The 72,089-nt window shown below is 36.5% G+C and overlaps 3 protein-coding genes, 1 non-coding gene and 1 pseudogene across 7 annotated transcripts in view; 2 read left to right on the forward strand and 3 right to left on the reverse strand.

The window, feature by feature from the left end:
• LOC142177608 (uncharacterized) overlaps positions 1-5,540 on the reverse strand; it is a 7,038-nt gene extending 1,498 nt beyond the window's left edge. The window contains exons 1-2 of one of the 4 annotated variants that reach the window (XM_075246821.1): positions 4,970-5,540; positions 1-2,274 (exon numbers count right to left, since the gene is read on the reverse strand). The exon at positions 1-2,274 is cut by the window's left edge and continues 1,498 nt beyond it. In XM_075246821.1, coding sequence (XP_075102922.1) covers positions 1-401 — 401 coding nt within the window. In that variant the 5' untranslated portion in view covers positions 402-2,274; positions 4,970-5,540. The other 3 variants (XM_075246820.1, XR_012706152.1, XR_012706151.1) reach the window with 3 other exon arrangements.
• A 15,604-nt stretch (positions 5,541-21,144) lies between these two features.
• Positions 21,145-21,227, forward strand: TRNAL-UAA (transfer RNA leucine (anticodon UAA)). Its single transcript has one exon. It is a non-coding gene; the product is annotated as a tRNA-Leu (tRNA).
• A 3,605-nt stretch (positions 21,228-24,832) lies between these two features.
• LOC107783891 (magnesium-chelatase subunit ChlI, chloroplastic-like) lies at positions 24,833-27,618 on the forward strand. The gene is made up of 3 exons (XM_016604918.2): positions 24,833-25,049; positions 25,130-25,248; positions 26,386-27,618. Exons 1-3 carry the CDS (start codon positions 24,935-24,937, stop codon positions 27,433-27,435), a joined length of 1,284 nt encoding a protein of 427 aa, XP_016460404.1. The 5' UTR covers positions 24,833-24,934; the 3' UTR covers positions 27,436-27,618.
• Positions 27,619-35,647: 8,029 nt separating this feature from the next.
• LOC107783892 (nudix hydrolase 11-like) lies at positions 35,648-38,829 on the reverse strand (annotated as a pseudogene).
• Positions 38,830-43,033: 4,204 nt separating this feature from the next.
• LOC107783893 (nudix hydrolase 15, mitochondrial) lies at positions 43,034-48,940 on the reverse strand. Its single transcript, XM_016604919.2, has 4 exons — positions 48,419-48,940; positions 46,616-46,758; positions 43,488-43,607; positions 43,034-43,410 (listed from the first exon to the last, which is right to left on the reverse strand). Exons 1-4 carry the CDS (start codon positions 48,846-48,848, stop codon positions 43,186-43,188), a joined length of 918 nt encoding a protein of 305 aa, XP_016460405.1. The 5' UTR covers positions 48,849-48,940; the 3' UTR covers positions 43,034-43,185.
• Positions 48,941-72,089: the final 23,149 nt, after the last annotated feature.

Raw genomic sequence — 72,089 nt, forward strand, 5'->3', positions numbered from 1 at the left:
GCAGTCAAAGTGTTTGCCCCAAAGTGATCCATGCTTGTACCAACTTCCCATTTCTTGATGGGTTCCTTGAAGTGTGCAAGTACAGCAGTGAGAATGAGACCATAGGGTATGGCATGAGTTTTGGTGCCAGTCAGATCTCTATCAAGAAGTTGGATGATAAACCAAGGCGAATTGATTTGCCTTCTACTGTCCAAACATTCCATAAGGACCAGGTCCATGAATATGGTAATGTGCCTTCTCTCCTGCTTGGGCAGCACAACCTTGTTAATAAATTCAAACAGCGCTTTGTGGGGTGGCTTCATCTCACTTTTGTATATAGCCTTGGGCTGAAACTCTTCTTCATTATCACCAAACTTCCTTATAATGGCAAGTGATGTGGGAAGTTTTCTAGGCTTGGCCATTTTAAATTTTTGTAGTCATTGTACCCTGCAGCAAGTACTCCGGAATTTCTCCCAACTCTTTGTCATCAAAGCTCACAGTCACCCCCTTTACCACACTGTGACTCTGCCATTTTGATCTCACAATTTGCCATGAACTCCACAATCTCAGTTCTGGCAAGCTTTCCATCCATCTGAAGGACCATGTCCTTCCAACCCTGTAGTTGTAGTTTTTCCAACAGCATCATCATGTATTTCTCCTCCAAGTCCCTAAGAAGTCTACCTTTCAAGATGGCTCTTTTCCCAAACTTAATCATCATGTCATTCTCTGCGTCAGATTCTTCTTCTTATTCACTCTCTTCTTCCTTCACTACTTTCACTTTTCTAGACTTCAAGGCAGACCTGGTTTTTTTTGCCAAGGTAGAAGGTTCTGCTGACTTTGATTTCGAAGGAGACTTCTTTTTGGAAGTCTTGATTTACTCTGCTTTTGGAGTCACAACCTCCACCTCTTCTGCCTCCTCTTTATCACAAAGGACCAGGTCCATCTCCTCAATTTCAACTGCCTCAACATGCTTAACAACCTTCTTTTTTCCCTTTGCAACACCTATTCTTTTACTTTCTTTCAAGGCCTTCTCAAGTTCAGCCTCACTCTGCTTCTTCTTACTCCTTGTAGCTCTTCCTCTTGTGGGAAGAGTCTCTACAGATATAGAAGAGGTAGTCTTTCTCTTCTTATTTTCCCTAGCAATTTCAGGGATTTTAACTCCTGAACTCTTCTTCCTTTTTGGGTTATAGTTGTTAGACATGCGTTTCGGTAGATCTCGAGGGGTTCCTGTCCTGATGGAACAAGTTCATGAACATTCTTCTCATGTCTAACCAACCCCTCAGCAGCTTTTCCAGACCCACATCCCCCTTTTTCTCTTACACTTTCTTCTTCTCCAGTAGATTCCTCACTCCGTACTACCATTGCTCCTGTTTCTTCAGTCAAACCAACAGGAGTGGGTGAAGATTCAACCACTTCTTTTCCCATTACCCTCACATTACCTTGAAGACCCTCACTCTCCTTTTCTTTTCTCTTTTTATTTTTACTACCAATGTCCCCAAACTCAGTGGTCTCAACCCCAGCCACATTTCCTACCAAAACAAATCTATTTTCTAGATTTGCAGCAACCTCAGATATTATTTCACATGTAATTTTAGGGATAGATGTTACCTGCTCTATTTCAGAAGAAACAGTTTTCTCCTCCTCAGTAGCATTCTTGAATGATTCTTCAGATTTTTGGGGTTCTTGGGCCTGGCTTGCTTTCAATTTTTCATCTAACTTCTTGGATAATTCACTCCCTACCACAGTCTTGCGAGCAAGTATCTTGAATCTTCCTTTCTTATAGAGAGGTATGGTTGAGGGTGTGGTTGAAAGTGTGGGTGTGAATTCTTGGGGTAGTGATGAGGGATTTCCAGATACGTTAGCCATTGATGATTAGAGGATGAGAGAAGATGAGTATATATGTGTTTAGAAGATGAGAGAAGATAGAGAGAATTGTATGGCGGCTGGAAATTTAGAAGTGAAGAAACAACTAATGCCTAAGCAATATAAAGCGGAAGAGTTTAATTGGGTAACAACAGCTTTTTTAGAAGCTCAGAAGTCTAATCAAACTGGGAGTCAGTTTGAAAAGACGTTGAAGACTCTCCCTAGAATCTAGGCACTTATTGCGTTTTGGGACTCTATTTGGATGAAACTAGTTCATTTCGTAACGGATAAGCTCAAAGAGGTTAGGATTAAATGGGACTCTCCTTTTGATCATAATACAAATATAATTATTTCAAAATATGCAGAGTGGAGAGTACGTACCATGTAATCTTAATGAATCAAATTCTTCACTGAGAAATCTCTTGTGTAAGTCTGAATTTTTCAAGAAAATAAAGATAATATCATTAGAGATTAATGAGACATTTTAGCACATGGCACAAGAGTATACAAGAGAAAGTATGAGACTGAGCAAAATCTAATCTAATTATATACAAAAATTCACAAATTTCCTAATTAAATTTTTTGAGTTAGAACTGGTCCCTTTTAAGTGATCTTAATCATCCATAATTCTAACTTGTTCCTTTCAAAGTGATCTCTACTTAGAGATTTTGTGAAGATGTCAACTATTTGCTTGTCAGTAGCATAAAATTCCACAATGATCAAACCCTTTTCATAGTTGTCCCTCAAAAAGTGATGCCTAACATCTATGTGCTTAGTTCTTTTGTGATGAACCGGGTTCTTGGTCATACTAATTACATTAGTGTTATCACAAAAGATGGAAATACAACCTACATCAATTTCAAAGTCCATTAATTGTTGTTTGATCCACAACAATTGAGCACAACATGAGGCAGCAGCAACATACTCAGCTTCGGCAGTAAATAATCCCACAGAATTTTGCTTTTTGGTGGCCCAAGACACAAGACATGAGCCAAGAAAGTGTGTCATACCTGAGGTGCTCTTTTTATCCACAAAAAAATTGCATAATCAGTATCAGCATATCCCACTAAGTTAAAATTACTACCTTTTGGATACCATAGACAAAGGTCAGTGGTGCCTTTTAGGTATCTCAAGATCCTCTTGACAGCAGTCAAGTGAGACTCCTTTGGATTTGCCTGAAATCTAGCACAAAGGCCTACACTGAAAACAATGTCAGGTCTGCTAGTAGTGAGATATAACAAAGAGCCAATCATTACCCTATACAACTTCTGATCAACAGATGAACCAGGTTCATCTACATCCAATTTTGTGGTTGTTGCTATAGGAGTGTCAATTTCTTTGAAATCTTCCATTTTAAACTTTTTAAGCAACTCTTTTACATACTTTTGTTGATGGATCATAGTTCTATTGAATTTTATTTAATTTGTAAGCCTAAAAGAAATTAAGATCACCCATCATACTCATTTCAAATTCACTTCCCATTAGTTTAGTAAATTCTTTACTTAACTTATTAGTAGTTGCTCCAAAGATTATATTATTAACATATATCTGAACTACCAAGAAATCTTTACCTTTTTTCTTTCAAGAATAAATTATTGTCAATTTTACCTCTCTTGTAGCCTTGCTCAAGCAAGAATTTTGATAATCTTTCATACCATGCTCTTGGAGCCTGCTTGAGCCCACAAAGTACCTTGTCAAGCTTGTACACATGATCTGGACATTCCTTGCTTTCAAAGTCCGGAGATTGCTTGACAAACACTTCTTCCTTTAGATAGACATTGAGGAAGGCACTCTTGACATCCATCTGATGGAGAGTGAATTTCATGTAAGCAGCAAAGGCTATAAGGAATCTAATTACTTCCAATCTTACAACTGGAGCAAAGGTCTCATTATAGTATATGCCCTCCTCTTGACTATATCCTTGAACCACTGTCACACCCTTTTTCTATCCCACAAAAGATAAGTATCATGGATTGTTGTGGGTTAAAAAGTTTTTTCAATTAAAGTGACAGTTTTGAAGTAGGGATTATTTTATTATTCAGAGTCGCCACTTGGAATTAATTTTTGGGTGTTCCAAGTCACCTTTTATTTGAATCCCTATTCAAAGAAAGATTTGACTCTTTTCATGTTGGTCTGCAAAAACAAAGTCCGGGTAAGGAATTCTGTTGACCGGGGAGAAGGTGTAAGGCATTCTCTCAATCCCGTAGTTCTAGCATGGTCGCTTTATTGACTAAAACTTGGCTTGAATTAATTTTGGATAAAATATAATTTATTTGATTTTAAAGCTTTTCCTACGCCCGCTTTTATTTATTAAAAAAATATTTAAAGAAAAGATTTGAATAATATTAAATTATCCTAACCGCACCACGCAAGCGAATGCGCGATCGAGACGAATTTTATTATTTATTTTTTCTTCATAATTGCGCTACGCTAGCGAATCCGCAATTATGGAGATTAACTAAATAAAAATTAATTAAAGCTAACAAATATGGTATAAAATTAATGAATTAATTTATTGAAAAGTTAAACATCACGCTACGCAAGCGAATCTGTGAATGAAGAAGTTAAAGTGCGCCTATTAGTTGCTTAGCGTTTATGAATGAATTGTTTTCCTACGTTTGTTTGAAATTGTTGTAGGGCTTAATGTTATATGGACAGAATATCATAAAGATATAGAGCTTTGGCTAAATTGTTTATAAATTTACACTAATATTTGATAATTACCAACAATCATCCTACTATTTATAGAAAACTAGAAATATATTCACTAACTGGGACCAATTTGGGTACAATCCAAGTGACTTACATATGAGGCAAACGAAAGATTAAACAAGTTTTCATAATTAAATAAAGATTATCCATTACGTGGCCATAAGTGGGAATAAAGCCTTAAATTAAATGTTAATCCAAAATTAAGAAAAGAAAAACAAAATACTCTTGACAAACACATAATGAAAACGGTCAGAAAAATCAAAACAAGCAGACACCTTTTTGATATAACCACATTTAATTAGTATTAATGCCTTAGAGAAAGAAATATTTCAGTAATAAGATTAAAGAAAATAGTATTAATAAAGTAGCAAGCATACCAAACAATGATTACATGACTTGAAAGTCGGATCCATACCTTGACAGCAATGGAAACAAACTTAGAAGAGCCAAATGAAGGCATTAGTTGCATACAGTGAGATCAAGTTTCAGTTACGAAAATGGAGAACAACAAAACGTTTCAACTGAGATCGCTAACCAGGGCTCGGACAGCTACACCAACGAAGACTCGAACACAACCTCAAACTCCGTCCTCTTCTAATTCAACAAAAATGAAGACAAAATTATAGGCGTTGAAGATGAAGATGGTTTTTCAGATCTGTTCCCATCTCTCTCTATTCCTATCTCTCATGGATTTTATTTTCTTTTTAACTCTTTTCCGTTTTCTATTTCTCTTCCCCAGCTCTGTTATTTTTCTTCCCCCTTTCGTGTATGTTTGTGAGTGTATGTGAGTAAGGTCAAAATCTGGGGGTGGAGGAGGAAGAAGGTGAGATAGGCGACTAGGTTGAAGAAGGAGAGGAAGAAGGTTGCTCCTCTCTTTTTTTTGGTGTAGAAGAGAGGTCCGTTTATGGAGGAAGTTTGGTGTGTTTTAATGGCTGTAGGGTATAGGGTTTGTCTTGTTGCCTTTTTTAGCTGGAGTTTCCAGCTGGTTCCCCTAGTAAAAATGTGAGTGAGTAGAAGATGGGTTGTGAGTGGGGGACAAGCATAGGGATAAGGAGTGGGGGACAAGGGAAAGTAGAGTGGGGGACAAAGAGTGGGGAGCAAAGGAAAGTAGAGTGGAGACACGCGTGAAAAGATGGGAGCGGGAAAGATGGAGTGAGAAGTGAGGTATTGGTGAGATGAATGGGAAAAAATTCAAGCATAGTAAAAAATTAGGTTCTTACAGCATGCCCCTCTTTTCTTGGAAACACGAAGAGTTTTTAGACAAAGAAAAGATAAGCGATATGACTAATATTTTTCCATACCATTATTCAAAAGGGAAGAGATAAGAGAAAAGAGTGCGACCGAGTCTTGGTTATGGACAACCTACATATCCCGGATTATAAGGGAATCAGGTCGTGTGTAGCTTAAGAATAGTGATGGAATGATGAGTTGGAGAGTCGAGTGAGGTTCCGTCGAGGCTCCGGTCCGTGGTGCTGTTATTACATTAAAATCAAAAGAAACTAAACAAGCATATTAGTTATGAGTTACAAGATTCCTATTTATAAGTCTTATAAAACTTGATCTTGATCTTGAATCTTAACTGGTTTCTCACGCAGACTCTAATCTGAACCTTGATGCTTGCTAGTTGTGGGTGCTAATTCATTCTTCTATGGCTTCTTCTAATCAAAACGGAAAGTACAATGCTCGTAACTTCAGTCATGTCTTGAGCAATCAACATCTTTTCTATCTGCTTCTGCATTTGGATTCACTTCTTTTCCTTTTCTTTCTTTATTCTGGATTGCGAATTCTTCTTTTGGTCATCTTGAACCATGTACCTTGAGGTAAAACCTGCTCAGACATCAAAATAAACAAACGAACGAAATTTTTCTACCCCAGTTTTCACTAGGAAAATTTCGTAAGTTATTATAACAAAATTCTAAACTACTTCTTTATTGAAAGCAATAAAAGATCGAAAATGGTGTACGGTAAAAAGATCATGATAATAATTTTTTTGGGGGATAGTATTCTTTTATTGTAAAAAATGATGTCTCAACTAAGGATTGGGTTACCTTATATTGGGAAAATGTGACCAGAGAATGGTATACCCTATATTGGCAATGATATCCGGGAATGGTGTACCCTGCATTTAAGATCAAATCAACTAGGGAATGATGTAACCTATGTTGGAGAACACAGCTAGGGATTGGTGTACCCTATACTGGTAAGGAAATGTAATCAGGGGTTGGTGCCCTGTATAACTGAAAAGAAAATGTAACCAGGGGTTGGCGCCCTGTATTAATGAAAAAGAAATGTAACCAGGGATTGGCACCCTGTATTACTGGAAAGGAACTGTAACCAGGGATTGGCGCCCTGTATTACTAGAAAGAAAATGTAACCAGGGGTTGACGCCATCTATTACTGGAAAGGACATATAACCAGGGGTTAGCGTCATGTATTACTGAAAAAGGAAATGTAAAAAGAGGTTGGCGCCTTATATTACTGGAAAAGAAATGTAACCAGGGGTTGGCGCCCTATATACTAGAAAAGAAATGTAACCAGAGGTTGGCGCCCTGTATTACTGGAAAAGAAATATAACCAGGGGTTGGCGCCCTGTATTTCTGGAAAGGAAATATAACCAGGGGATGGTGCCCTGTATTACGGAAAAGGAAATGTAACCAGGGGTTGGTGCCCTATATTACTGGAAAGGAAATGAAACCAAGGATTAGCGCCATGTATTACTGAAAAGGAAATGTAACCAGGGGTTGGCGCCCTGTATTACTAAAAAGGAAATGTAACCGGGGGTTGGCGCCCTGTATTACTGAAAAGGAAATGTAACCGGGGGTTGGCGCCCTGTATTACTGGAAAGGAAATGTAACCAGGGTTGGATCCTTGTATTACTGGAAAGGAAATATAACCAGGGGATGGTGCCCTGTATTATAGAAAAGGAAATGTAACCAGGGGTTGGTGCCTTGTATTACTGAAAGAAAATGTAACTAGGGGTTGGTGCCCCATATTACTGAAAAGGAAATGTAACCAGGGGTTGGCGCCATGTATTACTGAAAAGGAAATGTAACCAGATGTTGGTGCCATGTATTACTGAAAAGGAAATGTAACCAGGTGTTCGCGCCCTGTATTACCGGAAAGGAAATGTAACCAGGGGTTGGCGCCATATAGTACTGAAAAGGAAATGTAACAAGGGGTTGGTGCCCTATATTACTAAAAAGATGCTGAATCCCCTGGGCGAAAAGGTTCTACCTGGGTTAAAATATGAAAGCAAACCTGGGCGAAGAGTACTTTCACCCCGAAATATAAGCTGGATTCCCCTAGGCGAAAAGGTTCTACCTAGGTTAAGCTAGAAAAAGAAACCTGAGCGAAGAGTACCTCTGCCCGAAACTATGAGCTAGATCCCCCTAGGAGAAATAGTTCTACCTGAGTTAAGCTACTGTAAAACAGCCTGAGCGAAGAAAACTTCTTCCCGGAACTATGAGTTTGGTCCCCCTCAACGAAAAGGGTTCTACCTGGGTTAAGTTATGAAAAACAAACCTGGGCGAAGAGTACTTCTACCCGAAAATATGAGCTGGATCACACTAGGCGAAAAAGGTTCTACCTGAGTTAAGCTGTGAACAATAAGAGGTATGAACAATAGTGATGCATGCTAAAAATAAAGGAAAATTGGAGATTTTAAGGAAACTTACTTTCGGTGACATTCTTCCTTTAGGAATCGCCATTCTGCACTGCTTTGTCCCTACTGCAAACAAAGAAAAATTGTGAGTTTTAAAAGTGGCGGTTGGTTTTGTGGCCTTGATGTCATTGGCAGCTTGGCTTTGTGCCCATCTTCTTTTGATGATGATTTCAACCTGCCACTAGATGTTTCGTGAATATCACTTGCATTTCTGGCCCCGGAGAGCCTTTGGCTTTTCAAACTTTTACATGACGGTTGGTCACGTGGGACTTAACCTTTTCAACTTTATTTTGCCTTTGTGGCATCTCACTTTCGACTTCTTTCCTCCACAACTTTTAATTTTAGGGCATTGGGGAACCTTTGACTTTTCAAACTTTGCCAAAACGGTTAGCCACTTGGAACTTAACCTTTTCAACTTCATTTTGCCATTGTAGGCACTTTCAATTTGATTTCCTCCTTTTGAGAATTTTTGATTTCAAAGCATCAGCCACCATGGACAGTCAGGGATGACTTGATGCCCCTGCAGAGGTTGGGTGCCTCTTGAATATCAGCTTGCGGCAAATGAAAGTCCTATAAATCAGTCTTGCCATCTCTTCTTTGTCTCAGTTTTCAGAACAAAATTAGACCGAAAAGGATTCAAAGAAAAAGAAATAATGGAATGATGAATGAGTTTAAAACAAAAGGTATCCCTTTTAGGGAAAGAAAATGAAGGACTTATCTGAAGTACATGCGGACTTCAATGAACATAACATGTCTTTTGGGCTAGATGCCTGATTTGTGTCAACTGTCCGACTCTCAGACATTCCTCACAACCTTTGGCTTGAAACCGAGAAACCTTGCCTAGGACTGTGTCAATGTTAATGGCTGTGAAGATCCTCTTTTCGATCAGTGGCGCCCTTTGCGAGTTTTCACCAACTGACCTATCTCATTTCTCTTCTCACCATCGCCTTATAGTGTTCTTTGCGAATTTTCACTAACAAGACTCTCTCATTTTGGTTTCTTTACTCATCGTCGCCTTGCAGTACCTGTAGGAGTTTTCACCAATAAGACTCTCTCATTTTATTTCTCTCATTTTGTTGTATCAAATCCAAGTAATTGTATCCCCCAATTCTTGAACATTCTTGTTGATTGATCGGAAGGACTTAAAAAGGATTTGGATTGAATTATAACTTTGGAACCTTTCAGGCGAAACCGTCGCCGAACCAATGTAACATCTGCCCCAGTTTTAATTTTTGGGGGAATGTGAATTTTTGTTTTGATGTGACTGAACCCTAGAATGAGGCTGCCTACGTATCCTTTTGGAATCAAATCGAACGTAGTTCAAGTGAACTTTGTTTTTGATTTTCTTTTGTCTTTTTCTTTCTCTTTTATTTTTCTTTTGTTTTCTTGTTTTCTTCTACCATTTTTTTTGTCTTCTTTGTTTTGGTTTTATTCTCTCTCTTTTTTTTTCTTGCTTCTTTTTTAGTAACATCTTCATGTTCCAAAAAGGGTAATCAAAGAAAGGTAACCGACTCAAAAGGGTTAGCAAATGGTTGATAGTGCTTGGATAGCGAGAATGAAAGCATTCGTCATCCCAATGAGAGAACATTAATGCTACATAAAGGGTCAAACAAGTACCTTTTGACTGCATCCGTGTTGACAGTTGTTTCAGGGACATTTCTTTCGATGCTTCCCAGGTACAATGCTCTCTTTTGCAGTACTCTCATTACAATGTATGGACCTTTCCAATTTGGAACTAATTTTTCTTTAGCTTCTTCATAAGGTGGGAGGATACGTCTCAGCATGAGTTGTCCTATTTCAAATTTTCTAGGCCGCACTTTCTTGTTGTAGACACGGGTCATTCTTTGTTGGTACAACTGCCTGTGGCAAACTACGGCCAATCATTTTTCATCAATCAATGTCAGTTATTCCAATCGATTCTTGACCCAATCTTTATCCTCAATCTCGGCTTCAATAGTGATCCGAAGAGAGGGAATTTCAACTTCTTCCGATTTTATTTGGACTTGGCTTAGGCCTAGTGTTTCAATTCTTTGTTTATTTCCTCACAAGCCTTATCTTCAACACATTCTGTTCTTAATTCATTATTTCGAGGTCTGACAACGTTTTAGGATCTGGGCATGAAGTCCGCAAGCATGTCATTTTATTAAAATCTGCATTAACAGAACTGAAAAGAGAATAATAAATGTGACAAGATTAAGAAAAGAGATATTCCTAGACAATGAAATATTAATTTCATTTAATTGATTTTTTTAAAAAAAATAAAATTGATTTTTTAAATTTTTAAAGATAGAAGGGTTTACATCAGAAAGTAAGATAATAAAAGTAAAACGTCTAGATTACACCCTGAAATAATCCAGACGCATTAAATATAGCAAGACCTGCTACCGAGACTCCCATCTGACAGAGAACTTTTTAGATTTTGCGCTCGTTTTTAATTCTCTTCTGCCGCGGCAATGGCTATTGTGGCTTTTAGTGCTTGATCAAATTCCTCATCTTCACAGATCATTCCGACTACTGGCCCATTGGTGTGAGTAGGCAGAGGATTTCATCATATTATGGGCCTCTCCATCCCTAAGCACTATTGCCTTGACCTCGATGAGGTCTTCCACTGCTCTCTTAAGAATCCAACAGTCTTTCGTGTCATGTCCCACTACTCCAGAGTGGTATTCACATCTAGCATTATTCCGGTGCGCCGGTTCGGGGCTACTGGCTGCAGTAGACCTAGCCTGACTAGCTTTTGGAACAAGCTCGAGTAATATTCATCAACAGGGGTGAACTGATTCCATCTCGGGAGGCTCTCTTTTTTTTTCCTTTTTTTTATTTTTTGAATTTTTTTTTCATATCTTGATTTTTTTTCTTTCTCTTTTTGTTGTTTTTCGCTCTTTGTTTTTCTCTGTTATTTTTTATCACTCTTTTCTTTCTTTTTCATTCAATTGTTTTTTCTTTTATTTTTTTCACTCAATTTGTTTATGGCTATGATCGAATCTGATGGGGATTGCCTACGTATCATGACGACGCATGAATCAGATCATTACGTAGTTCAAGAAAAAAAATTGGATTTTAATTTTTTTTGAGAATTTTTGAAAATAAAGACTTCTAAAGAAGAATTTTTTTTTTTTTGAACTTCTATTTTTTTTTATATTTGTTTTTTCGGAGAAAGACTTCTAAAGAAGAATAAAAACATATTTTTGAATTTTGATTTGATTTTCTTTTCAAATGAAAGAGTTCTAAAAAAAATATTTCTGGTTTTAATTTTTTTTTATTTGGGATTTTCTAAAGAACAAAGGAAAAAAAAATTGGATTTGTGAAAATTGGGGTTGGAACCGATGAGATTTGCCAACGTATCTCACATTTGGTGAGAATCAAACCCCCATAGTTCGTTAAAATCTGAAAATAAAGTAAATAAATTAACTCTTTTTTTTACACATATACAAATAATCCCATAAAAGCTCCTAACAAGAAAAATATTTTGGAAATTTTGTTTTTTGGATTTTATTTTTGTTGAAAGAAAACTTCTAAAGAAAGTTTTTTTTTTTTTGCTTTTTTATTTTTGAATCTTCCGAAGAAAGACTTTTAAAAAAGAAAGAAAATATTTTAGATTTTTTTTTTTGTAAATTTAAAAAGAAAGAAAATATATTTATTTATTTATTTGAATTTTGGAAGAAAGACTCTTTTAATTTTTTTAAAAGGAAGAAACTATTTTTGAATTTTTGGATTTGACGTCTTAAAGAAAGACTTCTAAAGAAGGAATTAAAGAAAAATATTTTTTTGAATTTTTAAAAATTGGGGGCCGAAACCGATGAGGTTTGCCTACGTATCTCACATCCGGTGAAAATCAGACCCGCGTAGTTCGGTAAAACCGAGTATTTTTCTCTTTTGATTTTTATGAAAATTAATCTTTACACCTCACGTCAGACTACTACAAAATCTTAGTAAAAAAGGATTATCTGTACTAAACTAGGAGAATAATTCTTTTTTAAATAATTTCGCTAAACTAATTTTCTAAAGTCGGTCAACAATGAAAGAAAGCCTTCCAAATGATGTAACAAGTAGCACATAAGTGAACATGGTGGTCTCAAAAAGGATACTTGTCTTATACGGACCCGACCCCTGTGCCGAGTTTCGCTAAGTCAAATGCATGTGATGCAAATAAAGCAAACCTACTAGGGATATCCGGCATAAGGTTTGTTCTTCTAGGTTTAAATCCTATTGGAGAAGGTATCTAGACTGGCTTACTCGAGCGGACAACTCGAGCCGAGGAGGGTCAGTGTACCGGTAGCATTGCTTTCCGGCTTAGCTGGTGGTACTCCCTGCCTAAAACATGTGTGACTAAAAATTCTTCACCGGATGACAAGCACCTCGGCTATCTCAAAGAAAGCGGGATATGTCAAGCAAATGTCCAATTTTTATTTTCAAGAAAACTCAGAGGGGGTGCGTGAGAAGACAATTTATATGTACAGTTCAACAATATCAAAGCGGTAAAAAGCGAACAAGTAGCACATTAAGCACAAATAAATCGCAATATATACAAAATTAATAAAATCAAATAAAAAGTCAACATGTGCAAGCTCGAATTCTGAAAGTCCCCAGCAAAGTCGCCAGAGCTGTCACACCCATTTTCTACCCCACAAAAGATAAGTATCATAGATTATTGTGGGTTAAGAAGTTTTTTCAATTAAAGTGATAATTTTGAAGTAGGTATTATTTTATTATTCAGAGTCGCCACTTGAAATTCATTTTTGGGTGTTCTAAGTCACATTTTATTTGAATCCCTATTCAAAGAAAGATTTGACTCTTTTCATATTGGTCTGCGAAAACAAAGTCCAGGTAAGAAATTTTGTTGACTGGGGAGAATGTGTAAGGCATTCCCTGAATCTCGTGATTCTAGCACGGTCACTTTATTGACTAAAACTTGGCTTGAATTAATTTTGGATAAACTGTGATTTATTTGATTTTAAAGCTTTTCCTATGTCCACTTTTATTTATTAAAAAAAATATTTAAAGAAAAGATTTGAATAATATTAAATTATCCTAACCGCACCACGCAAGAGAATGCGCGATCGAGACGAATTCTATTATTTATTTTTTCTTCATAATTGCGCTACGCAAGCAAATCCGCGATTATGGAGATTAACTAAATAAAAATTAATTAAAGCTAACAAATACGGTATAAAATTAATGAATTAATTTATTGAAAAGTTAAACATCACGCTACGCAAGCGAATCCGTGAATGAAGAAGTTAAAGTGCGCCTATTAGTTGTTTAGCGTTTATGAATGAATTGTTTTCCTACGTTTGTTTGAAATTGTTGTGGGGCTTAATGTTATATGGACAGAATACCGTAAAGATATAGAGCTTTGACTAAATTGTTTACAAATTTATACTAATATTTGATTAATTACCAACAATCATCCTACTATTTATAGAAAACTAGAAATCTATTCACTAATCTGGGACCAATTTGGGTACAATCCAAGTGACTTACATATGAGGCAAACGAAAGATTAAACAAGTTTTCCTAATTAAATAAAGATTATCCATTACGTGGCCACAAGTGGGAATAAAGCCTTAAATTAAGTGTTAATCCAAAATTAAGAAGAAAAAAAAAACAAAATACTCTTGACAAACACAAAATGAAAACGGTCAGAAGAATCAAAACAAGCAAACACCTTTTTGAAATAACCACATTTAATTAGTATTAATGCCTTAGAGAAAGAAATATTCCAGTAATAAGATTAAAGAAAATAGTGTTAATAAAGTAGCAAGCATACCAAACAATGATTACATGACTTGAAAGTCGGATCCATAACTTGACAGCAATGGAAACAAACTTAGAAGAGCCAAATGAAGGCATTAGTTGCATACAGTGAGATCAAGTTTCAGTTACAAAAATAGAGAGCAACAAAACGTTTCAACTGAGATCGCTGACCAGGGCTCGGACAGCTACATTAACGAAGACTCGAACACAACCTCAAACTCCGTCCTCTTCTAATTCAACAAAAATAAAGAAAAAATGATAGGCGTTGAAGATGAAGATGGTTTTTCAGATCTGTTCCCATCTCTCTCTATTCCTATCTCTCATGGATTTTTTTTTTATTTTTTTTTTTACTCTTTTCCGTTTTCTATTTCTCTTCCCCAGCTCTGTTATTTTCCTTTCCCCTTTCGTGTGTGTTTGTGAGTGTATGTGAGTGAGGTCAAAATCTGTGGGTGGAGGAGGAAGAACGTGAGATAGGCGGCTAGGTTGAAGAAGGAGAGGAAGAAGGCTGCTCCTCTCTTTTTTTGGTGTAGAAGAGAGGTTCGTTTATGGAGGAAGTTTGGTGTGTTTTAATGGCTGAAAATAGGATATGGGGTTTGTCTTGTTGCATTTTTTAGCTGGAGTTTCCAGTTGGTTCCCCTAGTGAAAACGTGAGTGAGTAGAAGATGGGTCGTGAGTGGGGGACAAGCTTGGGGACAAGGAGTGGGGGACAAGGGAAAGTGAAGTAAGGACAAAGAGTGGGGGGACAAAGAGTGGAGAGCGAAGGAAAGTGGAGTAGAGACACGCGTAGAAAGATGGAGTGAGAAGTGAGGTATTGGTGATATGAATGGGAAAATATTCAAGTATGGTAAAAAATTAGGTGCTCACAACCACCAATCTTGCCTTGTTCCTTGTAACTGTTCCATTTTCGTCAAGTTTGTTTCTGAAGACCTACTTTGTGCCAATTACTGATCTGTCATTGGGTCTTGGTACCAGATGCCAAACTTGCCTTCTCTCAAATTGATTGAGTTCATCTTACATTGCATTTATCTAGTCTGGATCCTGCAAAGCCTCGGCAATATTTTTAGGCTAAATAAGAGATAAAAAAGCATCAAAAGCACAAACATTCTTCAAAGAAGATCTGGTTTTGATTCCAGAGGTTGGGTCAGCAATTATGTTCTCAATGGTATTAGAACTTTGATACTTGTAAGGTTTCACAACCAGCTGATTTCCCCTAGATGTTCCTTTAATGTTTTGTTGCTGAGGAACAGGTTCATGGACAGGTTCCCTCGAGGTTTGAGGATCAGTTCCTCTTTGTTCAGTTCCCCCTGTCAAGTTGCCCTAGGTGAAAGGACCTATTCTATCACATGTTTCTTCCTCTGATGCAGCTTCAGTCTGGGTTGTGGTTTCATTTGAGTTTCTTACCAGCCCAATTGCTTCATCATCATGTTCCTTCCTCTCAGAAATAATGTTAGTTTCATCAAAAACCACATGTACACTTTCTTTTATACGCATAGTTCTTGTGTTATAAATCTTATAAGCTTTACTATGTGAAAAATATTCCAAGAATACTCCCTCATCACTTTTGGAATTAAAATTACGTAGGGAGTCTTTACCATTATTGTGCACAAAGCACTTGCATCCAAATGCCCTAAGATGGGATATATTTGACTTTCTCCTTTAAGTAAGTCATAGGGAGTCTTCTCAATAAGATGTCTATTCATGATGTAGCATACAATGTTCACAACTTCTGCCCAGAAGCTATGAGTTAGTTTACTAGAAAGAAGCATAGTCCTAGCCATTTCCTCCAATGTCCTATTCTTTCTTTCAACCGCTCCATTTTGTTGTGGAGTCCTAGGAGCAGAAAAATTACGATCTATGCCATGCTCATCACAAAATTCAGTAAATTTAGCATTTTCAAATTCAGTACCATGATCAGACCTAATTGATACGAGTTGATTACCTAGTTGTTTCTGAGTTTTTCTAACAAAATAAGTGAACATGTCAAATGCTTCATCTTTAGATGTTAGAAACAATGTCCAAGTAAACCTAGAGTAATCATCAACAAGCACCATAACATATCTCTTACCACCTCTGCTCAATGTTCTCATTGGTCTACAAAGATCCATATGGACGAGTTCCATCGTCTTGGTGGTGCTTACCATTTTCTTGCTTTTGAAATAGGATCTTACCTGCTTCCCCCTTGCATAAGTCTCACAAATTTTATTTTCCTTAAATTTAATATTAGGCAGTCCTATCACCAAGTCTTTGGAGACTAGTTTATTGAGTTAACTTAGACTGGCATGTCCAAGTCTCTTGTGCCAAATGAGGGGATCAATATCCAATACATTTAAGCAAGTGAGTTCATTATCTGAAAGCGTGGACAGAACCATAACATATATGTTGTTCACTCTTTTTCTCTGCAAAACTATCTTGTCAGTGGTTAGATTAATCACACAGTATTTTGTAGAGGTGAATGCTACCATGTTACCTCTATCACACAATTATGATATACTTATTAGACTGTACTTCAGTCCGTCTATCACATAGACGTTCTCAATAGAGTGAGAATCAGTCTTACCTACCTTTCATACCCCAATGATCTCACCTTTCTTCCAATTTCCAAAGGAGACATTACCTCATTTAAGGTCCTCAAGTGAAAGAGACTGGTTCTTGTTTCCTGTCATATGCTTTGAGCAGCCACTATCCATGTACCATATTTAGTTGCTCCCCTTTACTTGGACCTACAAAAAGAATTCAAGGATTAGTCTTAGGAACCCAAACTAGTTTGGGTCCCTTTCTATAGGCAAAAGGATGAATCAAATTCTTTTTAGCCCAACTTGGTAGCCTATTCTTCCCTTGAACAAATTCTTTGTTCTTTTGACTTTCCTTTTCTTTTGTAGTGCATTCACTCTTATAGTGACTTATTTTACCACAGTGTATACAAATCTTGTTCTCAGAAAGTGTGGGGTACTTGCTTTTGGGATCCTACTTAGGTGCCGGTTTCCCAAAGCCAAGTCCTCTTCTGTTGCTACTATGGTGTTCTTGTAGCCATAAAAGTGCATCGGAGGACCTGTTCCATTTACAAGTTCTGTCTAGCTCATACTTGACCTTGCTTAGATCCTCCTTTAGAATTCTTACATGTTCATCTTTTTTGTATATTTTATCCTTCAATTTTCCTACATTTTCTTCTAAAGTGAGTTATGTGTGATCAACTGTATTTTTGCCTGTTCCTAGTTTCAATTTTAGATTTTCAGTTCTAAGCTCTAAGACAATTGAGTCAAGTGCATGAACCTGGTTCTTCAATACAGTATTTTCACTTACTGTTTCACTAACCCTAAGTTCCAAATTATTGCACTTAGCCTTCAAAATCACACATTCTTTAGACAACTGTTCCTTTTTGTTGTTTACATCCTGAGATTCATCAATTAGTTCTAGTAGTAACTCAAATAACCTTTCTTTAGATAATAATTTAATCATGTCTTTGAGATGAATGATACTTACCTCAGTTTCTTCATCAGATTCTCCAATGGCCATAACTGCTTGTTTATCCTCCTCATCATCATCTGAGCTTTCTCCCCAAGCAGCAACCATAGCCTTGGTTGATCATTTGTTGTTGCTTTTCTTGGGTTGAACATGTTTCTTCGTCCAGCTATTTCCCTCTTCCGTTCAATTTCCTATAAAGGACAGTTCTTGATGTGGTGATCAGTCTTTCCACACTTGTAGCAGACTTCATTAGTTTGCTTCTCAGGAGCTTTTGACTTGCTATAACTTCCACTTCTTGAAGAACCCTTTCCTCTCCTCAGTTACTTCTTGAAGTCCTTGGTGATCATAACCATTTCATCATCTTCCATATCAGAACCTTCAGTAATTCTGAGTGCCAAGCTCTTTTCCTTCTTAGGTACATCCATTTTTATGGTTTGTCTCCTAAGTTCATAGGCAGTGAGATTACCAATTAATTCATACAGTGGGAGAGTGGCAATATTCTTTGATTCCTGGATGGCAGTAATTTTTCTCTCCCAAGTGATAGGCAAAACGCTAGTCTGTATGTTCTCGATTTTATCTTCTTCACGAATAATCTTTTCAAAAGATTTTAGCTCATTTGTTAGTGTAGTGAACCTTGTGTATATTTTTTGAATGGTTTCTCCTTCCTTTATAGGAAAGTTCTCATACTGAGAATACAATAGAGTTCCTCTGGATCTCTTCACCTGAGGTGTACCTTCATGAGCCACTTGCAATGTGTCCCAAATTTGCTTAACAATGGTACATCTTTAGATTCTGTTGTACTCATCTGGACCAAGTCCATAAACAAGCCATTTCTTGGCTTTAGCATTCTTCTCCCATTTCTTCAAGTCCTCAGCAGTGCAATCCGCTCTTGTCTTTGGCACACCTACTCCTTCAGCATTTTTCTTCAAGGTAGGCAGTGGATCATCGGTGACAATGTCCCATAGCTCATAACTCATAGTCCTCTCCTATAATGTGATCTCTCATCCTATTTTTCCACCAAGAGTAGTACTGGTCATTAAAGAGTGGTGGCCTATCAGTGGATTGCCCTTCCTAGTTTTCAGATGGTACACTCATCTTGATCTCCTTCTGAGGTGTTAGCCTCTTCAAGGATAACCTGCTCTGATACCAATTGATATTTAATACTTCAATGACACACAAGAGGGGGGGATGATTTGTGTGGTATTCAATTTTTCGCGTGCACAGATTATAGAAGGACCCGGTTCTTCTATGTGTTCCTTATACCACTGTAGCGAAAATAGTAAATGCAGAAAGTAAAGAATACAGGTATTTTTATGTGAAAAACACCCGGCTCAAAAGGTAAAAAAAGTATTTTTACTCAATAGGATTTTTTCCAATACTTTACTAAATCACTGAGCCAAAATAGTATTTATAAAACTCTTTGTAAACCTAAAGATTACCTCTAATCCTGTTATGGAAATCAGCCTCTAACTGCTGCGACAACTTCAAATTAACTCTAACTTGAATACAATACTCGGAGTACCTAGTACAATTGCTTCTAGATAAAAGCTAAAAGGTACAATTTGAATACCTACTATAATGAAACTAGAATAAAAGACAGATATTTGAAACTGGTTCTTCTATCAGGTTCACATACTTGAATCACACAAGAATTGCTTGCAAAATACCTTGTTATTTTGCTCTCAACTCACGTTTAACTTCAGCGTTTGTGCGACCCTGTAAAATGAGAATATCCTGCAATTTATAGAGTTAGTAGAATAGGAAATAACTAGAGTCCCAATGCTATACTCTTTCTTGGTGGAAGAGTTCTAGTTATCTTCAACTTCTAACTCCTTCCTTATCAAGGATAGAGTTCTCTCGAGTAAGGAATCCTTCTCCTTAACACTTATGCAACCTTTTCGTTTAGGAGATATCAAATATAACTACTTAAGCTTGACTCCTTCACGTGTATGTCTTTGCTTGAATCTGCTCATGTCTGTGTACACTGTATATGGACCTGGTTCATGCTTGAGTTCATTTGTCAATCATCAAAACAAACTTCACTTAGGCCAACAATATGTATATCACAAAGAGTTTTAGTTGATCCTAATATGTAATTTTTGTTGGCAAGTCCATATTTTTTTTAGCAAGTCGATTGATATGGTAACATGAAAATAAAATAATAATCTTGTATAACAGTTATATGTAAAGTATTCTTTACACCTCGTCAATGTATATATAAAACTTAAATAGCTAGTCAATTAAATCACCGCGCTAACCTAGATGAATTTTCATGGTAATGTCTTTGGTGTATTAATGTTCTATTGGTCTTTTCATTAGACAAAATTTGAAAGGATGGTAAGATGAGCACAGCAACTGAACATCGAGCAATGAATTCTGGATAAGAACAAAATTGAATATTAACGATCGTACTATTTTGTTCAATATTATGCAAATAAAAGATGTATCTTTGTGCTATAGTTGATGATAAAAATGCATTTTCATAAAGCAGTATGAGGACAGGACAATCCCTTTTTATCTTAGATGGAATTTCAACTTAGATTCTGTTTTCAGATATAGTAAGTTGGACAGTTAAAGAGGGAATGGACTACTTAGCATTTAGCAACCACATTCGGAACATCTTTCACCCCCAAAAAAAAAAGGACAAGCTAAATATTAAAAAATTACTAAAATCAATAATAGTAAATTTGTTGCCCTTCCTTAAAAAGATATGAAAACCAAATATGGTAAAAAAATCACGGAAACTACTATATTCAGGTCAAGTGCTTAAAGTAATGATGAGGGTCAGATCCTCGGAGCTCACACGTCCCTATCAGTGGCGGAATCAGAATTTTCACTAAAAAGGGTCAAAATATATCGAAGTAAATATACGAAGAAGTTAGGGATTCAACATATACTATACATACATTACTTTTTTTAAAATTTATCTATATAGTGGAATTTTCCGGTCAATTGACAAGTCATTCGAGACATTCAGAAGTTCTATTTTATACTACATTTCTTTTGCTGAAACTAGGACTTACAATTTTTTTGTTTATTCCATCTAACTTTAATAAGAAGGGAACTGATTCTTAAAGCACAATTGTAATTGTCTTCACACATAGATTATGAGCCGGTGCTTTACTATACTCCTCTGCAGTTCAATCCAAACAATTCCACTATCCAGTTACGTTTTAGCACGAAAAGGTCCAGTTACGTTTTAGCACGAAAAGGTCCAGTATAGTAGGTAGCAGGCGAGCTCATTTTAATTATCTCCCGAGCCATAACGATAAATAGGCAATGTACCATTCTTGCTGATATAATCCGAGCTCATTGGGCACATAAATCTGACCCTGCATCCGCAACACTCATTCATCTCCAATATAAACCTCCTTGACAAGTTGGTACGGCGGAGAAGTCAACCCCTCGGTTTCATAAGGATTTGAGAGAGGACTATGTCTACAGAATGAGGCGAATCTAGAAGATTGGGTATAACTTTATGTGAATCCACTAATTTTTACCCGAACTTTCATATAATAAAAAATTATAAATATTTAACTGTGAATCAGAATGAATAAAGGAATGACTGACGAACGACGATGACTCTATAAAAATTGTATTACAGCAAGTAATCATCAGATTATGAATAGATGCTGATGGGGATGGAGACTCATTGGTGAACAGCTTATCATTTAATAGGTCATTATAATTAAGCATAGCTAAGCATAGAAGCTGGTTTGCCCGAGAGGTTAAGGGGGAAGACTTAAGATCTTCTGCACATAAGTGCGCATGGGTTCGAACCCCATAGCCAGCATTTTTATTTAAATGGTTTTCCTCTCAAAAATGCAAACTCTAGTGGCTTTACTAATTCTAACTACTTCCCTTCCCCTCTCAATTTATATGACATTTTTTATTTTTTTATTTTTCGAGATTTAGATTATGTAATTTGACCAACACTTTAAAATGTACATATTTTTTTCATATTGACATGAGAAAAATTATTACTTCTAGCGTTTTTTTGTATAGTTTTAGATATTTGAATTTTAATTTAAATTATTGAGTTGATCTAATCAAATTTAACTTAAAAAATTAGTCAATTGATTCTTGAAAAGAATAAAATCATATAAACTGAGACGGGGGAGTAATAAGGAAAAGAAGAAGAAGAAGTGTGTTTTTGTTGGAAAACTAATTCAAAGTTATAGTAGGATACCTAAATTATTTAGGATTTGATATTTGTAAAGTTATTTAATTCATGTCTAACTAGAATTTGTAGTCATAATTAATATAGGAATAGGCTTTCATGTTTCTAGTTGAAATATGTTTCGTACTATTATAAATAGGAGTATTAGTAGCTTATTTATATGTGAAGAAAATAAAGAATTGTAGGGATCATTCATAATTTTATAAATAAAATATTTTTCTTCAGTTTTAAAGCACCTTTCAAATGCACAAAACCTAATAGGGATTCTGAGATGCACATAGCATTTGAACATCAGACATGCAAATTCGGGATAAGAACAAACATTTAATACTACGGTCCTCCTTTTTGAATATTATATACAGAAAATATTTTTTGCTATATATCTTGTCAACTTCATATACTTTGTAGGTTATTTAACTAGATGAACAATCATGTGTGGACTATAAAAAAATTTAAACGCTGCCAAATTTTTTAACAATGCCAGTTAAGAATAGCACTAGCTAGGAGCTCTAGAAATACTGGCACCAATTCGTCTAATTCCAAACCTATTGAGATTTCATAAAGGCTTAAAAGTGATATTGGCACTGCCAATGAATCCTTTTACTAAATAAAAATGTTATTAAAAAAGTTTATGTCTAATTATGCCAATGACCTCTAGACGTAAATTACTTCTTGAGAATTTTTCATAAAGAACTGTAGTTTAGAGCAATTGGCCTAATTACTAATTGTAGCTGCTGTTTAATAGTTGGTAACTTCTATTATTTGTATTCAAAGGCGCAACGAATATAACCTGTGTCAACTGTATTTGTTCGCGTAATTGTATTCATTCACTCAACATATACAACATGTATCAACTGTAGCCGAGGTGAAATACAAGGGTGTATACAAAGGATACAACTTGTATCGACTCGACTGTATTCGTATCGACTATATTCGTTCACATAATGAATACAACTAAAACGAAATATAGAAATACGGAAAAATAAATTGCTCTTGTTGAGAGTGAGTTCAAGACCTTCATTAACTAAGCAAGCGCTCTAACCAACTGAGCTACGAGAGCTTGTTGCTCTCTTATTTCAGTTCAAAATAATTAGTCTCTTGTTTCATGGATTTGCTATAACATTCAAATATAGCTAGGAATGGTAAATTTGCTGAAAGTATAGCTACGAATGATAAATATAGTGTAAATGTTTGATGTGTCGCATATTGTTTCCTCAATTATTTTAAACTTGTGATCTGATTTGTTACTGATTTGTACTTTTATGAATTATAGTATGTTTAACCAAGCTTCTTCAAGGCAAAAGCGGCTTCTTCTTCTCTTTTTTTCCCTTCAAAAAGAGCATTTGTTTCAATGTTAATATGTTTGGCGAAACTTTTAGGAGAAAAAGTACTTTTGAGTAGAATAAAAGCTTAAAATAATAGCTTTTCGATCCCCAAAAGCAGAAGAAAAAGTTGTTTTTAATTTTTTTTTGGGCAGAAATATCCTTAACAAAATATTATATATACCAAAATAATCCTACTCAATTTAACCTAAAATTTAGTTACGCTAAACTCAAATCTCCAAATGTATAAGTTTTTTTTATATTATTTTTAGGATAGATTTCTTATATATGATGACTTTTGGGTGAATAATTTTATACTCCCTCCGTTCACTTTTACTTGGCACGTTTTGATTTTTCACTCCCCTTAAGAAATAATAAATGATGTGCATAATTTACCATGATACACATATTAATTGATGCATATTTTATTGGATTTGAGAAAATGATTTGAAATGAGTAATAAATACTGTGGGTATAACAGGAAAAATAATTTGCCATTCTCTTGATATTCGTAAAGTGACAAGTAAAAATGAAAATCTATTTTTAGTATACATGCCAAGTAAAAGTGAACGGAGGGAGTATTTGTTAAATAATATTTTGATATATTTAAATCATTTAAAGAATCAAGGATTTTTTAATTAATTTTTATATTTTACCTAAATAAAAATAAAAAAACTTACTTATAGTCTTTCATAATATATTAGAAATAACTTATCTACTTAAATAATACGTATTAAATATTAAGCAAATCTTTTATGTCATTTAAAAATACTTTTTGAAAAGTTTGGATCAACAAAAATTGCTGGTCAAAAATACTTTTCAAATTGATTAGCCAAATACAAACTATTTTTCTCTAGAAGTATTTTTTTCTCAAAGCACTTTTGCAAAAAAATATTTTTAAAATAAGCTAATTTTAGAAGTTTGGCCAAACATCCTATTAATTTTATTTTCATGTAATAAAAATAAACTACCTGTTATGGATTTGGATTTAACAAACAGGAGGATAAAAGGGGTCTTTCAAATCTAGAAAATTAATTTAACAAAAAAAAATTGCTCGTAGAAATTCATTGGAAATTTGGAAATGGTCGTGTAAAGCCAAGATGAAAATTTAGGGACTTGAGTTATGTCTCCTGTATCGTGCATTTTACTCGCACAGATTAGAACTAGAGAAAATTATACAAAGGCAACATTAGTACCTGGTTACTCTGCTATTAAGAAAATTATTATTTGTACGTCCAAATGCGTCCAATAATTAGACAAAATTATACTTCATATAGTGACAGGCCGATGATAAATACGAGTTAATAAAAAATATTCAGTTAAATCACGAAATCAAAGGCAGAAATTAAAAAAAATAAAATAAAAGAAGAAAAATGCCTTTTCTTTTAGAAGGTAGTAAAATTTCGGTAACCAAATGAGGTGCTCCCCCCTTGCCTCTGGCTGATTTACTCAAAGTAGCCACTTTTATGGCCTTGTATTTAGAAGGTGATAACTTTTCAAAAATTAAACCAGTGTTCTGAATTCTAAGTTTTAGTAATAAATTTCAGGCTAGATAACCACTTTCAACTTTCACTGGTCTGATTTTGATAAAGTGATCAACTTCTAAATACAAGGCCTCAAAAGTGATCACCTTGCGTAAATATTGAGGCTTTTTTCACTTTTAACCTGCACCATAAATTATTTATATTTGGTAGTCGAAAAATATATAAAATTAATATAATTTTTATATATAACATACAAAAAATATATAGTTTTCCGGCTATTATTTTTCCTAAATTTGCAACTCTTTTTCTTGGGCCAAATGGTAAATATTTGTAGCCAGGAATCCAATGGATCATAGGCTACAGAAAAGTATGACCCGGAAATCTATCGTCTTATCCAGACAAAATACAACACAAGCCAGTAATTAGTAGTGACCAACACACCAATGCCAAGTATCAAAGCAAAAGTAGTTCTTCTTCTTTACTAAAATATTCTACACAGTCCTCCTTCAGAAAAATGGCTTCACTACTAGGAACTTCCTCTTCAGCAGCAGCAGCTGCAATATTAGCTTCTACACCCTTATCTTCTCGCTCCTCTAAATCTGCCGTTTTCTCCCTCTTCCCTTCTTCAGGTATAACCAATCACAATGTAGTTTGCATAAATTTTATCCATATAGTTCAATAATTCAGAAATTGTTACTTTTTATTGCAGGACAGAGTCAAGGGAGGAAGTTTTATGGAGGGATTAGAGTCCCAGTTAAAAAAGGGAGGTCCCAATTCCATGTAGCAATTTCAAATGTTGCGACGGAAATCAGCCCTGCTCAAGAACAGGTACTAATTTTCTTCATTTCGGTATTTCGGGATAAGGTAATTTCATTAGGGAAGATTTGTGTATTATAAATAGTGTGGGATTTTGGGGTTTTGGTTGTGGAACATCCGGAAAGTTGTCTCTGTCTGACCTATAGCCACGGGATCGAGCCTTGGAATTGATGCTTGCATCAGGGTGGGATGCCTACATCACACCCTTTGGGTGCAGCTCTTCTCCGGACCCTGCTTGAACACGGGATGCTTTGTGCTCCGAAATCTTAGTTGAGGGTATAAAATGAAATGGCAATCTAAGTTGAGGATGTGAAATGAAATGGCTGCAACATTGCAAGAGAGCTAGTTAATATGTTTTCACCAGTAGCTAGAAAGATTATTAAAATGCATATAAATTGCTTGCTGAAATGTTCTTGGACCCAATTGTGATGCTTCTTGAATGTGGGTATATTTCCTCTGTTTCATATTATGTGAGAAGTTTATTTGACTTGTATATTATATTAGTGATAGTGGAAGTGAATATCATACTAATGGTTGAAAATAAGTTTCATGGAAAAAACGTGATATTGAAGGTTAGAAGTTTGGATATTTTAATGAATTTGAATTCTTGAAAGTTGTAAAATTTCTATTGAAATGGAGTGATCTCAAACATGTCTGGACGTTCCAAAAAGGAAAGAGTCTCGTATAAATAGATTTCTCCGTTTCACTTTACGTGTCTTAGTTGGATTGATCACGAAGTTTAAAAATGTAAAGAAGATTTATGAATCTTGCAGTCTTAAACTAAAGATTTGTATAATGTATCAACGATAACATTTAAATCTTGTGGTCTAAACGTGCGATGTCATTCCTATAATGAGTGTCATTAAGAACAAAATAGGAATAGTGGAATTAAAGATTTACTGTACTAAATATAGAAAGACAGAGGTATTTCTTTCGGAACAAACTGAAAAGGAAAATAAGAAACATATATTGAAATGGAGGGAGATGAATATATTAAAGTTCAAAATAGTTTTGTTAGGTTCAGATTAGAAAGTTATAACATTTGGGGAAACTGATTTATTTGTTAGGCAATGTATTCTCAACCCTTTTTTATTTATTCGGTTACGACGCAAAGTATATTGATAAACTCACCTACTTTGCCATTTTAAGGGTCAGAAACTTGCTGAGGAGAGCCAGAGACCGGTGTATCCATTTGCAGCTATAGTGGGACAAGATGAAATGAAGTTATGTCTTTTGCTGAATGTAATAGATCCAAAGATTGGAGGTGTGATGATAATGGGTGATAGGGGAACCGGGAAGTCCACCACGGTTAGATCTTTGGTAGATTTACTTCCTGAAATCAAAGTTATTTCTGGTGATCCATTCAATTCAGATCCAGACGACCAAGAAGTAATGAGCGCAGAAGTCCGTGACAAATTGAGGAGCGGAGAGAAGCTTCCTATATCCCGTACGAAAATCAACATGGTTGATTTACCGCTTGGTGCTACTGAGGACAGGGTGTGTGGCACAATCGACATTGAGAAAGCTCTTACTGAGGGTGTGAAGGCTTTCGAGCCTGGTCTTCTTGCTAAAGCTAACAGAGGAATACTTTACGTCGATGAGGTTAATCTTTTGGACGACCATTTAGTAGATGTTCTTTTGGATTCTGCAGCATCGGGATGGAACACTGTTGAAAGAGAGGGGATATCAATATCACACCCTGCCCGGTTTATCCTTATTGGTTCGGGTAATCCTGAAGAAGGAGAACTTAGGCCACAACTTCTTGATCGATTTGGAATGCATGCCCAAGTGGGGACCGTGAGAGATGCAGAGCTGAGAGTGAAGATAGTTGAGGAAAGAGCTCGTTTTGATAAGAACCCCAAGGAATTCAGGGAATCATACAAGGCAGAGCAAGAAAAGCTCCAGAATCAAATCGACTCAGCTAGGAACGCTCTTTCTGCTGTTACAATCGATCATGATCTTCGAGTTAAAATCTCTAAGGTCTGTGCAGAACTAAATGTCGATGGATTGAGAGGTGATATAGTCACTAACAGGGCAGCACGAGCGTTGGCTGCACTAAAAGGAAGAGATAAGGTAACTCCGGAAGATATCGCCACTGTCATTCCCAACTGCTTAAGACACAGACTGAGGAAGGATCCTTTGGAATCTATCGACTCGGGCGTACTTGTTGTTGAGAAATTTTATGAGGTTTTCGCCTAAGCTGTTTTATAGAGCAAGATACTTATTTTTGGCTTTTATTTTCCATTCATAAATCAACTAAAGATTTGACAATTGTAACACTAGACTTTTGCTTAAGCTTGCCTTTGTACTGTGCTTAAGAAATGGGGTTCAGAATTACCTGTAGCCAGTTGTATTTGGTTATGACTGCTCTATTTTCTGAAATCCTTCATTTTTGTTCTATAGCAACTATTATAATTCCATTGGTTCAGTCCTTATTAGATACTGTAGGACATCCAAAAACAAAAGAAGAAAAAGGGAAGGAAAGGGAGAATGAAATAAATGCCAGATACAATGCACTTGTCTCAGCTAAATGCTTTTAGATTTTATTTGAGGCCAACTTCTGTTGCACCAGAAAAGAAAGAAGGCAATGTTTTCCTGTGCCAAGCAAAACAAAATCCGTTGAGATGCTCCGTGGTTCAGCGGCAAGAGTACAACGCGTGATGTGTGGGTTAGGCTCACATTTCGATATTGAATCCTTCCGCTAACAAAACACTTATATTCAGGTGGAGAAGCGTATATCTGTACAGATTTTTCTCGCAAGTTTGAACTTGAATGTCTGATTCGTCTAATTGTTCATTTACCAATTGCAAGTCGATAGTTTGCTTGTTTGGAGACTTTAGGACTTGGATAAGGTCTAATCATAAATTCATAATCTAGTTTGAAATTCATCCAACTCTAATTTAGCCGAAAATTGCATTTAGCATATGATTGTAAAAATTAGACGTTGATCATGCCTAAAAACAAAAAGATGTTTGTCATAATTTTACCCAATACTTGGTTAAACGATTGTTAATCTAAACTTTTTTAAAGAACAATTGTTTGGCAACAATAAATATCGCATATAGAATAAAATTACTGTACTTACATTTACATGCTAAACATTTAGTGTACAACTTCTAAATACAAATTTCCATTGTAATTTATTAGTAACTTAGAGAAGTTACGTCACCTTTAATACGTTCATTATGTACTAATTACTTAGTTTATATCTGTAATGTACAACTAATTCTAATACAAAGATTATTATTAACGATAGTACAACAACAATAACAAATTCAGTGTAATCTCACAAGTGGGTCTGGAAAGAGTTGTATGTATGCAGTCTTACCCCTACCCTAGCAAGACAGAGAGTCTATTTCCGATAGACCCTCGATCGAAGAAAAGATGAGAAGGAGCAGCATCAACAAGTAGCAACAACACAACACAAGAAGTCTATATATTGAGATGTCAGATGAGATATTTTTGTGCTTTTGCCATTGAATCTTGTCCTCTATTGCCTACTGAGGCAGTAAACTTCATATGAACATTAATAAAACATCTTTTGTCCACTTATTAATGATCTTATGGAGTATAAGCTTCAACCAATTCTGGATGAACAATTATGGCATAAACAAAAAGACCCTCCTTCAACAAGACACACATTATTGACTCAAATTCAGAGCACAATCAGTGGAATAGTCGAGGTCCTCGCAAGTTGGATCGGACATCGACGACGACGACGACAATAACAACAACAACAACAACAACAACGATAACGATAACAACAAACCCGGTATAATCTCACAAGTAGGGTCTGGAAAAAATAATATGTACGTAGACCTTTCTTCTACCTTTAAGAAAGCAGAAAGGCTGTTTCCGGAAGACCCTCCGCTCAGGAGGCCCGGACATCAGCATCATAGAAAAAAAGACGACGTCGCATATGGTTTCTTCAAGAAATCAAACTTCAGCTTGGCTAATAACTAGCCCTGTAGACTTAATGATACATAACATCTGTAAAAGGTGGCCTTATTTTTAGGCTTTTTATTTGTGAGCCTTGTTGGTACATTTGGAGCCTTTTATTTAAGGCCTTGTTGGCCAAATAAATGGCCTTGTATTTTGAGAGGATGTGGCCAATTGTTGGCCAAGCATTTCTTTCTTCTCTTCCTATATAATGAGGACTCTCTACTCATTTGAAAACACATCAACAAGACTTGAGTTTTCATTTCTTGTTTCTTCCTTTCTTTCTTTATTAAGAGTGTTTTGTATGAGAGTTAGTGTTGGAAAGCACTTGTGTCAACCCTTTCTTCGGAGTGAACTTGTGAGGTTATTCTCTTAGGGTATTTGGAATTAATTAGAGTATTTACTCTAATTTTGTACTATCTTTTGTACTCTTATTGTTATAGTAAATTGCCTCTCTCCGCTTGTGGACGTTGGTCACTTTGACCGAACCATGTTAAATTTGTGTCTTCTTTATCTACTTTAATTGTCGTTGTTATCAACTTCCATTGTCTTTGTTATTGTCATTATACCGTTGTTTGGCTAAATTTTGCACTACCCGGATTCTCGATCCTAACAAATTGGTATCAGAGCCAGATCAAACAGGATTTGTTTCAGTAGCCAATATGACTCTAACAAAGACCTATGTTGAGAAATTTGACCGAAGTGCAAATTTAGAAATGTGGCAATTAAAGATGGAAGCTATCCTAATTCAGGATGGCTTAGATTTGGCGTTACAAGGAAATGAGAAGAAGCCGGATAAAATGACGGATGAGGAGTTTGTAGTCATAGACAAAAGGGCAAAAGCATGTATCATTTTAAATCTCTCAAATGAGGTTTTACGTGAAGTTTCTGTAGAAACCACAGCCAAAGGCATGTGGGAAAAATTGAAAACCTTATATATGAAGAGGACGGTGGAAAATAGACTTTACCTGAAGCAGAAGCTTTATACAATTCGTATGGGTGAGGGTACCTCTATTCTCTCTCATCTTGACACCTTTGATTCCATTCTTATGGATTTGAGTAATATAGATGCTGAAATTAAAGATGAGGATCAAGCCGTGTTACTGCTTTGTTCTCTACCCCCATCTTTTAAGCATATAAGAGATACTATGCTTTATGCAAAGGATAATATCTCTTATAAGGATATTAAATTTATCTTAAAATCAAAAGAACAAATAGATAGTTATATTACTGGGGAAGCTAGTGAAACTCAAGCGGAAGTTGGCTTGTTTGTTAAGGGCAAATCCGACTCCAATTCCAGATACAATAATTTAGAGTGTCACTATTGTCATAAGAAAGGTCACAATATCTTTGAATGCTATAAACTGAAAAATAAAGAAAAGCATAAAGAAAGAAAAAATGAGCACAAAAATACTGACACCGCCGAAGCTAGTGTAGCAACTGATGAGATTGAGGGAACTATATTCTTAGCAACTGAAACTAGTTTCAGATTAGACAATGAGTGAATTTTAGATTCTGGTTGTTCATATCATATGTGTCCTAGCAGGGACTTGTTTTCTACATATGATTCAGTTGCACGTGGAGTTGTCCAACTGGGTAACAATGTTACTTGCAACGTTATTGGCAAAGGTACAATTCGGTTCAGAATGCATGATGATGTGGTGAGAACTCTCACCGATGTTAGATATGTTCCTGAGTTAAAGAAAAATCTCATATCTTTGGGCACTTTAGAATCCCTTGGGTGCAAATTCACTAGTGAAGGTGGAGTTTTAAAAAATTTTCAAGATGCTCTTGTGATCATGAAAGCACACAGATCTGGTTCGTTGTATACTTTATTGGGATCCACTGTTATAGGCCGTACTGCAGTTTCAGTATCAGACAACTTGTCTGATTTTGATGGCAATAAATTTTGACATATGCCCATTGGGGCTTTTGCGGAGAAGGTGAAGCAAATTTACTATATCACCCAAAATTAGGCCAAGGTGGAGATTTGTAAAAGGTGGCCTTATTTTTAGGCCTTTTATTTGTGAGCCTTGTTGGCACATTTGGAGCCTTTTATTTAAGGTCTTGTTGGCCAAATAAATGGCCTTGTATTTTGAGAGGATGTGGCCAATTGTTGGCCAAGCATTTCTTTCTTCTCTTCCTATATAACGAGGACTCTCTACTCATTTGAAAACACACCAACAAGACTTGAGTCTTCATTTCATTTTTCTTCCTTCCTTTCTTTATTAAGAGTGTTTTGTATGAGAGTTAGTGTTGGGAAGCACTTGTGTCAACCCTTTCTTTGGAGTGATCTTGTGAGGTTATTTTCTTAGGGTATTTGGGATTAATTAGATAATTTACTCTAATTTTGTACTCTCTTTAGTACTCTTATTGTTATAGTAAATTGCCCCTCTTCGCTTGTGGACGTTGGTCACTTTGACCGAACCACGTTAAATTTGTGTCTTATTTATCTACTTTAATTGTCGTTGTTATCAACTTCCATTGTCTTTGTTATTGTCATTATACCGTTGTTTGGCTAAATTTTGCACTACCCGAATTCCCGATCCTAACAAATTGGTATCAGAGCCGGATCAAACATGGTTTGTTTCAGTAGCCAATATGACTCTAACAAAGACCTATGTTGAGAAATTTGATCGAAGTGCAAACTTAGAAATGTGGCAATTAAAGATGGAAGCTATCCTAATTCAGGATGGCTTAGACTTGGCATTACAAGGAAAGGAGAAGAAGCCAGATAAAATGACGGATGAGGAGTTTGTAGTCATAGACAAAAGGGCAAAAGCATGTATCATTTTAAATCCCTCAAATGAGGTTTTACGTGAAGTTTCTGTAGAAACCACAGCCAAAGGCATGTGGGAAAAATTGAAAACCTTATATATGAACAGGACGGTGGAAAATAAACTTTACCTGAAGCAGAAGCTTTATACAATTCGTATGGGTGAAGGTACCTCTATTCTCTCTCATCTTGACACCTTTGATTCCATTCTTATGGATTTGAGTAATATAGATGCTGAAATTAAAGATAAGGATCAAGCCGTGTTATTGCTTTGTTCTCTATCCCCATCTTTTAATCATATAAGAGATACTATGCTTTATGCAAAGGATAATATTTCTTATAAGGATATTAAATCTATTTTAAAATCAAAAGAACAGATAGATAGTGATATTACTGGGAAAACTAGTGAAACTCAAACGGAAGTTGGCTTGTTTGTTAGGGGCAAATCCGACTCCATATCCAGATACAATAATTTACAGTGTCGCTATTGTCATAAGAAAGGTCACAATATCTCTTAATGCTATAAACTGAAAAATAAAGAAAAGCATAAAGAAAGTAAAAATGAGCACAAAAATACCGACACCGCCGAAGCTAGTATAGCAACTGATGAGATTGAGGGAACTATATTCTTAGCAACTGAAACAAGTTTCAGATTAGACAATGAGTGGATTTTAGATTCCGGTTGTTCATATCATATGTGTTCTAGCAGGAACTTGTTTTCTACATATGATTCAGTTGCAGGTGGAGTTGTTCAACTGGGTAACAATGTTACTTGCAACGTTATTGGCAAAGGTACAATTCGGTTCAGAATACACGATGATGTGGTGAGAACTCTCACTGATGTTAGATATGTTCCTGAGTTAAAGAAAAATCTCATATCTTTGGGCACTTTAGAATCCCTTGGGTGCAAATTCACTAGTGAAGGTGGAGTTTTAAAAGTTTTTCAAGATTCTCTTGTGATCATGAAAGCACACAGATCTGGTTCGTTGTATACTTTATTGGGATCCACTGTTATAGGCCCTACTGCAGTTTCGGTATCAGACAACTTGTCTGATTTTGATGGCATTAAATTTTGACATATGCCCATTGGGGCTTTTGCGGAGAAGGTGAAGCAAATTTACTATATCAGCCAAAATATGTCCAAGGTGGAGATTTGTAAAAGGTGGCCTTATTTTTAGGCCTTTTATTTGTGAGCCTTGTTGGCACATTTGGAGCCTTTTATATAAGGCCTTGTTGGCCAAATAAATGGCCTTGTATTTTGAGAGGATGTGGCCAATTGTTAGCCAAGCATTTCTTTCTTCTCTTCTTATATAACGAGGACTCTCTACTCATTTGAAAACACACCAACAAGACTTGAGTCTTCATTTCTTGTTTCTTCCTTTCTTCCTTTATTAAGAGTATTTTGTATGAGAGTTAGTGTTGGGAAGCACTTGTGTCAACCCTTTCTTTGGAGTGATCTTGTGAGGTTATTCCCTTAGGGTATTTGGAATTAATTAGAGTATTTACTTTAATTTTATACTCTCTTTTATACTCTTATTGTTATAGTAAATTGCCCTCTCCGCTTGTGGACGTTGGTCACTTTGACCGAACCACGTTAAATTTGTGTCTTCTTTATCTACTTTAATTGTCATTGTTATCAACTTCCATTGTCTTTGTTATTGTCATTATACCGTTGTTTGACTAAATTTTGCACTACCCGAATTCCCGATCCTAACAAATTGGTATCAGAGGCGGATCAAAATGGGTTTGTTTCAGTAGCCAATATGACTCTAACAAAGACCTATGTTGAAAACTTTGACCTAAGTGCAAACTTAGGAATATGGCAATTAAAGATGGAAGCTATCCTAATTCAGGATGGCTTAGATTTGGCGTTACAAGGAAAGGAGAAGAAGCCGGATAAAATGACGGATGAGGAGTTTGTAGTCATAGACAAAAGGGCAAAAGCATGTATCATTTTAAATCTCTCAAATGAGGTTTTACGTGAAGTTTCTGTAGAAACCACAGCCAAAGGCATGTGGGAAAAATTAAAAATCTTATATATGAAGAGGACGGTGAAAAATAGACTTTACCTGAAGTAGAAGCTTTATACAATTCGTATGGGTGAAGGTACCTCTATTCTCTCTCATCTTGATACCTTTGATTCCATTCTTATGGATTTGAGTAATATAGATGCTGAAATTAAAGATGAGGATCAAGCCGTGTTACTGCTTTGTTCTCTACCCCCATCTTTTAAGCATATAAGAGATACTATGCTTTATGCAAAGGATAATATCTCTTATAAGGATATTAAATCTATTTTAAAATCAAAAGAACGGATAGATAGTGATATTACTGGGGAAACTAGTGGAACTCAAGCAGAAGTTGGCTTGTTTGTTAGGGGCAAATCCGACTCCATATCCAGATACAATAATTCACAGTGTCGCTATTGTCATAAGAAAGATCACAATATCTCTTAATGCTATAAACTGAAATATAAAGAAAAGCATAAAGAAATAAAAAATGAGCACAAAAATACTGACACCGCCGAAGCTAGTGTAGCAACTGATGAGATTGAGGGAACTATATTCTTAGCAACTGAAACTAGTTTCAGATTAGACAATGAGTGGATTTTAGATTCCGATTGTTCATATCATATGCGTCCTAGCAGGGACTTGTTTTCTACATATGATTCAGTTACAGGTGAAGTTGTCCAACTGGGTAACAATGTTACTTGCAACGTTATTGGCAAAGGTACAATTCGGTTCAGAATGCATGATGATGTGGTGAGAACTCTCACCGATGTTAGATATGTTCCTGAGTTGAAGAAAAATCTCATATCTTTGGGCACTTTAGAATCCCTTAGGTACAAATTCACTAGTGGAGGTGGAGTTTTAAAAGTTTTTCAAGATGCTCTTGTGATCATGAAAGCACACAGATCTGGTTCGTTGTATACTTTATTGGGATCCACTGTTATAGGCCCTACTGCAGTTTCGGTATCAGACAACTTGTCTGATTTTGATGGCATTAAATTTTGACATATGCCCATTGAGGCTTTTGCGGAGAAGGTGAAGCAAATTTACTATATCAGCCAAAATTAGGCCAAGGTGGAGATTTGTAAAAGGTGCCTTATTTTTAGGCCTTTTATTTGTGAGCCTTGTTGGCACATTTGGAGCCTTTTATTTAAGGCCTTGTTGGCCAAATAAATGGCCTTGTATTTTGAGAGGATGTGGCCAATGGTTGACCAAGCATTTCTTTCTTTTCTTCCTATATAACGAGGACTCTCTACTCATTTGAGAACACACCAACAAGACTTGAGTCTTCATTTCTTGTTTCTTCCTTTCTTCCTTTATTAAGAGTGTTTTGTATGAGAGTTAGTGTTGGGAAGCACTTGTGTCAACCCTTTATTTGGAGTAATCTTGTGAGGTTATTCCCTTAGGGTATTTGGGATTAATTAGAGTATTTACTCTAATTTTGTACTCTCTTTTGTACTCTTATTGTTATAGTAAATTGCCCCTCTCCGCTTGTGGACGTTGGCCACTTTGATCGAACTACGTTAAATTTGTGTCTTATTTATCTACTTTAATTATCGTTGTTATCAACTTCCATTGTCTTTGTTATTGTCATTATACCGTTGTTTGGCTAAATTTCGCACTACCCGGATTTCCGATCCTAACAACATCAAAAGGAAAGTGTGTTTCCTTTTGATAAATAAGCGTTGATAAATAACACCGAGCAACTAATACAAAAGTATTTCTAGGGAAATGCGGAACCATTGCATAACATATTATACTTTCCACTATCAATCTTGCTATTATGCTAAGAGCTGTTACACTGAAAGCAATGGCTATAGTAGAAAAGGGCAGCCCACTAAATTAAGCTCTCGCTATGCGCGTGGTCTGGGGAATGATCGGACAACAAAGGTCTATTGTACGCAGTCTTATCCTGCATTTCTGCTAGAGGCTGTTCCGTAACCTCCCGGTCACATGACAATAACTTTACCAGTTACGCAAGGCTTTCTTTCGGCTATAGTAGGATACATGTATTTGTAATTTGCTTCACTTCATTTTGAAGGAACCATCCTTTGTGTTCAAGATTAAAAGGGCAAAGATTTCGGGAGAGATTTGGCAATAACATGTTTATTGGCGACTTCTATGCCAAAAACTAGGCCGTCGTTCTTGAAAATCAGGGGGGCGCTGGTACACAACTGATGCGGCTTTAATCAAAATTCCAGCAGTTAGAGCCCATATTATATACTTCTCATTCTTTGTTTCATGATCAAAGAAATGAAGTACGTATTCATCTCCCATGTATTCAAGCTCTTGTTCTCTTCGATTTTCATCCTAATATTAACCAATATGTTGGTAAGAACAACTGAAGATGAAATCTGTAAAGTAAAAGGGAGTTTTTAGACTTACTAACCTTAAGAAACATCTCTAAAGGTGCATCAAATATTGCTGCCACTTCTGCAGTATTTATAACTGGCTTGAATGGTTCCGGTCCCAAAGTATACCAACAACTGGAACCACTGTAATTCCCTTCTGAAAAAGAAAATAAATGCCAATTGCAGATGCCCAAATCATAGTACTTTTATTACATTAAGGCTAGAAGTATAGAAATGAAGAAGGCTAAATAGCTTTCATTCGGAATTTGCTACCTATAATTGTTCCTTGATACCAGCTAAGCATTGATCATAAGCTCCAACGATACCAGATCAAGAAAACTACTCCAAATAGAACTTAATAAAATTGATTAGAAACATTCTGCTAAAATAACTTTTCTTATACAACCATCGCTCCTCCTGTTTAATGTGAGTGCTCACAAACCATCCTTCAGTTGAAAACATATTTTCTTCTATCAAAGTAAACAAAGACATTATTTTGAAAATTTACAATGTAATGATGGTTGTGTGATGTTAGAAGTGAGTATGATATTCAGGTCTTTATCAGTTAAAAGACTTTATACAAAATACATCTTCAAGTTTCTGTAGTGTGGGGTTTCAATAATCCTTTTGGGTTTTCGGGTAAGCAATATTCTTGTCATGGCACCCAAGGGTGTGGCCTAGCGATCAAATGAAGTTGGAGGAGAAACATGAGCTCTCAGACTCAAATTCCAGCCTTGGCAAAAAACACTGAATGATTTCATTCCATCTGTCTAAGCCTTGTTGGGCACAGTCACCCGACAAATGTGCTGGTGGAGGGTAGCAAGTAACTGATGTAATAGTCAGGATACACGGAAGCTGATCCAGACACCACCATCATAAAAATAATATATGATCTCAAGAACTAATGAGTTAGTACCATTTAACCACTATATTTATGATCTGTGAAAGGAATTGATATCTTCACCTTGGACTACCAAACCTGTTTCTAATGGTCAGCGGCATGAGCTTAGAAAAATATGGCTCAATTAAATGAAGCTAATGAAGACAGATGCATTACCTTGGTGGTAAAGGATTCAAGAACAGCGACGACATCAACAAGTGAACGGTCCAATCCAATCTCCTCCTCAGCCTCTCTCAATGCTGTTTCAATGTCATTGCCATCAGCTTCTTCTACTTTCCCACCAGGCAAAGCAACTTCACCTAAAAACAACACATTGAGATAATTAATGGCTTGTAGAATACATTTTATCCAAAAATTAGAATCAATACTCTGGCTTTGGTGAATAGATTTATCTGACATCTATATTTGAGTGATGTAGTGGTAGACCAGTTAAAAAACTTAGGTGCGCACAAGCTGGCCAGTCACCACTATATTTATAAATAATAATTTTATTTGTTTCATTTTATATATGATGGTGTTTGACCGGATACAAAATTTTAATAAAAAAGAAAAGAAAATAACACTCTTGACACAGCCTAAAATACCTTTAGAACTTGTGGCTTTATGGCTATAAGGACATATTCTTACAGTAAAATAGGAAAAATATAAAGATTAAAGTTGAAGAATAGAAAAAATGACACTTTTGATGCATACTCCCTGTGTCCCAATTTATGAGATATTTTTCGTTTCTCTAAATTCAAACTACGTGAACCAACATTTTAAATGTATTTTTCCATCACACGTCGGTGAAAAATTGAACTTAGAGTATTTTTCGTGTATTCAAGATAGTTTTTGAATATTTTAATTTTAATTTTCAAATATTGTGATCTAATACAATTTAGCTTTAATCAAATTAACTCTCGATACACAAATAGTGTCACATAAATTAAGACAGATGGACTACTGAAATATAATTAGAACTTGTGATTTTATAGGACACAATACAGTAAAATAGTTAAAATACAAAGTTAGAAGTTGAAGAGTAGAAAAATAACACTTTTGAACCTGTGGTTTTATGGCTACAAGATGTAAAGTTTAAAGCTGACAAGTTTCCTAAGGTCATTCATTTTTTAACAGACTAAAAAGGATAGAATGACATAAAAAATGGAACAAAAAGGTAATAATTTTGTCAAAAATTTGGGCAATCAAATAGTTACCAGAATGTGTAGACAGAGTGGAAGCTCTTTTAGTGAGAATTACACGAAGATAGCCTTTTTGGTCTTCAAATAGACATACCAAAACTGCAGCCCTATTGGATTTAGATCTTCTTGAATTATTATCTATTGGGTCTGTCCCAAATTCTGATTTCAATTCTTGGTCTTTGGAAACAACCTCATTTACTGTACATTCTTGAATTCTTGGACTTTGATTTTGAATGTGGGTATTATTCAAAGGGTGATTATTAGGATTATAAAGTTGAAGCCTTTCAGCTAATTTAATGAGACTGTCTGATCTGTGAAAGTTTTTAGATGCCATAGGTATTGAGAAAGAGAAAGGATATTTGAGATTTTGCTAAAGCTTTAACAAGTCTAATTGGGTCCTGGATTTTTGGGGGTTGCTTCTTAATAATTTGTTACTCCATATTATATATATATATATATATGCCTTGCTGGTCAATTTTGTCGTCTAATAAATATTGTACACCTTGTCATGATCTGTCCAATTCATCCCTTTCGTTTTCCATATTTTTTTTTAATTCTTTTTCCATTTCTATGACTAGATTTTTTTTTTTTTTTTTTTTTTGGCTAATACCATGCATTTGTATTTATCGATGACTAGATTTTGTTTCATCAGAAGTAGGGGCAAAGCTATATTGGCCAAGGGTGGTCAACACAATATTTCGTCGAAAAATTATACTACGTATAAGGTAAAATATTACTTGTTATTGATTAAAAATAGATTTTGAACACCTTTGCATAGCCCACTGGTAAAGGGTGTTCAAACCCTTATTGAATTTTCTGATTTCGCCATTGATAGGAAGGTACATTTCGATGACTAGACGAAGGTGTATTTTTTTGACTAGATGTACTTGTGTGACGAGTATTCTTTTTTCCACAGTTTAATCATCTGGTATCAACATCCGGTTTTGATCAATTTTTGCGCCAAATAGATATATTAAGGGGTAAAATGTTTCTTATAGAAAAAGATTTCACTTCGATGCTCGAATTCATGATCAAAGATGATAATCTCAACCATTTCGGTGATGAAAATTGTGATATGAATGGAAGTACTTCATACGATATTTTTTCGAGTACGTTAAAATTTTACCAATAACAAAACATACTGGTATATACGTGTATCCATATCCGATATGTCTCAGTAATATAACATTGATCTTATCAAGGCACCAACATCACAAAAAACCAGAGAGGTGATTTTTATGGCAAAAGTTGCTTTCTTATGCCAAACTTAGAAAATTTAGAGGTGATTATATGATAGGTTTTTAAAAATAAAACATTTCAAGAACGAAAAAATGTGGCAGCTCGAAATGATTAACTTGTGATTGATTTTGAAGCATCTTGGAAGATTTCGACGTAGCGGAGAATTCAAGATTCAAATTCTCTTTTGTTTTGCAATATTGAGAAAGAAATGAGAACCTAGTTTGAGTAATTTTATAGTTATTAAAATAAGTGCATGCACCAAATCATGTTAACTAACTATGGTTAAGTGATATGTTGAGATTATAAGAATATAAATTAACCATAGGTAAGTAATAAAGAAAAGATATTTATCATGCACTTGATTGCCCTAGTTGGACTGTGGATAGATCCAAAATTAGACTTTTTCGCGACCTAGTAGATGTTCATATCTCCCTTAGAAGTTGTTAAATGGAACACAATCAGTGACGAATCCAGAGCACAAGCTATGGGTTAATAAGAACTTCGTATATCTGATTGTAAACCAAATTATTACTTGTATATTAACTTATGGTGTTCTTATAGGAACCCATAAACTTTAAATTTTGAATCTGCTTCTGAATACAATGTATATCCGTGTCTAAAGCCTAGTGATCAATAATTTGTCACAATGTGAAGCGTAATGTTATGTGTTCAAATCCAATTGAACCTTTGCTACTCATCTATTAACTACGTGAAGGAAAAGAAAAAGATAGACATCAACTTGTCTGCAATAACATAGAAAAAAAAAGCAACTACTACAAACATAATTAACTTGGCAAGTTTTTGCATCATTTTAAAAGCTTTTTTTTCCCATGAGGTGATAACAGATGCGACTGACTAGGCTGTTTAATGTTATTTTCAGAACAAAGAGGATGCCGGAGGAGTGAAAGTGGAGTACGGTGGTATCGTTGTACAAGAACGAAGGTGATATCCAGTGTTGTAACAACTATAGGAGTATCAAGTTACTTAGTCATATCATAAAAGTTTGGGAGATGATGGTGGAAGTAAGGGTGAGGAGGACTGTGTCTATATCTGACAACCAGTTTCGATTCATGTCGGGTCGTTCGACTACGGAAGCTATCCACCTTATTAGGAGGTTGATAGAACAGTACAGGGATAGAAAGAAGGATCTGCAAATGGCGTTTATTGACTTGGAGAAAGCATATGACAAGGTCCCTAGGGAGGTTCTCTGGAGATGCCTAGAGGCAAAAGGTGTGCCGGTAGCTTACATTAGAACGATCAAGGACATGTATGATGGAGCTAAGACTCGGGTTAGGACAGTCAGAAGCGACTCAGAGCATTTTTCGGTTGTTATGGGGTTACATCAAGGATCTGCGCTCAACCCGTTCTTATTTGCCCTGGTGATGGACGCATTGACATACCATATTCAAGGGGAGGTGCCATGGTGTATGTTATTCACTGACGACATAGTTCTGATTGATGAGACACGAGGCGGTGTTAACGATAGGCTGGAGGTTTGGAGATATACCCTTGAATCTAAGGGTTTCAAGTTGAGCAAGACTAAGACAGAATATCTGGAGTGCAAGTTCAGCGCCGAGTCGGGGGAAGTGGGCATGGACGTGAGGCTTGGATCACAGGTCATCCTTAAGAGACGTAGTTTTAAGTACCTAGGGTCCATTATCCAGAGGGACAGAGAGATGTGATGAGGACGTCACAAACCATATAGGAGTAGGGTGGATAAAATGGAGGTTAGCATCAGGAGTCCTGTGTGACAAGAGAGTGGCACCGTTACTTAAAGGTAAGTTCTATAGAGTTGTGGTTAGACTGGCCATGTTGTATGGGGTAGAGTGTTGGCCAGTTAAGAACTCTTATATCCAGAAAATGAAAGTGGCAGAAATGAGGATGTTGAGGTGGATGTGCGGGCATACTAGGATGGATAAGATTAGGAATGAAGTTATTCGGGAGAAGGTGGGTGTGGCTCCTATGGATGACAAGATGCGGGAAGTGAGGCTCAGATGGTTCGGGCACGTGTGGAGGAGGAGCCCTGATGCTCTGGTGAGGAGGTGCGAGAGTTTGGCTTTGGCGGGAATGAGAAGAGGTAGAGGGCGACCTAAGAAGTATCGGGGAGAGGTGATCAGACAGGACATGGCGTTGCTGCAGATTTTCTTGGACATGGCCCTTGATAAGGAAGTTTGGAGGTCGAGCATTAGGGTTGTAGGTTAAGACGTAGTTGAATTCGGGGGTGAGGCTAGTTCGATAGGGGTGGCCATAGACTGATAGTGGTTTATATTGTGTTCACACTATCCTTCTGTTTTTCATAGCATCGAGGCTTATTTTCTGGTTTTGTTATTGCATTCCAACTATTTTCTAGTTCCTATGATGCTGTTATTATTTCTTTGATTTCTGTTTGATGGTACTAATATATTGTTCTTTCCCGTCTTTTTCGTCTTCTTGAGTAGAGAGTCTTTCGGAAACAGCCTCTCTACTCATTCGGGATAGGGGTAAGGTTTGCGTACACACTACCCTCCACAGACCCACTTGTGAAATTTTACTGGGTCGTTGTTGTTGAGGTGATAACAGATGCAGTTCTTTCTTGGCTGGCTGACAACTCCTTTCGGACCAAGGCAGCCTTACCAGAAATGAAAGCAATTTTCAATCCATCTTGTAACTTTCTCATTTAGTTTTTCCAATTATCCCTAAAGTTCTCAAAGCCTTTACACCAACTTTATATAGGGTATAAAATAAGGTTAATAAATCAATAGGCAATAAAGAAGCCAACAATTAATCTACTGCCTACTTCAACCACTGGCATTATAATTAGTTACCTATCTTAATTAATTGTCGCTAGTTCAACAGCCCCATAATTGCTTTTTAGGACGGTAGTGTTCGAACCACCACCTTGTGCGCACATCGACCATTCAAGTAACAATAACAACAATAATAACATATCCAATATAATCTCATATAGTGAGTTCTGAGGAGGATAGTGTGTATGCAAACGTTACCCCTACTCTTGTAGAGATAGAGAGGCTATTTTCAACAGACCCTCGACTCAAGGCGACCATTCAAGTAAGTATCTTCAAAATTGCTAAAGATAGGAAGTATGTATTTTTAGATTTCTGGATCTTATTGAAACACAACATGAATACATCAGATGGTATTATAAAATCTAGTCCTAGCTCTAAATCAGTAACCAAGTGCTTCAACTAGCCAGTAGCCATCTTTCTTTCATTAACCCAGATAAGAAAGATAAACTCTTAGCTTTACCACTGCTATCTCATCGCCATTCCTGAACATCACATGGAAAAAAAACATTAATTCCAGTCAGGAGAAATCCTACAGGAAAAGCAGGCAGTTAGAGAGAGAGAGAATCCATTCCTAGTGTTAACCCCCTTGTCAAGGACTTATCTGTGAGGAAGGTATTTTTAAAAAAATGATGTAAAAATTTATTATTTGTGGTCTTAAATTTTGTCACTACATCAGATGTTTGAAAAATACATAATAATACTCCACTATGTCCATTTAATTAATTTATTACACAAGCTGGATTATACAAGAATTACAAAGATCAAAGTTAATTCATTGTAGTATCTTTGTCCACCACTCTAGGGAGCTTGAATTTAGGATTTTGTTCCAAGAATGCAGGTGCTCTCTGATACACAACTGATGCTGCTCTAATCAAAATCCCAGCAGTTAGACCCCAGATCAAATATTTCTTGTTTTCCAACTCGTAGTCGAACAAATGAATCAGATACTTTTCTCCCATCCATTCTCTTTCTTCTGATCTCCTATTCTCGTCCTGAATAAGGATATTTCGCGTAAGTATCCAAGAAATGGAAGAAATGTATTCGTCACTTGTCGAAGGAAAGTACAAACCTTGAGAAACATCTCCAATGGGACATCAAAAACTGCTTCTACTTCAGCAATATTAGGAGTGGGATTGAATTCTTTTTTATTGGAGAGAATCCCAATTACAGGAATCACTCTAAGAAGATGCTGCAAAAATAACAAATGTATGAGAAATACACACGCAACCACAAAGTACAAAGGGATTGTTCCGTTGCTAGTTAAATGATTTCTCCATTATACTGACACTTATCAGGATTCAAATTTCGGGTTCACAGCTGTGTAAAAAACAAAAGGCAGCCCGGTGCACTAAGCTCTCACTATGCGCGGGGTCCGGGGAAGTACCGGACCACAAGGTTCTATTGTACGCAGTCTTACCCTGCATTTCTGCAAGAGGCTGTTTCTACGGCTCGAACCCGTGACCTCCTGGTCACATGACAACAACTTTACCAGTTACGCCAAGGCTCCCCTTCGGACTTCGGGTTCACAGCTGTTTAAATGCAAAAAATTTAGCAGCAACAAGTTTTAGACAAGACAAACTTGGTAAAAACTTGAATAAAATGGATGAGCTAACAACAAAGAAATCTGAAACCAGATCCGCCAAAGACTTCCAGGATGATGCGACAATGAGTTCAACCAAATATAAGATAACCAACTAATTCTTACATCCTAAAATGCATTATTGTCTTTGCTTAGTCGATATGGCATGCCATGTAAATAAGAGGAATTTCATTTTATTTGCCATTATTAGCAATTCTTTTTTAACCTCTATTTATTTCTTTAACATTTTCCTTTTTTTATATAGATACTGTTTCTCTTTATTTCATATGGTGGATTGATGATGGAAGGCTACTCAAATTGGAGGAAAATAAAATGGAAGGCCTTACTAGCAGATGATAGGTTTACAATCTAATCAACCAAGTGTGCAACTGTACCCTCCACTAGATCTAAAATCAGGGGCAAGTGCACAAATAGCCATTTTCAGGGATGCTATTTAGAGATTAGCCAGTACTTATTTTATCTTAAAATTTTAAACTAAAAATCTTAACTTCAGGACACTTTTGTCCTGAAAAATTGAACTGAAAAACTAAAATTCGGGACGCACTGGCTAATTCCTAAATAGCAGCCTTGTAGAGTGGCTACCTGGTGTCATTTCCACGTAAAATCATAGCATATACCATGAGTGGACATTGATTATCTCTTTTTATCTTATGATACACGTGGCTTACGCCTTTGTCTGTTTTATGGTTGGACAAAATGGTCACATCTCAACGGAGATAAAGAAAACATTAGGTGATTTCTTTCCATTTGTTTAAGCCTAGGTGGCAGAGTTACTCAGTACCTATGTTGGTGGAAGGTAACATGTAACTAGTGAAATAGCCGAGGTGCGCGCAAGCTAGGTTGTTTGTAATTTTTGATAATATCCCATAGACTGGTAAGGTAGCTTCTCAATCATGCACAGATTTAAATGAATGAAAATGTAATTAGTTATACGAGTAAAAGAATATTTTCCATTGTAAGGAAATGGTTGACATTTCAAAAGTTTACTAGAAAATGGTGTAATGCTTCGATGAAGATATCGTCAGTGATCACCTCCACTAACTCACTCCATCCTAAGACGATTAACATTTCTTATTTTCAGTTCTAATCCAACAGCAATATTCAATTTCTTTAATAGAATATTCGAAATTTTGTTATTGATACTCTTGCAAGTCTAGATTCTGAGGTTTGTAATCCTTTAAGCAGTTTCGGAATCCGTAAGTTTATCCAGTGTTCTAATTTACTCCAAAAATTGATTAATTTCACTGCTAAATGGTAAAAATGCCAACTCGCTTTGGGAGGAGAAAACAATTGTGTTCTGTTCAATGCAACACACAGCTCAAATATTTGCCGTATATTAACTAAGCCAAAAACATCAAAATCAGCACCTTAATACTCTTAACACTACAAAAACTACAAATGCGACAGAAATGCCAAAGATATGTGCAAAAGTGCACCAAAACTTAAACCAAGTATTAGTGTAACACTAGTAAAGTACGTGCAATGTTTTTCTGTTTAATGTACATTAACTGCAATGCTGCTCTTTTCAGACACTAAGAGATCCATAATTTTGACAAAACATAGGTCACAATGAATTTTAAGTTGGACATAGAAATAGTGAGCAGGCATTTTTCATTTTTTTGATAAAACATTTCAATAACTCGTTTAAAAGGCTTATCCAGATCCATGTTCAGCCAATAATGTGAAATTATCAACTTGTGACTAGTGAATTTTCTTCGTGTTTCTTTGCATTTATAATGTATCACATTTTCCATAAACCATTTTCTCTTATTTGTCTCCCTTAGCCCTCCTCCCAACCAAACAAGGACTCCTTCCCAGATAGGGATAAGAGACAAGGAGCAAGGAGAGTAAATCATTCTTACGTTGATGTATTAATATAAAGTGAACTTCTGAGATAACCAGCACTATAAAAGATTTGCAGGAGATCGTACACTACGATGGAGAAGGAAAGAACAAGCATTTAAACAGTACACAAACTTGGGGCCTAAGGCTAAATGGATTGTACACTGTCAGCAGAGCACAACTACTGCTTGGAAGAAACCCTAAATGAATTTTAATCTTGTTGAAGAAATAGTAATAAATTATGCCAGTAGGAAATATAAAGAGCTTCCAGTACTTCCCATTTTTGTTTTTTATTTTGTATGGTGTTGGTCTGACATGAATTTAAACGGGGAACATAGTCATTGAGAATTCATATTGCCAATCCCAACTTGTTTCGGACTGAGGCTTAGTTGTTCTTGAAGAAATAATTAAAGAAAAACTAAAACATCAAGTTGAGCCTTATGAAAGTGTGTTCTCCATATTAAATTCATCAACTGACTAGCACAGAAACAGAGAAGATTTTCTCAGCAGATTCACCATTACATTCCAGATACATTTCTCTGATCATTTACGCAGACAAGAAAATTTTCACTCTACTAGAAAGGGCAGCCCGGTGCACTAAGCTACTGTACGCAGCCTTACCCTGCATTTGTGCGCTCTACTAGAAAGCTCAGCTAATAATTCAGCAAGTTTATTAGGAAACAAGTTTTGTTTCAACCAATACTATGATGACATCCACCCGAAGTTTCTTTATAGGCTAGATGATAACCACATACCTTAGACAAGAATGGCTCGAGGCAAGTCACGATATTAACCAATGAAGGATCTAATCCTATCTCCTCCTTTGCTTCTCTGGTTGCAGTGTCAGCATCACTTGCATCTCCCTCTTCAGCTTTCCCTCCAGGTAATGCAACTTCACCTGCGTGAATGACTTTTTAGTTCAAATCAGCTAACCTAGCACTATATTATGCCGGAGAGAATAGTATAAATAACAGCAAATGTTAAGTTAAAATACTTTAAGCAATTTGGTAACAAGATTATAGAAAATCAATATCTTGAATAAACAGAAGTATGAATCAATTAGGCAAAATTTGCAAGCCGCAAACTATCAATCACAAGAAAGATAGTAAATTGCCTAAACATCCAAATAACAACATTTCAGCAGCAACGCATCTGTATCAAAATGGTTATCAGAAGCATCGAACCACAATCTCTAGAGAAAACAAAAAAACTATTACACAATTATGTCAACTTAGTTTTACAATCAATTTAACACGTGGAGCCAACTGGATGAAAACAAGGATATTGGATAGACTAAAAGTCTTTGTTAAAAAATGGAATATGTGCAGAACACAACTCAAAAAGCTAGCTCATGAGTTGAGGGTTACCCAAGATCATATAAAGAGACAACAACCCATTTTGTAAACCGATAAAGGACATTTAACACCTCCCGCACGACCAAGCCTAGATATCTCGATCGCAGATAACATAACATGGGGACCAATATTGGGAAACCAAGAATATGAATGGATCTGGCTCTACTACATGTTAAGTAAATGGATCTTGACCTAACTCAACCCAAAAAGCTAGCTCATGAGGCGAAGGTTGCCCCAAGACTATTTAAGGAGACAACATCTTTGTTTCCTCAACCAATGTGGGACACGTACCAATCTTGATTACCAATGGTGGACTACAATCCTCTTATAAATCCAAAAGAAAACTGGTTATATTTTAAGACTTACTATTTTATCATGCAAACCAACACAAGAATTTTCCATACGCTAGGCAATTTTACATTATAGCTGAGCAAAATTCACTGTGCTGGATAAATTCCAAACATACATCAAGTCACACTATCATCATCGACATGTAAACCGCATACCTCTTGCTGTCTTGCATGCATCAAATCACAACCATATATCAAAACAACCAACCAACTACATCTCAATCCCAACAATTATTTGGAGTCTGTCGGCCATATGAATCCTCGGCCTCTATATCCAAACCGTTCTATTCAGACTCATTTCATTCCAATACTAAAAGATATGTCCTTTGACGTAAATTATGGGTTTCTGCATATAATCTGCCCCCCCCCCCCCCAACACACACTATGATGATCAATCAACCACCATAATCCCTCCTCTCAGCTCCAGCCAAAATGTTTCAGAACAATGGCTTTGGCTAGGCATGAAGTTTAAGAAAGAAAGACTTCGAAACTTGTGGTATAGAACAAGTCACAAACATTTATATGGATATAAATCTACCTCACTAAAGGTAAAATAAGAAGTTTAAAGTTAAACTGTTTCTGAATATCCATCCATATGTGTTATTCTTTTTGGACAAACTAAAAATGAAAATGTGCCACATAAATCATCTTATTAAGTGTAAAATAAAAATTTAAATTAAATTAGTTCTGAGTATAGAAATATGCCATTCTTTTGGACAAATTAAACCGGAAGATATGCCAAATAAATCATCATGAAGTTTAAAATTAAATTATTTCTAAATATAAAAAGGTGCCATTAACTAAAAAGGAAAGTGAGCCATAAAAAATAAAACAGGATCTAAAGTTCACTGACCAGAGTGAGTAGAGAGCTTAGAAGATCTCTTAGTGAGAATAACTCTTAATTCCCCATCAGCATCCCCTTCAAAAAGACAGATCAAAACAGCAGCTCTTTTAGGTTTAAATCTTTCAGTTTGCACAGCAGAAATTGGGGTCACTGATTCTTGAAAACCCAATTGAGAAACAACTTTCCCTGCACTCTCTTCCAATTTTTTCTCCTCAAAATCAGTGTCAAATTGAGGAGGTGGGGGTTTGTAAAGACGCAATTGTTGAGCTAAGGCTAATAGTCTTTTTTGAGAAGTATTATTAAAGCTGTGGTTTGTTGAAGATGATGAATCCATGATTAATTTGCGAAGTGAATTTGGAGATTGAAATGAATAGAGGGTTAAAGAGGAAATTGATGATATGGACATTGACATGGACAATCTTCTAATTGATGATAGCATTTTTCATAGTTAAATTGGATAATAAGTTTGAATTGGGTTTATCAAAAAGTACACCATCTTTCAAAAGCTTTAAGATTTGATTTTTGTTTAGTTTTTCAGACATTTAATAGATTTGATTTTGGTTTAGTGTTTCAGAAAATTAGATTTGAACAGTCTTTTGAAAAAACAATTTAAGACAACAATGGATAAAAGTTATACCCTGTTATAAAATAAAAATCGTAAAGTAAATAAATCGAAAACAAGTATAGAGAGATGTTGATATATTATTCAATTTCAAACTGATGTACATAATGAATTGAAAACTCCTCTATTTATAGAAGAAAGGAAGCAGCCGCGAGGCTTTTCAGGAAGCAGCTGCAAGGCTTTTCTTTAGCTGCTTGTAAGCTGTCTGCATGAGTTGCTTGCAACCTGTCTATTTAATAAGAAGCTATTGCAAATCATTTCATTGAGCTGTTTGTAACCTGCCTGCATCAGCTGCTTGTAGATAAAATTCAACAGAATACTAAATGGATAATCTTCTTCAGGAAGATTATCTATAGCGGAGTAATAAATGGACATCCACAATATAATTATTTTCATAACACTCCCCCTTGGTTGTTCATTAATAGATAATGTGCCTAATAAAATCTTACTAGGAAAAAATCATGTGGGAAAAAATCCTAGTGAAGGAAAAAGAGTACACATATTTAGTAATACGCATTGCTAGCTGCCTCATTAAAAACCTTATAAGAAAAACCCTAGAGGAAAAAACCTTATTAAGGAAAAAGAGTACATCGCGTATTTTACTCCCCCTGATGAAAACCTTGTTTCAAATATTTAAGTCTCTGCATTCCAATCTTGTATACCATCTTCTCGAAAGTTGAAGTTGATAAAGATTAAGTGAATAAATCTGCCGGATTGTCACTTGAACGGATTTGTTGCACATCAATGTCACCATTTTTCTGAAAATCGTATGTGTAAAAGAATTTTAGTGAAATGTGCTTCGTTCTATCTCCTTTTATAAATCCTCCCTTCAATTGGGTTATGCATGCAGCATTGTCTTCGTATAAAACTGTGGGTCTTTTCTCACATTCCAAACCATATTTTTCTCGAATAAAATGAATTATTGATCTCAACCATACACATTCCCTACTTGCTTCATGAATAGCTATTATTTCAGCATGATTTGAAGAAGTAGCAACAATAGATTGCTTTGTGGAGCACCATTATATGATAGTACCTCCACATGTAAAAACGTAACCGGTTTGAGATCTAACTTTATGAGGATCAGATAAATAACCTGCATCTGCATAACCAACAAGATCTGCACTCTCTTTGTTAGCATAAAATAAACCCATATCAAGAGTTCCCTTTAAATATCGTAATATATGCTTAATCTCGTTCCAATATCTCTGTGTAGGAAAAGAACTATATCTTGTTAGTAAATTAACAGAAAATGCTATGTCAGGCCTTGTAGCATTAGCAAGATACATTAGTGCACCAATTGCACTAAGATAGGGTACTTCGGGACCAAGGAGTTCCTCATCCTCTTTTGAAGGTCGGAACAAATCTTTATTCACTTCAAGTGATCGAACAACCATTGGTATACTCAATGGGTGCGCTTTGTCCATATAAAAGCATTTTAAGACCCTTTCTGTATAGGCAGATTGATGGATAAAGATCCCGTCTGCTAAATGTTCAATTCGCACACCAAGATAAAGTTTTGTCTTTTCAAGATCTTTCATCTCAAATTCTTTCTTAAGATATTCACTTGCCTTTTGGAGATCTTCTGGAGTTCCAACAAGATTTATGTCATCAACATAAATAGCACGTATAACATTCTGATGTCATTTTCTTTATAAAAATACATGGACAAATAACATCATTTATGTAACCTTCTTTTAGCAAATATTCACTGAGGTGAATATATCACATGCGCCCAGATTGATTTAAATCGTACAAAGACCTTTGTAATCTGATCGAGTATACTTCTCGAGACTTTGAACTATATGCTTCAAGCATTTTAAATCCTTTAGGGATCTTCATATAGATTTAATCAAATGAGTCATATAGGTCATCACTTTCTTTATTTTCAGGTGCCTGAACTTCTTCTTGAGTTTCACTTTCTTTATTTGCTCCTATTATTTTTCAAGGATTGTTAACTTTGGAACCGATCGGTTTACTACACTTCATGCGTGCAGTAAACTTTATCCTTCAGAGACTTAATTTTAATAGGAGCATTTGCAGCTGAAATATGATATTTAATTTTGTATCAGCAAATGCTTCTGGCATTTGACTTGAATTATCTTCTAAGTGAGGATCATATTAATGATAATTCGATTCATATAGCATATTTTTGAGCTGTTTATTCCATCCCCGAAATATTAGAAAAACTAACTCATATCCCCAATCTTCTTTGGAAAACATATCTTTGTGCATTGTGGTAGAGAAATTAATCATAAATTACACATCAAAAGTTATTAGGTAGTAAAAAAATTTGGTTTCTAATCCTAAACCAATTGTGAGGGGAGGACTTATCATATTTTGTTGGTCTGATGTATACAAGTGTTGTTGTATACAATTTATAAAATCTTAGACCAACACATGAGGCTTTGTTCTCATAAGCAATAGTTTAGCCATTAATAGGAGGTATTCAATGCTAAACTAGCTTGGATATAAACCAGCATCATCAAGATAAACTATCTTGATTTCATAATCTGAAAATTATACTCTTAATTGAGAAAGGCAATTTCAAATGCCAAACTGCAGGTTGACAATAAACACACATGTAACCAACTCATATATGCATCTATAAGTGGTTCACATGATAGGTGAATGGGCCCATATTCACCTTTTATATATTCTAGAAATCGGAGATTTTAGTCCCAACTTTAGCTGGTATAATCAATTTATTATAAGAACAAGCAACACAAGAGAATTCTTGAAGAATCTTCTAGTTCTTCAGTATATGCTTATCTGAATTCTCAAATAGCTAATTTAAAAATGGCAAATGAAAACTTCAAGTTTATCATTACATGTGCTATCTCTAAGTAAACTTCTGGTTTACTATGACATAAACTTTTGCATCAGTAAACTCTGATTTACTGTGACTACTTTTGTATCAGTAAATTTCTGGTTTACAATAACTACTTTTGCCTCAGTAAAACTTCTGATTTACTGTGACTGCTTTTGAATTAGTAAACTTCTGGTTTACTATGATACATGATGTAGTATAAATTGAAGAATAGGGCGGGTAACGTCTCACATACATATTATTTTACCCCCTATGATTGTGGAAACATGAAGATTTTCAATCTTCCAATCATTTGTGGTCTCAATATGATAGCCATTTGTATTAGTAAATTTCGGGTTTACTACAACATATGTTTTGACCATAATCATATAATATGAATGACATATTGTATATAATCTCTTCGAGAGCCTTCATTTATTATCCACAATCTAATATTTATCAGACACTATTGGTGGCATGTGTCTTCTAGACAAACAGTTAGTTCTTCATGCGTTTTTGATACATTTTGTATTATTAAATATTTCTCAGACACTTCTGGTATTATGAGAGAAAATCATAATCAAATTAACAATATAAAGACAATTCTAAATTTATTAAATGACGAAAATTAAGAATTTTAATATTTTTACCACTAACTTTGTGACAAATATCTCCTTCAAGGAGAAATATCATTAACATCTGAATATTTTATATCAATACGGCAACCACATAGTCATTGTATTTTTTTAAGGAAAGATACACGAGTTGTTATTTCCTTCGGGGAACTCAATAACTAACCATAATATATTAATGTGGTTGTAGTAAAAAGCATTCTACAAGAATGCTTTTGCCTTAGAATGATACTTAATAAAAATATTTAAGATGTTTTACGTACAACAAGTACGTGTGGCAATGATCTTTATGCTACAAAAATAATATATATATCCTCTATTATTCTACCTCTTCAAGAGGTGAGTTGCGGTATTTTTTCATTCACTCCAGGGAATGAAAATATGCTTTAAAAATAACTTTAAATAGCTCATTATTTTATTTAAGCACATAAAGAAACTGCTTCAAAATATTCTCCTACTTCGGGAGAAAATTTCAATTGCGTTACTTCTTCAGGAGCAAATTTAAAATACGAAATATTGAGTATATATTCTCTCAATCATATTAACTCTTTTGGAGGTGAATTGTAATATATTTACAACAAGAGCGCGTTCATATTTATGACTTTATTAATATTATCACATTCACTTGAGGGAATAGATTAATATTTATAAAACATTCTCATCCTTCAGGAAATCGAACATAATTATCTAAACGCGCATTAATCACATCAAATTGTGATGCTTCAACCTCTTTTAAAATATTTACTACTTCAGGAGCAAATCGAGGCGTGCATGTAATATAGAGAATATTTCTCTAGCTTATCTTTAATTGTAATCATAGAAAGCCTAAATTATCACTTCTGGTAGTCATAGGCATATATCACTTCCGGTGGTTAACAAAATTTAGTTACAATAAGATATACGAAATATAACCACTTCTGGTGGTTGTATATTTCTTGCAAACTCTGCTGGAGTTTAAGTGGATCTAACAATGTTATCCACTTTGTAATCCTTTATTAAGATAATAAGGATAAAAATAAATACTAAAATAGGTACTGTATACGTAATATATAACCAAGCAAGCGATGATAAAGATATTAAAATATAAGCAAAAGGCTCAAATTAAATTACGCAAATTTGGCCACTCCATATGTAAGTGATATCTACATCACTACTGCCAAGAAGAAAAACTCACCACCTCAAGGATACAATATGCCTTATGATGCTAGGAATGAACAAGATCTAACCACGGACGTAAGAGCGCCGCCTTAAATCGGAGATGAACACTGAAATAAAAATTAAATTCGAAGTAAGTGCTCAAAATGGCAGAGTCTCGTGCTGATAACGTGTTATAAAATAAAGACTATAAAGTAAATAAACCAAAGACAAGTATAGAGAGAGGTTGATATATTATTCAATTTCAAACTGATGTACATAATGAACTGAAAACTCCTCTATTTATAGAAGAAAGGAAGCAGCTGCAAGGCTTTTCAGGAAGCAGCTGCAAGGCTTTTCTTTAGCTGCTTGTAAGCTGTCTGCATGAGCTGCTTGCAACCTGTCTGTTTAATAAGAAGCTGCTGCAAATCATTTGATTGAGCTGCTTGTAACCTACCTGCATCAGCTGCTTGTAGATAAAATTCAACAGAGTACTAAATGGATAATCTTCTTCAGGAAGATTATCTATAGCTGAGTAATAAATGGACATCCACAATATAATTATTTTCATAACATACCCCTCATATTTATTTTATTTTCCCTTAATTAATTTGACATATTAATATTTAATAAAAAAAGATAGATTTTTTTTTTGATAATAAATGTGAAATATTACCATAACAATCCAAACATTACATCCTAAAGAGCCTCTGATGTCATGGCCACCTTCTAGGAAGAGTGCCACAACCATTAGATCTCAATACAAACAATCCAACTAGTTACATAGCTTTTGAATTAGCAACTGACTGTTGCAAGCTCTCTTAGACTTATGCAATATACTTAATTTGTCTGTGATCTCTCTTCTTATTTGAGCAAATACAAAATCTATATCTATATTTTCTTTCCTAAAGATCCTTCGATTCCTTGCTTGACAAGTATAATATAGCACTGCACCCCATATTGCTACAACTATTTCCTTCTGGAACTAGCTCCACTTCTTCTTTTTAATCCATTTGATCACTTGACTTGCTGCAGTGTCCTGTATCCTGATGCCCAGCCATGTGCTCAGTTTTTCCCTAAGCTCTGAGATCCAGTTGCACTTGCCAAAGAGATGCAGTTGTGTCTCTGTCCGTGTTTGATCACATAAGCAGCATTGATATTCATCAACATGGATCATTAGTCAACTTAGTCTCTCCTTGGTTAGCAATTTATTCTGGTATGCTAACCATACTAGAAATCTTTGTTTAGGCAGCATAACAGAACACCATATTAAGTCAGCTTCCCTTACTCTGTCCATAGGTCCCAGCATCTATTGATAACTCCTAGACACTGAGTACTCTCCTGTTGTAGTTAATAGGTACTTATTATTCTGATACCATCCTGTCATTTGTAGCTTGAGAGAGTTCAATTTCTTCCAATACCAGTTGCAATCCCCTGGTGGATTATGTTCCCATATATTATATTCCCATATAGAGTCATTATCCTTCATGTAGATACTGTTGATCCACTTCACCCACATGATATCTTTTTTCCTGGCAAGTTACCATAGTAGTTTCCCTATAGAAGCAACATTCCATTTACAACATCCTTTAATGTTCAATCCCCCGTACCTATTTGGTATACACACTCTATTCGATGCTACAAGAGGAGTTATCTTCCTTGTCTCATCTGTTTTGCCCCATAAGAAATTCCTGCATTTTCTATCCACCTCTTTAACTACACTTTGTGGTAATATGAACACTGATGTCCAGAAATTATAGATGGAAAATAATTTTGCCATAATAACCTGCAATCTACCACCATATGATAAGTGTCTTGTATAGGCAGTTATTCTGCTTGTGATCTTGTCCACTAGCTGTTTGCAATCCATCTTTTTCCATTTTCTAGAGGTAAGAGGGAGACCCAAGTACCTGACTGGCAAGGTTCCCAAGGAGAAACCTGTTTGTCTGATAATGGAATATTTTGTGTTCTCATCAACACTTGCTATAAAAATGTTGGACTTCTCCTGATTTGCCTCCAATCCTGTGAGTTTGTGACTTCACTAAAATGCTGAAATGCTTCCATGACTCTAACTATAGATTTTTCAATACCTTTGCAGAAGATCATAAGATCGTCTGCAAAAGCTAGGTGTGTCAATTTGTAGTCTTACACATGGGATGAAATCTAAAGTCAGGTAGCTAACTCATCTTGCTTAGGACTCTAGAAAGGTATTCCATAACCAAAACAAATAACAATGGGGATATGAGGACCCCTTGCCTAAGTCTTTTCCTTCCTTCAAAATACCCATAACATTCCCCATTAACTCTAATTGGAACTGTGTTGTGGTTACACAAGTCATTACCAATCTAGTGAAGGAGTCTGAGAATCCAAAACCTCTTAGATCTTATGCAATAAACTCCCAATTGATCATGTCATAGGCCTTTCTTAGGTCTATTATCATTAGGCATCTAGGGAAGGTCTTTCTATTGTAATGTCTAAGCAAATCATGACATATTAGGACATTATGAATCAGGGACCTTCCTTCAACAAAAGCAGCCTGGTTCTCTGCTACTAGGCTTTTTATTACTTTCTTGAGTCTCATACATATCATTTTTGAAATGTCTTTATAAATCACATTGCAACATGCTATTAGTCTGAATTGGTTGGCATATTCTGGGACTGGAACTTTAGGAATTAGGGAGATCACTGTCGAGTTAATCTGTCTCAATAGCTTGCCATTCTCCAAAAATTCCTGGATTGCTTGGAAACATCTTTGCCTATTATGCTCCATGCTTCTCTATAGAAACCACTGCCATAACCATCAGGTCCAAGACTTTTGTTAATATCTATACTACTATATAGCTTATTTCACCTCTTTAGCTTCATAAGGTTTAATCAGTTCCAACTGTAAGAGTGTGTCCATTATTCAGAAAGCTTCCTAAGGCCTTTACTTTTCTTCTTCCCCTCCTTCCCAGCATGGTCTCATAATACTCCACCAGAACATTAGCTATATCTGTGTTATCTGTTACCACTGCCCCTGTATGATCTTTAATCTGGGTAATGGCCTGCTATAGTCATTTGTGTTTTATAATTGAATAGAAATATCTGGTGTTGTCATCACCTAGTTTGATCCAATTAGCCTTACTCCTCTGTTATAAAAATATTTCAGCAAGATAGGAAGACTTCCTAAATTGCTGGTGAATTTTCTTTTCCTGCTCTTGTAGTTCTACATCTGAAGGCTTCTCATGTAGTTTTGTCTGAGCCAGTTGCAAGGCTGCTCGATCATCTTCAACTTCCTTTAAAATGTTTCTAAAATTTTGTTGATTCAGCTTCTTTAAAGTCTTTTTCAGTAACTTCAGCTTCTTGACTACTTGGAGCATACTATAACCCTATATATCTTGTTGCCATACATATGCAACAGTCTCCTTGAATTGAGGGTTTTGAGTCCAAACATTACAGAATTTGAATGCTCTTTTAGTCTTAGATGCCCCGATAGTTTTAGCTATTTTTAGAGGATAATGATCACTTATCCCTTTCACTAGGATGTTAGCATGTACCACTGGCATAATGTCCAACCATTCCCTATTAATAAAAGCCCAGTCAATTTTTGAGAAGATTCTTTTATCCCCATGTTTGTCATTCTATGTGTATCTACAACCTCCACATGGTAATTCTATTAGTTCACAAGTATCAATACAGTCTTGGAATTGCATTACCTCTCCCATGCTAACTGGAACTCCTCCAATTCTATTATCTGCTTGCAGTACTGAGTTGAAGTCTCCCAGAATCAACCATGGTTGGTTGATCCTCACCTTAATGCTCTCCAAATGTTGTCATAGCTCTCTTCTTTCTTCCTTAGTATTAATTGCATATGCCGCTGTCTGTTGGAACTCTATTTGAGTAGTACTATCAGTTACCAAGCATGTGATACTCTGTGTTGTTCCAATTAGTTGCCTAATATGATAATAGTTTGGTCTCCATGTTAGAAACACTCTACCATTATAATGGTAATCAAGATTTGTGAGGTAGGGCCATCCTCCAAACATATTATTAGCTATTCCATCAATTTTTCTGCTTTTACTTTAGTCTCCAGTAGTCCAGCTAAGCCGATATTTTTCTTACTACAAAGGAGTTTAACCTCATTTTGCTTGTTAGGGGCATTTAGACCCCTAACATTCCAGCATAGTATATTATCCATTCCCATGTGGAATAAGGACATTGCCTCCCCCATGTTGAACTTGACTACCTTGTTGTGATCTGCTAGTGTCAGCATTGCCTCTCCCTTGTTGAAACTGACTACCTTGTTGTGTGTTGCTGGTACCAACATCTCTTAACACATTGAAGGTGTTATGAGTAGTTTGTATCTGTTTCGTGTGGATTATATGTGATTTCCTAGTATTAATAGGTGTCACCCATCCTGTTGCACTAGATCCTTTCCTTCCTTCATTTGTTTCATGTGCTTTCTTGGTTAAAACATCTTGTGATGTGCCTGTGTCCTTTCTTCTTGTGACTTTAGTGTTCCTTTCATAATGTGATTGACCTCCAGTTGTCTAGTTTTCTGTCCATCATTTGTGCTATTTACAGTAGCTCATGGTACTTCCTTATGTTGTTTAGGAGGAGATGTTTGCTTCTTTCTTCTACATTCCTCTTCAGAGTGGCCATACTTTTGGCAATGCTTGCATAAAATAGGCTTCCAATCATATTGTATTCTCTGCTCCACAAGGACCCCTTTCTCATTTTTAAAAACCACCTTTTCTAGTAGTGGAGAGTCTACATCAACCTCAATGAGGAGTCTTGCAAAATTCATACCAATCTTTCTTTCAGTGTTCTTATCAGCCATCAAAGGCTTTCCTAGCATGCTTCCTATTTTGCTGAGTCCTTTAGGGCCCCAGTATTTAAAGTCAAAACCTGGTAGTTTCACCCAAATTGGGACTGTGTACAACTGTTTCCTTATAAATTCCATGTCTTTGTGCCATGCCTTTACAATGAAATGCTTGTTGTCGAAATAGTAGATTCCTCCTTGAAGCACCTTATCCTTACCATTAGCAGTGTCAAACCTCACCAGCACAATACCATTCTTCAACATAGAGACTTTATTTATACCATGTTTCCCCCATTGCCTTTATATATAGTTGTTGAGTACATTGAAATAGGGGTGCCCCCAGTAAATAGCACACAATGGCATTTTGCCAATATTCAATCTCAGACGAGATGTCTTCTAGTTTCATCTCACAAAGTACAGTTTCCCCAATCTTACTTCGATTCACATATTCCAGCTTGAAACCGGCATTTGCTATTCTGGTGATATCAAAGTTTTCCCAGATCGATGATTTAGCCCTAATTTCAGTTTTAGCTTCTACCTCATCAGTCCATGATTTCCTACTAGTTGATTTTAGCAGTTTTCTAGTTATTGAATTTGACACCTGTATCCCCTCCTCCCATTCCTGGACAACAGTTTTTGATTTAGTTACGTTCACTGTTCCATTTATTGCCGCCATTACTGTTCCATTGACTTCCTCTGTGATTGCTTTATCAATTTCCGTTTGAGATGGAAATTCATCACTGCATGGTTCCGGTACACACTTCCCCTGCTTCTCCTCTCCTTGAACTTGCCCAATTTCCATTCCTCTTGTCGCCATTTTTGGGTGTGACATAGTGCTGCAAATCTCTGTTGTTACTTGATTTCCTTGCTTCTGTGTCTTTGCTGATACTTGCTTATTGGTTTCTCGAGCTTCAATCACATTCTGCGTAGGAATCCAAGTCCTCTTCCCCATGGATGCGCACGTTAGGCTAACATGCGCTGAGAGAGAAACATAGTCGGTGGAGAAGGTTTTTGTTAAAGGATAGATTTTTTAAATTTATAATCTTAAATATTATAGTGTAAAATTTATGTGGTATTATTTGACTTGACATAGTGTTTAAAAAAAATAAAGACTTTTAAAATTTATAGTCTAAAATAAGCCTTAGATATTTGTGTCACTAAATATTATCTCATTAAGATTAAACTAATAAGTTTATTATTCATATTGTTGGTGCATGATATAGAAGGAAGAATTGATTAAGAATTGATTAAGTGAAATTGAATGGAGAATTATGAAGAACTTTGCAACATAGAAGGGAATGGATGTTAGAGGTGTTAGCAATCTGTATTCAAAACCAGAAAATCAGAAGACGTTAGTTTAAGAAAATAAAAACAGAAAATGCCGAGCCCACAAGTTTCTTTGTGTGTCCTTAAGGAATTTAATTCCCTCACAATTGCTCAAGGTTTCGGATTAATTTCTCGCATGATAGAACGAAATAATTATTCTGTGATAGCGGCACTTCAAATCACAGAAATTTGGCGAACTCAAATGTTGGAGCAAATCACACAAAATGCTTACGTTTTTGCTTTGAAAAATAATGCAGAATGCAGAAGATAGAGGGCAGAGATTTTCAGATTTCGGTGGTGAAAAATGAGGCTGAGCCTCTCTATTTATAGCAAACAGAGTTGAGTCCCAACAGGTGCAAAGGTGCCTGTTCGTTTGAGGAGGTATATATTCGACAGAATTTCTGTTAAACGGAATGGTTGGTCGCGAATTTCCGCGCAAAAATATTAGGAAAGAAAATATTAAATGACGGAAATGGAAAATAAATTTGGTCCAAAAAATTATCAATCAATCATATCAATTGACCAAAGCCAAAGCCAAAGCCGAGCCTAGTCGAGCCTAGCCGAGCGAGCGACGACGACGACGACGACGATGCGAGACTTGCTCTCTTCTCAACTCTTTAAGAGCTAGAAGAAGTGTTTCTATATATGAGCACAAGAAGTTTCCTCTTCCTATTCAATAAGGGACAAAGTTCCTTTGTAAAAGGGACTAATTCAAAATTTCATTTCCCTCTATTTCTTTTTCTACCATTTTTCATTCACACCTCATTTTGTTTTAATTTAAAAACCCAACAATCCCCCTCATGAATAGGGAATGGCTATCCGGAAAAACATGCATGAAAAAATGGTGTGATTTGCAAGTAAGCATCTGGATAAGTAGGTTTCTCTTTGAACTTTCCGTAGTGAACTTATGTCGGATATACTCGATCAATCGGTAGATTTGATATCTTTGAATCGTCGAACTTTGGTGTATACCTAGACAGCCATACGTCATACAATCAACCCTTAACCGTCTTTGGTTCTCATTATTGTGTTCATTTCAGCCATGAACACCGCCTGGTTTATAAGTGCATAGAGAACTGGCCTTACAATTTTCTCCTTGAAGCAGCTTACACTTCATACTTATATAGGTAATTTCTAAATGTGTTATCCCGTAGATACACTATTTAATATACCCCGTATCAAACTTAGAAACTATTAAAAAATCTTAACGCTTTATCCTCGGTACTGAACATCATCTTAATCATAAGAATGGGCCAAAAGTTTATCAGGAGATATCCACAGCCATTGTTTCAACCATGCCTCATATCTACGATTTATACTAACGCTTGTTATGGGCTTGGTGACTCGACCTCCTTTACCACCTCAATCCATATCATCTTGGATACTCTATCACAAAATCTGGATATACGAACCCCCTTTTTTTTGTCGACTCAGGATTATCTTTTCCCTCATCAAATTTACTTGTTCCTAATCTACTCGTCATCCAAAACTGGTGGCCATCACCGTGACTAGTTGTCCTCTGCCTCTAATAATTTCAAACATATACCAATGCATGTCTTTTCAAGGTGCCCTTATTATTCTTTTATAACACAAACTTCTCGCAATTTTCGATGTCATTACGATAATATTCAACAATATTCCATCTCTTCTTCCTTCAGACAAGTCATTACCTCCTGGCTAGCAATTTCAATCTGTTGTTGCCCCATTCAGATTGTACATATTTCATTTTATTTTCGACATAAGCCCTTATATTCGCATTAAAAGCCAATGACACTTTCATGGCTATTTCTAAAGTAATTAGTGTGATTACTTGAATCTCAAACTTTATGCTTATCACTTTTCCTCACTATTCTCGTCGAAAATTTGATAGAGACTAGAAATTTTTCTCTTGCTTCAAGATTTAACGCACGATCTAGAGTGAGAAGAAAGAATGAAACAATCCTACAATGTCCATGTAGCCTTCCCGATATAAGTCTGGTGCACAACATACCAATAAGGAGAACTCTACTAGACATGATTCCATAAACTTCCTAGGGCTCGAATTTGAACCTAGTGCTCTGATACCAAATTTTTCACGACCCAAAACTATGTGACTAGCACCTGGCATACTATCTCACCCGAGTGGACCAACCTGTACAAGAATACCCATCTATATGCCTAATAGATGCATGTGGAAGACTTTTAAAAAAACCATTATTTTAAATAAAAGAGACCATACATGAAACATAATCTTTAAATCCACCATTTTTAATAATTGAAAATACATAAGGATGGCAATATTTCTTGTAAGGACCCGTAAAAACTTAAACTAAAAACTCAGGGTTTCATGGCGCCAAGATAGATTCGTGCGTTATTATTGTAGAAATTCTTCACGGCTCGCAAGCTCGCCGCGGTTTGGAATTTTTGGAGTGAACAATACCCTACGGACTAAGAGGAAAATGTTTAGCAGAAGAACGCATTTTTGCGGCCCATTATGCGGCTACATAATTACTCTGTGGACCGCATAATGGCCGCAGAGTGAAGCAGAAAGTTTGGCCAATTTGAGGTCAGCTTTGCGGTCGATTATGCGACCGCATAATCGATATGATGACCGCATATTGGTTGCATAATTCCTCTTGGGTTTCTGCGGAGGGAGTTCTGCGGTGCATTATGCGACCGCTGAACAAGTATGCGGACCGCATACTGGTCGCATATCTGGGCCGAAAGTTTAGGCCCCTGAGGGCCATTTCTGCGGTCACTTTGCGGACCGCATAACCATTATGCGATCGCATATACGACCACAGACCTGTGTCGGGGCACCCTTTTTCTTAATTTAAAATCCGACCCCCATTCCATTAAAATACCCCTTAGGTCTATTTTGAGCTCATTTTCTGATATTTCTAGAGTAGAGAGAGAGAGGGTTCAAGAGGGAGGGCCTAAGTTTTCATCAAACTGATCTTCAATCATCACTTAAAGCTTTGGAAATATTCAAGTAGAGCACCAAATTCTTCATCCAAAAGGGTAAGACTTCATCATCCCAGCTCTTAATTTTAAACATAGCTATAATGGGATACTAGTGTGATATTTCATGGGTATAAGGGTGGTTTATCTTGCATGCATATATGATAAAGAGTGTGGGGGGAAAAGTAAGCTAGAACCATGAACGTTGTCCTAATTCTGGGTTCAATTTGTATATTGCTAAAATAGATTGAGTTTGCTAAGGGTTTCGGATAATTGTAGAGTCTAAAGAAGCACAATTGAGGTATGTATGGCTAACTCTCTTCTTCCTAGAATCGAACTCCTGGTGTCTGAATAATTGGTGTAAGTTCCGACTTGATCATACTAGAATTGTTTGCCTTAGTGTGTTGGGTTGGAAGATTCATGTTCCCTAATTGTTTTAGATATTTACCATGTCATCATGCTACTTGAGAACGTTATTATGATTTTCCAAGTTCCTTCCCTTATATGTGTAATGCCTTATGTGATGATACTTATCGACATGAATGATGATGTTATTTGAATGGATAAAAAGGGAAAGACTTGAATTGTAAAATGTTCCCAAGTGCCAAGAACTACTTAATAAATGAGGCTGTTTGTGCCATGTAACGAAAGATGGGAAAGAAATATGAATTGAGTGAACAATTGAAAGAGATTATGTCTCAAGTGAGATGGCTTAGCCGATCGGGCCAAAATCGGATGCCATGCTGTACACATGGTGGCATTTGTGTTGGAGTTATTGATTTACATTGTGGATATGGATATGTCTCACCTGAGATGGCTTAGCCGGTCGGGCTGAGACTGGACTCCGTGTAAAATCACGTGGCATTGTGAGTTGTGGCATTTGGCACTAAAGATTATTAACCTTAAAAGATGGAAAAATTGAATCGGAAACTATGTGATCCTTACTTGGTATTTCTGTGTATTTCTGTGAAGCACTTATTGATTATTATGACTGCCTTCTCCTTGTTTCACTATTCATTCTACTAAGATTGGTGTTTGCCTTACATACTAGTACTATTAAACAGTACCAACGCCCCTTTTGCCGAGGGCGCTACATCTTTGAATGGATGTAGGTGGTTCCATCACAGATAGCGCTGATCGCAGATAGTGGTGCTCTTCCTCACACTTATCACAGCAATTTTGGTGAGTCCCATTTCCTCCTGGGTCATGTAGTTCTTCTTTGGTAGAAGTTTTCACATTTTGAGGTATAGCCGGGGCCTTGTTGCCGGCATTGTCATGTTGATCTTTTGTATCATTAGAGGCTCCGTAGACGTTTATGTGGGTCGTGTATGGGTATCAGAGTGGTCACTAGACTAAGTTGTATTTTGGAAATTTAACTATGGCATAATATATATAATGAAAAATGGACTAGCAACGTTTATTTATTTATATAACTGATCTCTCCCCTGTTTAACAAATGGTGATGCGTTCCCTTTTTGGATTATGAATGAGTCGGGTATGGAAGGTCTAATAGGCTTGCTCGACCGAGTTCACTCGGTTGAGCGCCGGTCGTGCTCCCCGAGGTTGGGGCGTGATATTTCTTTCGTACATGAAATATGAATAACTCTCAATTACAATCCAAAGTAATGACAATTGTCTATGGAATCTCTATGACACAAGGATGGAATAAATACTTCGGGCAAACCCCAACCAGAAGAAAGTACGATCAATACGACACCTATTACGAAATAGAAATGGTGCCTCACTATATACCTTTTAAAGAGAGTCATCCTAGCCTCATCCGCTCATCACATGCCACACCTCATCCTGAAAATATGTAAAGAAAGCGGGACCCTGGAGAGGGGCCCCTGATGGCTTAGTACACCACTATGGTACTCAATAAATGTCATAGACTCTCTCTAACTCGAGTTCCTGGGACAAGTCTTTACAAAACATATGCAACAAATACTTTATATAAAGCGATAATCCCTTACATCAGTTCATACTCTATTAATTTAAATAAAAAGAACTAGTAAAATGTAAAACATGATACAAACTTCTTTTTTTAAAATACTTGTATCAGCCGATGAAACTGTTTCAAATGTATTAAGTCATTGAAATCACTTTCGGCTCCTTAGGCCTATACATAACAAAATTATCTTTTACCTTTCATCGGGAGTACTATATCATCACTAACACAAGAAGGTCAGCTAGGTTATGTACCTAGCGGCAAGTATCATATACCTTACTTGCTCAGGTCATCTCATCGTAGTGTTGTACGAATCAACTCAGGCATGCTAGTAATAGCACAAATAACACCCTCTCAAGGAGGATGCTCTGTCGTAGTCTATACCACAAAGTGGTAATCTACGCCTACATCGGCACGTATAAATTCATGACGATGAACACGATATGTTCGAAGCCAATCTCTGTGAGCTCCAAAAATAAATTCATAGCCAAGTATCCTCAAATATCTATTTTATCAAATCATGACGTTCATAGTCAATCCAAATCGTTTGAACAAATCAAATGAGTATCCTTTCTCATTTTATATGAAGCATAAAAAAAAAATGAGATTCCAATCCTTAAAGGTTTATCAAGTGCTACTTCAAAATATAAAGATTTTAGGAATATTACGTTTCTCATTTTATAAAATAAAGGTAATAATCGAACTCAAATACTTAATCCCTTTATCATCAACATTTGGTTTTAATAAATCTTATAACATTTGCCTCAAGTGCCATTTGCTAATAAATTTTTGAAAATAAGATTTTTCAAAACAACATGACACCACTTCATATGCAACACGACTCAAAAACACGTGGTGATATCCCTTATCGCTTTTCCCCACGAGTACGGATGCACATTTACGAACAATCTCATGTATCAAGTCAAAATATATGTTTAGAGGAAATCCCTCAAGTAGAGTAAGTTTTAATCAACTTATCTCGAAGTCGCTTTCCAAATCGTACCCCAAAGCTGAATGACGTCAACAATTCACAATCTACATATACGAGCTCGCATGTATCAATAGCGCGTCGCAACAATACAAACCAAACCAACTAAGTGTCTAACACTTAGGTCCAAGTTTCACAACCACTTGAAGAACATTCCTTGAGTTTTAACTCTAATTCTCCATTAAATATGTTATGGAATCTAGTTGTTCGATTAGAAGCTCAAAACAACATAGGTCAAACAAAACCCAACACCATTTATCATCTCTACCAACAAACGTTCCAATTTCAAGACTAGCTTTATAGGGTTTCATCAATAGATGCTTAAATACAAATCTTCCTTTATAAATATACTCTACTATGTCCATAGAGTATAATATATAAGATTGGAGTGAAGGGGTTACCTCTTTGTCAAATCCTAAAATTTTCAAGATTTGAGCTATTGAGATGTTCTTGGGGTTTTCTTGAAAACATCTATGAATTCAATGTAGGTGGAGAGTTGGAAAATGTAATTTAAGAATCAAATCTACCAAAAATACATTTAATTCTTACCTCAAGAGTACATCAATTGTGGAGAGGTCTCTTCTCTCTCTAGACCTTCAAAAATCAAGCCTCAAAATAATAAAAGAATCACTTCCTATAATGCCTTAAAAGGCAACAGTTGCTGCTCGTTTTTGTTTAAAGTTTTGGACGCCAAGATTGTCGCTTTGGCCAGGTGTCACTGCTTTTGTCCTTGGCATCTGGGAACATTGGAGTGATGGGGATGCGACGCATCCAAGAGAGTGTCCATCCTCTGAAGCTTATCATCTCATCCTTTGATTCCTTGCCAATATTCTTCCAATCAAGTCTCATGACTCTTTTTGTATACCCAAAACTCTAACCACTAATTCCATTATACCCATATTATATGTAAGTATTCTCATGTAATTTATTCAACTATTCACTTATTTATTAATTAATATAATTCAAGTGAGGTTGATGACTTTGAAGTCAATGAAATTTGTTGCCTTCAGATCCTCTCCTTTTCATCATTTTGCTTATTTTGTTTTGCTAACTATGTTCTTCGTTGTAGGTTATTCCAGCATTTATCCTTTGAGGATTAATATTTCTCACGTGTTCTTCATGACTTCTTTTTACTCCCAATTAACCCGGCGCTCACCATTAATGAAATAGTTATCTCCAATGCATTTCAATATCTTTTTTCTACTTAAGTAATCTCATGTAGCTCGGGTTTATTTAAATTGCATTCTTAAGTTCGAAATTAGCCCAACCTAAGTATAAAAATTCACGGGCTTCACAAATTCGGATCTCCGTAGCTGAGGATGGTCTGGGCCAACTCTGCACTACTTCAATCTTCTTCGTATCTACCTTGATCCCCTCACTCGATACTACATGACCCAAAAATGCCACTGACTCTAGCCAGAATTCACACTTCAAAAATTTTGCATACAACTTCTTTTCTCTCAAGGTCTGAAGCACAGTCCTCAAGTGCTGCTCATGATCTTCTCGGCTCCGGGAGTACACCAGAATGTCGTCAATAAACAGAATGAAGAACGAGTCAAGATAGGTAACAAATACATTATTCATCAAGTACATGAATGTTGCTGAGGCGTTGGTCAGTCCAAAAGACATCACAAGGAACTCGTAATGACCATACCGAGTCCTGAAAGCAGCCTTCAGGATATCTGGCTCCCGAATCTTCAACTGATGATAGCCTGAACACAAGTCGATCTTAGAGAACACTCGTGCAAGTGCTTTGGCTGCACCACATGGACTTTCTTGGCCTCTACCCCAGCCCCGGCCTCTCGCGGCTCTAGCAGGGGACGCAGGTGTCTGGTCATCTGATCCAGCTGTACGTGTCCTCACCGTTTGTGAGAGAATAGAAAGACATAAATTTAGAATCCCAAGTCAAAATCTCGCACGATAAGGAATTAAAGAAGTGAAGCTTTTTCTACCAGTTTCATAGCCTCCCGAATATAAGTATAGACATCTCTGTACCGATCTGCGAGACTCTACTAAACCTACTTGTGACTCATAACACCTAAGAACCTAGAGCTCTGATACCAACTTGTCACGACCCCAATTTCTCTGCGTGGGATATCGTGACGATGCCTAGTCTCTTAAGACTAGGTAAGCCTAAATAGTACGCGGAAATATTAAATAAGATATTAAAACTTGAACATCCCAACAATTTTATAAAAGGAATCTACCAAAACTTAATACATAAAATCGCAAGACCTTGTGATATATAAGTCACGAGCTTTAAGTACAGTACCGAATCATCCTATACATCACTGTCTATCAAAATATAAAGAAATAAGAGAATAATGGAATATAATAGGACTTCGAGGCCTGCGGTCGCGGGCAGGTATAACTTGAAGTCTCCAAGTAGCAACACTGCGCACTAATATCGGGGCTGGTAATGTAACGACCCGGCCGGTCATTTTGAGAGTAATAGCTCCGATCCCCTATTTACTGCTTTTCACATATCTATTTCTGCTATTGTGCCTTTTTGAGAGGTTTTGTTTTGGTTTTTGGAGTGTTTTGGGACACTTAGTCTCTAAATGGAGGTTTAAGCCTTAGGATTTGGACCGTAGTCGGAACTATGTGAAGATGACTCTGGAATGGAGTTCCATCGATTCCGTTAGCTCTGTTAGGTGATTTTGGACTTCGGAGCGTGTCCGGATTGTGTTTTGGAGGTCCGTAGCTCATTTAGGCTTGAAATGGCGAAAGTCGAATTTTTGGAGATTTGGATCGATAGTGGAAATTTTGATATCGGAGTCGGATTCTGATTCCGAAAGTTGGAGTAGGTCTGTAATGTTGAATATGACTTGTGTGAAAATGGGGTCAATCGGACGTAGTTTGGTTGGTTTAGGCATCGATCGGCAAATTTAGAAGTTTCAAGTTCTTTAGGTTTGAATCGGAGGATGATTTGTGATTTTAGCATTGTTTGATGTGGTTTGATGGCTCGACTAAGTTCATATGGTGATTTAGGACTGGTTGATATGCTTGATTGAGTTCCCGGGGGCCTCGGCTGTGTTTTGGATGCTCAACGGGCTATTTTGGACTTAAGGAAGATAACAGATTTTCTGGTGTTTTGTTGCAGACTTTTTCTTCATCGCGTTCGCGAGGGAGGTCTCGCGATCGCGTAAGGCAATCTGAGAGGCCAGCCAAAGTTGTTCTTCGCGTTCGCGAATTTGAGGACGCAATCGCGTAAGCTTGCTGGGTGAGAGGATGTAATAGTTCTTCGCGTTCGCGGATAGGGGCATGCGAACGTGTAGTGAAGTGAGGTGGTGCTTCGCCAACGCAGAGACAAGGTCGCATTTGCTTAGGGTTAAGTGTACCAAAGTTGGGCCACACGCTTTGCTCATCGCGAACGTGTGAGGACGTTTGCGATCGTGTGAGTCTGAGTGCGGGAGCATCGCGTTCGCGTGGTGTTTTACACATTCGCATAGAATTAATTTCTGGGGCAGTAAAGTTGTTCTTCGCGATCGCGATTAAGGAAATGTCTGGGCAGTATTAAAGTTTCCAAAAATGGGGGTTTTGCCATTTTATTAAAAACTTGAGCTGGGAGCTAGGATTTTGGACTAGATTTTGAGGGATTTTTAGAGATATCGATTGGGTAACGATTCTTAACTCCTTTATGATTATATTCCACTAATCTATGGTTGATTTAATCATTTAATTTCGGATTTTGGGGATGAAACTGGGAAATATTTGGAAGAACTTCTTCAATAAAGATTTCGAGTTTTGAAAGGGGATTTGTGGTCGGATTTGAGTAATTTTCAAATGGTCAGACTCGTGAGTGAATGAGTGTTCGTATTTTGTGAAGTTTACTCGATTCTGAGACGTGGGCCCGAGTCGACGTTTTAGGATGGATTTCGGATTTTTTATTAAAATCTTAATTTCAATATTTCATTAATTAGATTAGTCTATTATAGTTGTATTTATGATATGTAATTGATTTTTGCTAGATTTGGGCCATTCAGAATTGGATATTCGTGGAAAAGGCATTGTTACCGATTGAGTGAGCTTGGTTCGAGGTAAGTGGATTGCCTAACCTTGCATGGGGGAAATTCCCTTAGGATTTGCAACTGTTTTAATATGTGAGCATCGTATACGTAAGGTAATGAGTACGTACACGGGCTATTGGTTGTAAAACTTCGTTCTCCACTAAGTAATAATATGTTTCTCCTTATTTGAGCTACACTAGCATATGTAACTATCCTGTTTAGTTTAGAATAGCATGCCTACGTGTCTTAATTGCCTATCTGAACTCTGTACAGCCTGTTAAGTGAAATTTCCTATTTTTCCTTGACTTGAACTTAGTCTCAATTGTAGGTTTTCTTGCTGTAACTATTATTTTCGTTGGTTTGAGCTTCATATTTACTTTGGGACTATGGAACGGTATTCCGGAAAATCCCCCCTGTACTGTTGTATTGCATATTTACTTTGGGACTACGAAACGGTATTTCGGAAGATCCCCATGTACTGCATATTTACTTAGGGACTACGAAATGGTATTCTGGGAGATCCCCATATACTGCACATTTACGTTTGGGAATACGAGATGGTATCTCGGGAAAACACCTGTTGTTGTCTCTGTGTACTGAGCTGTTTTCTTCTATGATTTCATTCTTGTTAAATTTTAGTCTTTATTTTACCGTGTTATTTCATTCTATCTTGTGTTATTATATATATACCAGTAGGGCCCGACCTGACCTCGTCACTACTCGACCAAGGTTAGGCTTGGAACTTATTCGGTACCAATTGTGGTGTACTCATGCTACTCTCTGTACATGTTTTTCGTGTGCAGATCCAGGTGCTCCTTATCAGCCGCACTATCAGTTAGTCGGGACAGTTTTGGAGACTTCAAGGTATATATGTCGCGTCCACAGACCTCAAAGTCCCCTTCTACTCTTCCCCATGTCCATTATATTCTGTATTTTCTTTTGATAGACTCTGATGTATAGAGACACTAGATTTTCCTACTGTAGTTTTTAATTCAGAATGTTCCAGGTTTTAGGAATGTTGTGTAGTATATTGAGGAGTTGGTTATTGTACATGCCAAGTGGCATGGTATCCAGTTATGTTGTTATTGCTACAGTTAGTTGTTAAATTTATATTTTCATTTCATTATTCCGCAAATGTTAGGCTTACCTAGTCGTAGAGACTAGGTGCCGTCACGACGTCATACGGAGGGGAAATTGGGTCGTGACAAGTTGGTATCAGAGCTCTAGGTTCATAGGTGTCGTGAGTCACAAGCCAGTTTATTAGAGTCTCGCGGATCGGTACAGAGACGTCTGTACTTATCTTCGGGAGGCTATGGAACTGTTAGGAAAATTTCACTACTTTGATTCCTTGTCGTGCGAAAAATTATTGACTTCAAAAATTCTAAACTTCTGTATTCTATTCTTTCACAGATGGTGAGGACTCGTACAGGCAGATCTGATGACCAGGCACCCGTGCCCCCTGCTAGAGCCACGAGAGGTCAGGCCGGGGTAGAGGCCGAGGACGTCCACGTGGTGCAGCCAGAGCACCCGCACGAGCTGCTACAGAGGAGCCCCAGTAGCTCCAGCTGGAGGGCAGACACTTGAGGTACCTGTTTCTGCACCAGCCCTCCAGGAGACTCTAGCCCAGTTTCTAAGCATGTTCAGCACCTTAGCTCAGGCTTGATTGATTCCACTTGCTCCTGCCACATCTCAGGCCGGGGGATGAGCACAGACTCCCGTCGTTGGTACTCTAGAGCAGCAGGTCCAGGTAGACCAGGTTCTAGAGATTGTACCAATGCAGCCAGTAGCTCCAACTCAGCCCGAGGTTAGGGCAGCAACTTCTAAGGTGGAGCAGCTCAGACTTGAGAGGTACAAGAAGTACCACCCACCTACCTTCAGCGGATTGGCTACAGATGATGTTAAGGGTTTTTTGGAGGAGTGTCATCGTATTCTCCATACTATGGGCATAGCGGAGACGAGTGGGGTTTCTTTCACTTCATTCCATCTTAGAGGAACAGCTTATCAGTGGTGGCGTGCTTATGAGTTGAGTAGTCCGACTAAGGCGGCTTTACTTATATGGACCCAGTTCTCGGACATGTTTTTGAGAGAGTATGTCCCTCAGAGCCTCAGGGACGCATGGCACATGGAGTTTGAGTAGTTGCGCCAGGGATCTATGACTGTGTGAGAGTATGCAGTTTGCTTCAGTTCGAGAGAGGGTTCGACGGTTTATTGAGGTACTCTACCCCAGCATCCGGATTAGTATGGCCAGGGAGTTGGAGATGGATATTTCCTATTGGCAGGTTATGAGTATTGCCAGGAGATTGGAGGGCATGCTTTCCCGGGACAAAGAGGATAGAGAGGCCAAGACGTCTCGAGAGACTGGCTATTATTCTGGAGGTCGAACCCCAGCAGCTCACCATGGTAGGGGTTATGTGAGCCGCCCCGTTCATTCAGCTCTTCCAACCGCCAGTGGTGTTCCAGCTCCTTCTAG

This window comes from Nicotiana tabacum, chromosome 23 (assembly GCF_000715075.1).
Source record: "Nicotiana tabacum cultivar K326 chromosome 23, ASM71507v2, whole genome shotgun sequence".
NCBI lineage: Eukaryota > Viridiplantae > Streptophyta > Magnoliopsida > Solanales > Solanaceae > Nicotiana > Nicotiana tabacum.

Coding starts and splice junctions, on each gene's coding strand:
- LOC107783891 (XM_016604918.2), top strand. CDS start 24,935: ATGGCTTCACTACTAGGAACTTCCTCTTCAGCAGCAGCAGCTGCAATA. Junction 25,050..25,129: donor CTCCCTCTTCCCTTCTTCAG/GTATAACCAATC, acceptor TTTTTATTGCAG/GACAGAGTCAAGGGAGGAAG. Junction 25,249..26,385: donor TCAGCCCTGCTCAAGAACAG/GTACTAATTTTC, acceptor TGCCATTTTAAG/GGTCAGAAACTTGCTGAGGA.
- LOC107783893 (XM_016604919.2), bottom strand. CDS start 48,848: ATGCTATCATCAATTAGAAGATTGTCCATGTCAATGTCCATATCATCA. Junction 46,759..48,418: donor TAAGCTCTCTACTCACTCTG/GTCAGTGAACTT, acceptor TCATTCACGCAG/GTGAAGTTGCATTACCTGGA. Junction 43,411..43,487: donor CATTGGAGATGTTTCTCAAG/GTTTGTACTTTC, acceptor ATCCTTATTCAG/GACGAGAATAGGAGATCAGA.